Below are 72,089 nucleotides of genomic sequence, written 5' to 3'. Positions count from 1 at the left end.
AAAAAGTTAGGCAACGATATACATGAGTAAAAGTAACAAAACCAAATCGGTACATAGGCAAACAATGAACAATGAAAGCAATGAAATAAATCCAATACTTCATGATCATGACTTAAGAGCAACCCAGAAGTGTACCTTGACCAGGACATCAATCAATATTCAGGGGGCAGCTCCGGCTGGTGGAGCAGAGGGGGAAAAAGATTTTTGCAGTCATTAATGACTTGGAACAGACTTTGTGCCACCTATAACCAGTGTCTCCACTCTTTTAAAGTTTCTTTTCTAGATAGCAGCTCACAATTTCTCACATCATTTGGCAAACTTTAAGTGAAACAATCATAAATCACTCAGTGTCCAAGGACCTAACTACATTGCAGATATGCTCACTGAATATAAACCAAACAGACCACTCAGATCATTAGGATCGAGTCAGTAAGAAATACCAAGGGTTCACACCACACAAGGGGAATCTGCTTTTAGCTATTATGCTGCCCGTAGTTAAAATCAGCTTCCAGAAGAGATCACGTGCTAAAACGTTTACACATTTAAATCTAGACTCAAAACTCATCTGTTTAACTGTGCATTTTCTGAATGAACACTGTGCTACGTCCAAACTATGTGATTGCACTATGTATGATCCTTTCGTCTTTTTCATCTATTTTATTTTAAATCAATTTTTAAATCATTTAAAAAGTTTTTGGATTTGTTGTTTTATTGTTGTGATTATTGTTTTTTATGATTATTTTACTTTATTTTATGTAAATCACTTTGAATTACCATTGTGTATGAAATGTGCTATATAAATAAACTTGCCGTGCCTTGAAAAGTACTGTATGCACAGGGAAGGAGTTTGCCTAGGGTGCCGTGAAGTTGAGGTGAAGTGAGCCTAATAGTATTTATGGCATGAGATGTTTTTATTTAACTTCATTTCAATCTGTCTGATAGTTGTCTGATATCACGTGATGCAAAAGCTATTTCTAGTTTATAATTTGGTCACTCCTACCAAATTATTAGCAGTGTTGTATAAAGTACTAGAAAGCAATAGTTGAGTAAAAGTACAAGTATTGTACTAGAAAAACTTTGGTAGACGTGAAAGTCACCGTTTAGAATATTACTCAAGTAAAAGTCTTAAAGTATCTGATATTTAATGTACTTAAGTATTTGAAGTAAAAGTAAAAAAGTACAATTTCAGTGATTTTCGGTAGGCATAAGAGCTTCAGTAACGAAGTATTTGCTGATAACCAACCCGTGAAATTCTGCTTCCATACCAATATTTTAACCACCTTCTCTCTGATGACATCTTTGACCTTATTGTTTATGAGTCAAACCTGTACAGCATCCAGTGCAACCCTGCCGAGCCACTTAATCTTACTGTTCAAGAACTTGAACAGTTATTTGGCACTGAACTCCACATGCCATTATTCGGTCTTCCAGCTACTCGCATGTTTTGTAGCCACAGTAGCCGAATTGCATGTGTTGCTGATGTGTTGCATCTTGCACTGTGGGAAACAATCAAAAGATTTCTTCATTTCCGCAATAATAGTTTCCTATAGTGCTCCCATAGTTTCCAGCCCACAAGAGACATGGCTGATTACGATGAGCTTTGCACGATTTGGCCTCTCATAAATCACATCCTCATCAAGCTAATACTGTATGGTAACTGCCTACAGTACATGTGAGACATTGAGTCTGGATGAACAAATGGTACCATTTAAAGGCAAGAGCCAAATCAAGCAATACTGCCCCAATATACCATGAAAATGGGGTTACAAAATACCTTGTACCGTATTTGCTGGATCAGATGGTATTCCAGGCAATGTAGTGTTATGTTGGGAAAGCTGTACATCCACCTCGGCTTCCAGATGTAGGAGCAAGTGGGAATGTAGTACTGTGCCTAGAATAATCAATACCAAAGAATATAAATGTCAAGTTGTTCTTTGACAACTGGTTTACCTCAATACCACTGGTGGTTGTGTTGTCTCAGCAAGGCATCCTTTGTCTGGGTACGGTGTGCTCTAATCGCTTACCAGCTAGTTCCATGATGACAGATGCTGATCTGATAGGATCTGGCCGTGGGTCCTTCCAGGGAAAAACAGCTTATTTCTGAGATACCCAGCTACAGTACATGCAGTGAAATGGTATAACATCAGGTCACTCACCCTTCTCAGTTATCTATGTGTATCTCATGTCGACAGATGGGACAGAGGCCAAAAGAGAACCATCAAGGTCCCATGCCCTGCAGCAGTATTTACTTACAATCAACACATGGGAGGTGTCAACTTGGATTTGTTGATTGCTTTATATCGTACAAACAACAGATCAAAGAAATAGCATCTCTCATCTGGGCTTTCTTTTCATTGACATGTGACCATTACAACTGCACATCCCATGGGTCTGATTGGGATTTTAAATTAGTCAAGAAACTCTGTGTATAAACCTCATCCCTATTCATAAACTGACTAATGAATAATATATTATTTGTGAACCATATATTATAAAAAAAGGATTTATGTTTATATAAAATATCTGTTATTACAAATATAATATCTTATAGGTATGTAAACTTTTTTATGGAAAAAAATATTACATTTTAACAAGAATTCAAGTTCACCAATTGACTTAAACAGGAATCTGGCAAAAGTATTCCACATATTAGCTTTCTGTTTTAAGTATCGTGTAATACAATTAATTTTAAATACATTGTTTGGAGTATCATAATTTAATGGCTCAAGGCCCCCATATCTCTGGAATAACACAATAACCCTTTTCTCAAATAATGTGGCTTCCTTTTCCAAATACAATCAAATAGTAATTTGTTTTAATGACTTTATAGGATATTTTAAATAATAAAGAAACATAAACTGATCTGTAGATTCCTTCAGCCCTGGACAAAAAGGATCCTCTCCTCTGAAATCCATTTGTAAACACATGTTGAATCTATTGTTTGGTTTTCGAAATATTGGGTCAAAGTTTAAATCGTTACACATATCTGAGATAGGTCACAATGTTTTTGATTGGAATACCACAAATACAGCTCTAGACCTTTTTCAGGGTGGCTCCAGCCCCCTGTCTGTAATCTCAGCCACCCTAAAACTATAAGTATAATAATTTTTACTTTCATAAATAAACAATAAAAATGACATTAAAATGCAGGACTGTCACGGAGTCACCAGGTCCTTCTCTCACTCACCAGCATTCACATTCCCCTGAGTACTACAATAATTAGCACCACCTGCTCCGCATTCTTCAATCAACACACACCCTATATAAGCCACTCTCAGTCACTCAGTCTTTGTCTGGTCCCGTATGTTCTAACGTGATTTTCCCCCCGCAGTCATTCAAGCTCCAGACTCCCGTTTGCTTCACAGCTATCGACTTTCCTTCCTTCTCCCTCGCCTTCTGTGCAACAGGATTATTCTCCCCGCATCTACCAACACCTGTCTAGGATCCCGTCTCTCCTTCCCCTTTGTTCTCCCCAGCGTGTGTGCGCGTGCGCGTGCTGCAACTTCGTAGTGCTTCGTACAGTTCGATTTCGATACATCTGCTCACGATACATCTGCTCACGATACATCTGCTCACGATACATCTGCTCACGGACTTCAATAAACATCACTTTGGTTTTGCTTACCCTAGCCTGTGGCATGTGTATCATTACAAGGACATGTCGTCGATGGGAAAGAAAATTATTTCAGTTTGATCCAAGAGCGATTTTTTTTTTACTTTGCTTTTACACGCGTGTGTTGTAGTCTTTCAAAAGTGCGTCTTCAGCTGTCTGCTTTGTTTGAACGGAGAAGCACAGGTACGCGCAGCGTGCACGCGCAGTCAGAGCTGGAGGAGTTTATCTATAACGTTAATCGGCGGAAAGACGCAAAGACGGTTATAGACGGGAATTTTATAAATGTTTTACCTTGTTAACCTGCTTTCAGTGTTATCAAAGTCTACCAAAATTACTTTTAGTTAATCATATACAGAAGTTCATCATTCGATTCTCTAGTTTGCTTATTCTTTGCAAACTGAAGCCACTGAGTATTGACTCACAAATGAAACATTTCTAACTCAAAATTGTAATGTTTACATTTGGAAAATTTTGACTAGTGCTCACACTTACAAACTTAGTAAAGCGCACACACACCAGTCAAATGACATTCCAAGAATATTTCTATAATAGTTTTCATTATTTAATTAGAGACATTTCTTTTAAAATGTATGTATTGTGAGGATGTATTTTATATTATCCCACAAGTAAAAGTTTGTTGGAGCTACAGGTATAAAAAGTTGTTCTACTACTGCATGTTTCTGCTATAGTAGTGAACTTAATGTACACAGATGTGTGTGTGTGTGTGGCTGTGTATATATACAGTACTGTGGTGATACTACAGTAGGTTCAATACTAAATAAAAATAACATTTATTGATTTGTCTTGTGAATATTAGTTTATTAATTAATGACTGTATTCATTGGACACACTGTTTGTAGAGAATGCACACATACATGAACTGATCTGATTCAAGACTGACATCATTACATCATGCATAAAATTTTGGTGTCCACTTTTGGCATTTTAAATAATACCATAAAACCATAACTTTTGGCTTACTATGTAGTCATATAATATATAACATAAAACTATTCTTGTTTTAAATTCTCACTGAGAGCTAAAATCCCCTAAAGATGAAATTCTAGAACCGCCCCTGCACAAATATATGATAATTTACAGTTTTTTAACGGAAAAAATAATTTCTGAGATCTTCATGTATATCTTCAAGTGTACATAAAGATATACAGTTCATGTGTATCTTTCAAAAACATCCGCAAATTGACATAAGTTAAAGTTGGGGTGCACGATGTTTGAAAAAATGCTTCAGAAAACTGCGTCGGGCCAAAACAAAACAAACGTGTAGCCAATTAGCAGAAAGGGGCGTGTCTTGTCAGTATGCAGCAGAGAGAGTGTTCAGTGCGCATGTCTGACATTAGCATAAAGGGGCGTGTCTTGTCAGTATGCGGCAGAGAGAGTGTTCAGTGCGCATGTCTGACATTAGCAGAAATAATACCTTGGAAACACCTTTTGTTAAGATGAAAAGCTATTATTTCGGCACAAATAAAAAAGGAGAAAATGGAAAACCCTGTCTTATCCTTCTGCCAAGTTCAAATCTATTAGATGACACTTGTTTTTAAGGAACTATTAAAAAATCGAGTTCTATTGTATGAAATGCCTTATAGTAATCAACAAATATAAGACTATAATCCAATATGTATTCATTATAATCTATCATATCTATCCTACAGTAAATCTAATATTATTACTAATATTCTGGAATAAATACAGTCTGTTCTTTATGAATACATTCCTTAATTCCTTCTAATTTTATTTCTTTATCACAGAATAATTTGAAATCTTTGCTAATAGTTTTTACTTTCCCCACATTAGTTAAAAATTTATCCAGATCAAAATGAACTAAATTAGAGGTGTACATATGTTTATAAAACTGAGTAACATGTTGGGAGATCTCTTTGTAGTTTTGTGGCACTGTATTATTTATTAACAATTAATTTATTGAAGATATTTCTTCATTTCTCTTTTCTTAGTTAAAAAAGTACTCTATTATTTTCCTCCTGTTCCAATCACATTTGATTAGATCTTGTAAATGCTCCTCTTGCTTTTTCTTCATGAATAGTATCCAAATCAATTAGTAATTATGTTTTTAATACATTTATTTTTTATAAATAAAATTAAATTTCCTTTATTATAGTCCTCTAAAGTTATTAGTAGTTTTACATTCATTTTGACTTTTAGCAAAGGGAAGAGTTTCCACCATTGAAATGGTTGAATCCCTTATTTCACATTTAGTGAGCTCCCAATATTTTCCAAAGGTATTTATAACTTTAGTCTGAGCCAAAAACCGGTCAACAATTTCTATTACTTTCATATTAAACGTTTCATTTTATAAAAGGGTCTCATTGAGTTTCCAATAACCTGTTTGCTTTAAATTAGTCATAAAATGTGATCTGATCTTCATCTAATTCAAGTTTAAAATGAAACTTTATTGACCAAACTCATTCAACATTCAAAATGGATTCAATAAACCTACCTCAAATGAATCTAGTCTTTGTGAGTTTGGCTGATCATTTTTAATTTGAACTTCAACTTAGACTTATTGTTTAAACTGCAGACTCAATCTCCATTTCAGTTCAGAGGCATTTTATCGGACCATGCAGTATGAAAGCACGCTGCCAGTTTCTTTCCCAGATGGTCTTCTCAGCCTGCCTTGTGCTACTGATTAGTCATCCTTCCATTGTTTCTGTTCCTAAGCTACCTGATTTTGTCTGCCTGTTCCTGGACCTCGATTCTGTCTGCTCCACAATGCACTTCCTGATTTGACCATGTCTTGTTCCATGTTGCTATTTTCTGCATGCCCTGCATTGCCCTGTTTGCCCATGTTCTGGATTATTTACCGATTATTTACTCCAAAATATCAGATTACTGGACTGTCTGCTGTACATTGCCCCTCTGTTTTACTGAACTGTGCCTTCCCCCTGTTTAAGACTGGTAATTTGAAATATTATCTGTGCCTTGCATTTGGGTCCTCACCTGCCATTCCTGACCCCTCTGGCATTTGAAGGAAGTTTTTGGAAAGAAGACTTAAGTTGTCTTAATTGCAATAAATTGGGTGGGGTGTAATACTCATATCTGGCAACTGGGGACATGGTCTATTATTGGTGAGAAAATTAACAAAAGTTACATAAATAGATAAAGTAACAGTATGGAATACTGTAGCTTTTCCCTTTCATTTCTTTTACATGTTTAATTCTTCTGGGTAAATCTACAGAAAACTGTTTTATGAACTTTATTATTAAATTTATTATTGATTTTCACCAGGACCAACAGCTAAAATGGTTCCCCACCTCATCACATCTCTTCCTTCATGCTTAATTGTGGGACAGATCCTTTCACTGTTGTATTTCTCACCAGATCTGTATCTCAGTATCTTGTAGCATTATTTTAATTAATCCTGTACTTTTCTAAAAGAAGGACAGCAACACACACACACACACACACACACACACACACACACACACACACACACACACACACACACACACACACACACACACAAACTGGATAGAGGAAGGAATCCCATCACTCTCCTTCACTGAGTAAGGTAATTACATTACCTCAGACAGCATAAAATACTGGCTCATCAGTACCCCCCCCACCCCCACACACACACACACATACACACACACACACACACACACATAGTGTGTTGAGAACATCATCCATTTTCCAATCATGTTATCCTTAATGTTGCACTGCCCCAAAACAGAAAGTCCCTGGAAATTTATCTGTAATCCACCTTCCCCTTTTCACCCACCCATCTCTGATTACTTTGCAAATAAGAGCTCATATAATAAATAGCACATGACTGAATACAAATGAGTTAAAAAAGTAAATAAAAAGGAGAAAATACAGCTCTGAGGTGAAGTTGAGGTGAAGTGAGCCTAATAGTATTTATGGCATGAGACGTTTTTATTTAACTTCATTTCAATCTGTCTGATATTTGTCTGATATCAGTAAAAAGTAAAAAGTAAAATTTCAGTGATTTTCAGTAGGTATAAGATCAGGGGGCGGTTCTAGGGTTTCATCTTTAGGGGTTTTATCCCTCAGTGAGAATTTAAAACAAGAAGAGTTTTATATTATATATTATATGACTACATAGTAAGCCAAAAGTTATGGTATTATTAAATGGCAAAAGTGGACACCAAAATGTTATGCATGATGTAATGATGCCAGTTTTGAATCAGATCAGTTCATGTATGTGTGTGTTCTCTACAAACAGTGTGTCCAATGAATGCAGTCATTAATAAATAAATATTCACAAGACAAAGACCAAATCAATAAATGTTATTTTTATTTAGTAATTAATGGATTGTTTGCAATAATATTTTAATGTGCTACAACTCTGGTAATAAGAAAAGTGACATTTCACTGCTTTTGGTTGCCGTATTTGCAGCTTTCAGCAGATTAACGTTATACATTAACTCCTCCAGCTCTGACTGCGAGTGCACGCTGCGCGTACCTGTGCTTCTCCGTGCAGCTTGCGGAGCGTGATGTAATCAAGGAGCAGTGATTCACCAAACCTCCCTTATTACAGTCACACACATTTCTTCTGATTTTATTTTGTAGTAAAGAGTAACGAAGATGTTTAGTGGGAATATAACGGAGTAAAAGTATACATTTTATCTAGGAAATGTAGTGGAGTAAAAGTGAAAGTTGACAAATTTAAATAGCGAAGTAAAGTACAGATACGTGAAATTTCTACTTAAGTATTTGTACTCTGTTACATTACAACACTGATTATTAGTGATTACAAACATCAGCTTTAGTCATGAATGATTTCATTAAACATTTCACTATGAATTGCTTAACTCAAAGTATAAAGACTCTATGATCTGAACCCAACTTCCAAAGCTTGAATATGCAAAGAAATAATTTCTCTCTGCAGTAATTTATGTAAAAACTAAAGGCTTTATCTTCTTAAATCTTCAATAGAAAATTTTCAGACCAGTTTCTCTCTGTTCTGAAGTGCCTACCCTTATATCCTTTATGTCTTCATTGAAGGTGTGGAGGCTCTCTGCCTGCTCTCAAAAACTGCAGGGTCAAAAAACAGAAAGTCCCTGATTAATTATGATCTGTAATCCACACTCTTCATGTCACCCGCCAATCTCCGATTCACTCTTAAGGATGAGATAAAAAGGAGCTCATTGTGTAAAACTCACAGAACTGACCAGGGCTGGACTGGGACACAATTTAAGGCCAGGAAATCCCACACCCACCCAGGTCATCCTATGCACCCAAATAAATTTAGAAACAATACTGTTGTTTATCCACTAAATTATACAGTGACAGTTCTGGCATGACAATGTGATGATATTTATTTAACAGAGCTTGTGTCCAACATACCACACATCACATATGAACATAGCTCTTGTGTGTTCTTAGTACATAGGGGAGAGTGGGGTAAGATGACCCAGTGGGTAAGTTGACCCACCCCCTGTTTCTGGGCAACTATGCAAATTTGGTGTAATGTGACCATACATTCTGAAGGACATTTGTATTTTTTTGTGAAGAGGAGAAGCACATGGGACAAGAGATAAGTTGTTTTTTTCACAAAAACACTTATTTGCTTGTTAAAGTTGATTTTCTGCATTTCAGGTATACTCACTGTTGTGCCAAAGCAAATTTATCTAGGTCTAAAGTTTAGGTCTAAACATTTTGGTGATTTGTCAACATATAAAACTATGTGAATCATCAAGCTAAAAGTTAGCCTGAATTGCTAAGCTAGGCCATTTTTACCAAAATGGTGGCTATGGGGCAAAGTGAGCCAGATGATGTGAGGTAAATTGAACCAGTGGTTGGATCAATGAAGACACCTTTGCAGAGTTCTTTGAACATCTGGTTCAGCATTACCAAGTGCTCCTCTGACCATCTCATAGTGCTACTACTTGATTTAAGCAAAGAGAAAGGGGATTGTTATGCTCACAATTCCACCCCACACATCTCATCACCTGCAGCTTCTGGACAAGAGTGTCTATGGTCCATTCAAGACCAATTACAGCCAGCATATACTGTACCACATCCCTGTATGTGTGAACGAGGCTTTCATGTCAGCAATGACACCATGGAATATCTGTTCTGGATTCAGGTCCACAGGGATTTTTCCTTACAACAGAGATATTTTCTCTGATGCAGAGTTTGAACCATCCACAGTGTCAGATAGACCAAACCCTGATGTGCTGTCTACTTCTGTAGAAGATCAACCCATGGCTTCAACCTCCACCTCTATGTAGGATCTATCCCACTGAATGATGTGCTGAAGAAGCTTCCTAAACCTTGAAAGGTTGGACTCCAACTTTAACTGGTTTGTTTTGTGTTGTTTGAGGTAGCTTTAATAAATGACATTGTTTGGAAAGGTAAGTGTATTGTTAAATAACTTTTTTTTAAAGTTTTTTTTTGTATTATACTTGCATAAAATAGGATGGTCAATTTACACCCAAATGGCTCAATTTAAACACTGACTGGGATCAACTTACCCCTAGCCTGGGGTAAGTTGAGTCACATGAACACTTTTTTTCTGAGGTCATATTTTCAAGGATCTAGGTCATAGGTGCATTCTTTTATTTTTAGTTGATAGGCAACATCCCAAATTAACAGTAGATGTCTTAATTTTACTTCTGTCTAAATTTCCCTTGCCAGGAGATCCACATAAGTAAAATCTGGCTCATCTTACTTCACTCTCCCCTACGCCCCCAGGGGGTGGGAGGACGTTCTTAAAGAACCCAACACGTTTGAGGTGCAGCACATTACAATTTACAAATCACATTGTATTTATGAACTGATCATTTATCACAATGATCTACATCCCCTTCCTTTGGCTGAAACCTCCTATCAAAGGGAAGAAAACATATTTAACAATGAACAGTACTGGCATGACACTGACTTGTTCAATAACCAACAATATGAATGACTTCCATTATAACATTGTATCTATTGCAGTGAAAAACGAATGTTAACAGATACAAATCTCAAGATGTTCTCTGTATGCATGAAGAAATCTACAATGAAGAATGACACTGGCAGTATGGAAATGTCCATAATAAACACATTTAAACAGGCACTCAAAATAATAACAAAAGTGTCACTAAATATGCCATTACTAGAACTCACTGTTTATATCTTGCATTAGGCTTGCAGATACAACCTGAACGTGTTCTGTAAGCTGCATTACTGACCTTAATAGGAGATTGTACAGTGTGTTTTAGCAGGTCAGTAGGAGTGGATTCTAGTTGTGGAAGGTGTATTTGTGGTGAGTGAGGTATAGGGGGAGCAAAGTCCTGTGTATGTGTAGTGTTGTTCTGAGAGTCAATGTCCTCAGGGTTGAGCTGTGATGGGGCTCAGCAACAGAAAGGATGCGCCGTCAGTTCTTCCTGTATGTTCTCCCATTGCATTGGATAGTGTTTGACCGAGACTCCTTATTCACCTCCTTTACTGTGCCAAGGTGGTCGTATCCTTTCGGGGTTTGCATTCTAACAACAATTTGGCCCACGGTGTAATTATATTTGGCCCGCGAGATCATATCAAATGTGCATTACAGCTGACTAGCCGCATGCTCTGCTAATACTACAAATCCCAGAATGCCTTGCCACTGTATTGACGCGTAGTCACAAACAGCAAGCGCCCCTCATTCTCTGTTGACAGTCATTAACAACCATTCTCTGTTGACAGTCATTAACATTACAGTCACATCGGGCAAGTTAATTCCACCCTCCACAAAAATGTCCAAACAAAAGATGGACAATAGGAGCTTTCAAGACAGGAGGGAGGCAGATTATCTGTTCATGAATATAAAGGACAGACCTGTTTGTCTTGTGTGCTAACGGAGCTAACGTGTCTGTAACGAAAGAATATAACATTAGAAGACAATATGAAACAAAACATTATGAGAAGTATAAGGACCAGGGGTCTCATTTATAAAACTGTGCGTAGGACCCCTACTAAAAGTTTACGTACGCCCAAAAGCCAAAAATGGCGTACGCCAAAAAAAATTCCGATTTATAAAACTGTGCGTACGCACACCTGTAAGCAATGTTCCCTTTATAAATCACAGATCACCCGCAGATGTGCGTATGTGAACCAGCCTCAAATCCCACCCTGTACACGCACATTTTTAACCATAAATAGTCAATGCAAATCACTGTGCGGGCACGAGAGTGGACCTCGTTATAATGAGTTTCCTCTGAGCTCTGTGTTTAAAAATGGGGTGAGGACCCAGCGTCTCAGGGGTAGCCACTGTCGCCTGCAGGTCATAATTATATTAAAAACAACATTGTTATAATTATATTAAAAACAAAATTTTTACATTTTCTACTTTTTAATATTGTTAAACTCACTAAGAAGCCAACCATCATGTAGCTACTGCGCCTGCATTTAGTCTGTTCCCTACACCGTTATGTGTCAAGATAAAGGAATCATGTGTTGAACCAGGCCAGCGTGCCACAATGTTTGTGAGGGTCATGTTGGAGTCACATATGATTTGCACATTAATAAAATGCACATGCTTTCTATTAACATAAGCACATTCCTTTTCAGATGGTGCCCTTATAGCAACATGAGCGCAGTCAATTGCGCCGATTACATTTGGGGAAACCAGACATTCCTGCAAAATTTCATTTTAATTTCGGCCTGTTCACACACAGCGTAGGGGAACCTGATGTATCGACTACCCATATTAAGTATACCATTCAAAACGACAGATATTATGGCACTCAGGGACGGCTGTGATATACCAGACCTATAGAGTGAGATGATAGATTCCAATAGAATTATTTCATATACGAAAAGGTTTTAGACACAAAGTTGAGGATTACTTATAGTTTTTTATATAAATAATTTGTATAGGCCGACCGGATGTGATGTACTTCAATGTTGTCCAATCAGGATCGTGTGTGCGAGGAGATAAGAATTATTAAAAAGTATTAACATAAACTTTAGTACTTTTTAAACTTTATCCAAAACAATCTTTTTGTTTTAAATACAGTGTTATTGATAAAAAAAGTAATAAATTATTAATATTTATATCGTGTTATGATATGTATTATTTTTAATGTTGTTCCCATGTTTTCTCAAAAATTATTCGGCGGTCTTTCTGGATTGCATTGATTGTTTGTACTCCTGACTTCATTCACCATGATAAATGCCAATTAAGTTTGCAAACATTTAGCCCATTTTCCCTGTAAGCATCTCTGTATGATTCAAGATTTGGATCATAAAGTAACGGGTGTTCGGAGACCGCGACGCTTCTCTCCCATGTTGACGTCTGCACGATCATATTGCACATTACGTGCGAGTGCGACTGTCACTAGGGGGCCAAATCTGACAGTCGTGTCCGTTTGTCGTGTGCACTGTGAAGGCGGCTTCAAAATATTCTTGTTTGCCGTAACCCGACCAACCCTGTCAATTTAGGACCGACTCAATTTTTTATTTATTTTTTTGCTTTAAGTCCGACCGACTTGCCGGTTGTAAATTTGCGTTAAGACCGACCTTTTTTTTTACTTTTCAAACAACTACAAGAATGCAATAGCAATACAATAATATTAACGGGTTTGGGCACCATAATAGATTTAAAAAAATTAACTAAAACAGCTCGACACCGCTTTAACTTGGCACGAAGTTCTGGAAAAACTGTGCCCATCAAAATAAGGTTTGCGATGATGCGCCCGAAAGGCACGGGTTGAAGACCCAGTCAGTGACGTCACGATATGCTAATTTGTTTAAAGTCATACCTACATAATCACCATCACCTAAATTGTACTTTTTTTTTTACATTGAAACTTGAAAAAAAGAATATAGACCTACCGACCCTTTTTTTACTGTTACTGCAAACCAAAATATTTTTGAGGATGGCCTTATGTGTCTTTTATTTCAAATTTAATTTCTTATGTGTTTGTAATATCAAGCTCTGGTTGTTCCAAATCCTGTGTTTAAGCAAAACTAAAGTTTGTTTCCATATGAAAAAGGTTGAACATTACATATCAGTTGCAGTTAATTTGTCAATAAATATTCAGTTTGCCCCATGACTTTATCTTAGTTTTATATTTTGGCCCACTGTGAATTTGAGTTTGACCCCCCTGCCCTAGACTTAACTCAGGGTCAGAAGAGTGAGAAGGTTGAATTTAGACAGCAGGATATGGCAAAAAATTGCACAGTTTTGGCAAGTTGGACTGAGAGCTTCTTCACTGTCCTCACACCATACTGTAGCTGTCCTAGACTGATGTCTTCAGCCTATCCCAGTGTGTTGAAAAGTTTGTCAGCTCTGCCTGCAATGTCTCCACTTTGACACAATCATCAAAATTGATCAAAAATGTGCTAAGCTCCACTAGAGCTAATTTTGTGAGTTTTGTATTTCAGCAAAATGTTTAGAATCCGTGCAGGTAAAATCTGAACACAGAGCTGCACTTGCTGTATATCAGTGGTAGATACTATCTTGGACAATGTCCATGATGACATTGTGGTCTTTGACTTTGTATTCTTTCAAAGAATCTGATGGAAATCTTTTTCTTGGAGGGCAGTTTGTACCTCAAAGTCATAATCATCCTTCTCTGGTAGATTCTTGTTTGCCCATTGTACAAATGAATCTGCTGCTTTTTTAACACCTTCAAAATCCTGGCTGAAGCTTTTAAAGTTGTCCTCGGTTTCAATAACCATACGCTGATAATAACTTGTCTGAAGGTACACTGACAGTGGTGTAGTTCAGCAAATATTGGAAGGAAAATCTGTGCTGTGAGTGGCATTTCATATCTGAGTAGTGCCTCCATGTAACCTCTGGGTTTCACTCTCACAGTCGGTTGTATTGTAATGCCTTTCTCCATCTTTGACATGGTAGTAAAAAGGTCAATGTAAAATGCCCCCTCAGGATTTCCAGAATATTCAAAAACTTTTTATAGTGCTTGATCTTTGTACCAAAATCTGTCCTCACTGACTTCCTCCCACACTTTCATGCATTTGTAAGACTCTTGTATGAATGTGATGATGTCATTTAGCAGAGAGAAAAGTGATGCACTTGACACTACAATCTCAGTTGTGTCTGCCAACACAAGATTAAGTATATGTGAATGACTTGTGGTGGTGCCTACTGTGTGAGAAGTGTAGAAAATCCCTTGTATGGGTCTCGCATGTGTGCAGTCCCATCTGTTGTCAATGACAACTTTTCCAAAATTGTCTTCAGCAAAACAACAAGATTTTTTCCCAGAAGACCCACAGAGTCAATGACTGCAACTGTTTTCTCATTGATGACATGGGTCACATATCTTTGTACATCACAGTGATTCTTAGAAGTCAAATGTTGTGTTGCATCCATTTGTACTGAACACTTTCCATCTTCCTTAACTTCTTCAGATAACACTAATGACTTTGTTTACTATCATCTTGGACAACAAAGTCAAAAAGAAAGGGGGGGGGGCAAAGCGGTCACATGAATGTATTTCTTCCAACTAACTGTACACACACATACACACTCTCTCTCACACTCTCTCTCTCTCTCTCACACACACACACACACACACACACACACACACACACACACACACACACACACACACACACACACACACACACACACACACACACACACACACACACACACACACACACACACACACACTCACGAGTAATGTACTTAACAGGGTAACAGTTTTCTCATCACTTAGACCAACATGGAGATCTGGAGATACCAGAGATTACTGTGAATGTTAGATTACTGGATGTTAGATTACTGGATGTTAGATTACTGTGAATGACCACTTTGGACATTATATGATGGCTTTAAGACAACAATCACCACAAACAGATTTTGCAGTCTCTATCAGTGAAAAGCAAAAATAGACTTTGTGTCACGCCCACCATGGACAATTCTGAAACGATACATTTAAATATATCTAATATTAATATTGCATTTTTGTATTATATTAATCTTTATATTAAACTTTTGTTTTATGTTTATGTTCTCTAAAGCTGATTTGAGACAATGTCAATTGTTAAAAGCATCATACAGATAAATTTGAATCGAATTGAATTCCCCCACAGACCACCAGGGGGCATCCTTACCAAGTGCATAAACTCCTATTGTTTGCTTCATTTCTTTCTTTTGAATATTAAACACCTCCATTGTATTTTTCCATTTTGTCACTTTATATAAGTTCTTTGTTTCCTTTCTTTGCTTTCTGGAGCTTTATATTGATGCAGAGATATAATAATTTATACATTTCTAAATTAATAAATTAACTCCTAACAATACATTTCTGTTAAGCTACTTACAGACAACATCTGCTGATAAAAATGTTATACAAATAAAACTGAACTGAATTTAGCTGAATTAATGTCATAACAAAGCAGCCAGTGAGATAAGAAACATTGTTCATGTATCTGAGTGACAGATGATGTGTATAATATAGTTTACTGAATATTTAAAAGCAGACATGTGTATTTATGGAACTGTTTTAGCTCCAAAGCCATGGACAATGAATATACAGTATCTGACAGAAGTGATTACACTTCTCACATTTTTGTAAATATTTTATATCTTTTCATGTGACAACACTGAAGAAATTACACTTTACTACAATGTAAAGTAGTGAGTGTTCAGCTGGTATAACAGTGTAAATTTGCTGTCCCCTCAAAATAATTCAACACAGCCATTAATGTCTAAACCGCTGGCCACAAAAGTAAGTACACCCCTAAGTGAAAATGTCCATATTGGGCCCAATTAGCCATTTTCTCTCCCCGGTGTCATGTGACTCATGTAGGGCAACCAGGGAGGTCAGGGTCGGCTCTACTTGTTAGTGTTACAAGGTCTCAGGTGTGAAAGGGGAGCAGGTGTGTTAAATTTGGTTATCGCTCTCACTCTCTCATTCTGGTCACTGGAAGTTCAACATGGCACCTCATGGCAAAGAATTCTCTGAGGATCTGAAAAAAAATAATTGTTGCTGTACATGAAGATGGCATAGGCTGTAAGGAGATTGCCAAGATCCTGACGCAGCACAATGGCCAAGACCATCAAGCGGTTTAACAGGACAGGTTCCACTCAGAACAAGCCTCGCCATGGTCCACCAAAGAATTTGAATGCACGTGGTCAGCGTCATATCCAGAGGTTGTGTTTGGAAATAGACGTATGAATGCTGCCAGCATTGCTGCAGAGGTTGAAGCGATGGGGTGTCACCCTGTCAGTGCTCAGACCATACGCCACACACTGCATCAATGGTCTGCATGGCTGATATCCCAGAAGGAAGCCTCTTCTAATGATGATGCACAAGAAAGCCTGCAGTTTGTTGAAAACAAGCTAAGGACATGGATTAGTGTGGAACCTTGCTAAAGATATCTATTAAATTATAATTAGTGCAGTTTTTTTTTTACAAACAAACAAACAAATAAATAAGCAAACAGAATCAAAACATAAGGTAACAGCAGAGGGTGCTGTATGGCAACATTTCTCAATATGAGACAAACACAGTATCGCAAAGACAGCCATGCACATACGCATACACACACACACACAATCATACACACACATGCATCCACACATGCATACAGATACACACACGGACACACACATGAACACACACACACACACACACACACACACACACACACACACACACACACACACACACACACACACACACACACACACACACACACACACACTTTTACTTTAGCAACAGTGTTATGTAAAAGTATAAGCAAATGTGACTACTATAGACAGACAAACAGTATAAAAATCTGCCCTGTCTGTACCCTAACCCTAACCTCTAACCCACCACACCCCCACCACCCCTTTTTGTGATAGGTTTGTCTATTTGTTTAATTTGGCAGTAGACTGTTTAACTATCAACATTCCTCAACATTTCTACATACAGGTAAATGTTGCCATAACGATAGTGTGAGATTTATTTTTGTGTGTTTATTTTGTCTATGGAGGCTGACGTATGAGTCGTTGTGTACATGCAGGTAAAGTATGCACAGGAAGTTCCTATTAAAGTTCCTTTTAAAGTAGGAAAAGTTCCATATTCTCATAAATGCCTGCATTATTCTGATGGACCCATTTGCAGGAGACTGGAGGTTCATCTGAGAGTGTATAGTCCCTCTTACAATAGCTTAAGTGTTAAGTGTTACAACAAAGTATTATTAGTGGAGAACTTTATTAATCCCCAAGGAGAAATCAGAAAAGTAGACAAAATGAATGAAATTGCAGAGAGCGTTTATTCTGGTAAAGTGCAAACAAACAAATCCAAATTGTACGGCAATAATTTTTTTGTCAGAATCTTCTAGTGGATTTTTCTGGTACATTTGGGTCGGTACAGTGATAGAGGACCAATTTAACATCAACACTAACACTGAAAAAATAATAAAAACATCCATTTATAAGAGTTTAGTCTTTATAATTGTAAACCTGAAGAAGGAGGTGAAGTAAATGACTTTTATCATTTTAAAAATTTATCACTTAAGAAACTACTGAGTACTAAATAATACACATAAGTAAGAAATCTTTATTTTTTGTTAACTGCAAAGCTAATGGGAAAAAGTTATACGTTATATTGTGGTATTAGAGAATAGTTTGAAGTGCAGAATAAATTTGTGACTTTGCTGTAAAGACAGAGCATTAATACATACACGTATATTAACATACACAAGAATATTACATGTGTGTATTATATTTGTAATATAAATGTAATTAGAAAAAGCAAGTTAACTAAAAGTGACAAAAATGAATGATATGATGCTCACATGATATTTATGATCACATGTGACAAGAAGCTTGAATACGAACACTGTGCTAATTACAGTGTAAGGCACTTATTTTATACTTTAGGAGCTTTATTGGATATAATTGTAAAGAAGAACTTTTGTTTATTCATTCAGGCGTAGGCTGATTCATCTTCTTCTGTGAATCCACTTTTAACAGCTGCTTGAATGCGCTTTATCTCTTCTGGAGCAGCAGCAGGTAGAATGGCGAGCAACTCTTTATCAATCTTATTCTGTCTTGCAATACTCTTCTCTTCAAACTCCCTCTTGTTCTTGAGGACAAGGACTAAGATGGCTTTCTGAGCCCCATCACAGGCGTTCCGTAACTGATCAACCTCAAACTGAAACTCTGGCTTTTCCTTGTCCATGACCATCAGTTTTCCCAGAGTGCTGACACGATCCATGATGTGCTTGGTGGACACCTCAGTGTAGGTTGTAGAGATCATGTTCACAAGGTTGGCGATGTTAGTGGCTTGAAAGGCTTGATTGTAGAGCATATCTTTGGAGAAGAGCTTTGCGTTGTAGGAAAGCGTCTGTGTCTTCTCAGATGTAGATATAAAATTTTTAAGGGTTCTGGTCAGACTGATTTTTACAATGTTGGACACCATCTGAAAGAAGCGCACCATCTTCTCCCACTGCTCCTTCACTCTACCCATGGCATCCATACCCTGAACCAAAATTTTTATAGTAGTGTTAAAGTCTATCTCTTTGATCTGACACCTCCTCATGGTGATCAGGATTTCAGTCAGCTCCTTTTGGTTCTTCTCCATGTTCTCTACACTCTTCTCATACATCTCTCTGGTCTTGTCCAGTTGAGTGCGGCTCTGCTCTATGCGGAGCCTGGCATTATCTGATGCCCTTTGTGAAGCTTTCACCTTCCCAGTGTTACTTTCTTCTTTATACATCATTGGTGATTTTGGAGTCAGAGCAGGAGAATTTGTGACAGATTTACTTTTGCTGTCAAAACTGCGAGCTGATTCATTCAGGTTTCTGATCAGTTTAATCAACTCATTTGTTTTGGCTTCTTCCCATTCCCCTTCTGGTGTATACTTTGCTAGTTCTTCACAGATCTCGATGCCTTTGGTACAGATGTTTTGAGCTTCCTCTTTTGCTGTGCAGTTTGAAAATTCTTTTAAATTTTCCCCGATTCGTTTGAACTGATCTGCCTGAAATTTTGTCTTTGTAGTTTGGTGTTTTTGATCATACAAATCTTTCCAGTTAATTGTGTTTTCAATCACAAACTCTTGAATTTTCTCTGTGCATTTCAGGATTTCTGCAGATTTACTATAAATAGGAATTTCATCAACACTATCAGCTTCAGGTTCTTTAGAACTTTTAGACACATTTTTCACATTTTTGTTAGATCCCATGGTCGCCATTCCATTAAAATAAGTTGTGACGCCCTCAGATAGACCATCAACGAAATCCATTCCTATCATTTCCCATCCACTGGGCAGTGAATCCATTGCTTTGCTGTAACTGTCATGGGCTTCATTCAGCCTCTTTTCTATTTCCTTCAGTGACTTCTCTGAGCGTTTAGCAGCTTCTTCTGATGACTGTTTTTTCAGCTGGGATTCCTCCAGTTTGAGCTTGATTTCCTCCAGCTCCTCTCCATAAAAGTGCTGAGCATTTACGCATGCTTCCAGCAGTTCTTGGATAATGTTGATGACATCAGTGAACCGTTTTTCTGTTGAATTGGCCAGCTCAAGACAGTCATCTGCAACAACACGGATGTTCTCCAGCTGTTCAGGGAGGTGAGCTTCAACAACCTCATCACTGCCTTGGAACAGGATCTTCACAGCCATCTTCATGTAATCAGGAACTGCCATGGTGTAAAGTCTAATCTGATCCATGTTCTTATGGGCCTCGTTGAAAGCCCACCAGCCTGAGTTACACACCTGCATGAGGCAGGCACGAAATGACTCTGGGTATTTGATGAACTTGTAGCCAACTTTAGGTGGGTTCTTGTTGATGGAGAAATCTGTATTGGAGGAGATGAAGACCAGCTCTCCCAGGATGGCTATGGAGAGAGGAGCAGGAGTCAGATACTCCTCCCAGTTGGCGTACGGCTGCATCACAAGCTTGGTTTGTTTCCTCATCTCCTCAGCTGTGGTGAGGCTTTGAGTTTTCTTTGCAATTTGCGAATCCATGGCTTCTTTTTTCCTACTAAAAACAAAAAGAAAATAAATTAATAATGACAATACCATGGCTGCCTTCTTGGGTGCCTGCAGAGAACAATTTGCACACTTACAGTGCAAACCATAATAAAAAATCTATACCATGATGCACAGAGACAACATCTGAAAGCTCTTACATTTGGTGGGTTTAGTTATTTGGTGGACACATGAGTAAAGGTGGAGTGTTTACATCTGATACAACTAACAGAACTAACACTTCAACACTCAACTTCAACCTGCTTGAACACTAGACAAGTTAGATGTGATTGTGTTTAATATTATAGACACTTTAAGATTATCAGTACGTTAAATATTAGGTGTTATGTCAGTACTGAACCATTAATTTAATCTTTTAAAGGTCTTAAAGTCAAATCAGTAGTCAGAAAATTAGAACAGATTAAATAAATAGATAGTGATTTAGTATGGAATACATTTACCCCTTGGTTTCTTTAAATGTTTATGCCTTGTATGTAAACCTATGTGCAGCTTTTTATAAACTATATTATTAGTGCACTTTTCACCAGGACCAACAGTTGAAATGGTTCCCAGCACCATCACACCTCTTCCTCCAAGCTTAACTGTGGGACAGATGTTTCACTGTTGTATTTCTCATCAGATCTGTTTATAGCTTCCAGCTTAAATGTGCTGTAAAAAGGAAATTACCCCAGAATCCCAGATCTCATGCTTCTTCACTGAGCAATGCTACAATTACAATTACATCAGACATCAGTTTAGACCTTTTTTAATTTTAAATAACAACAATTAATATAAACTAAAGAAGTAAAATATAATTGAACAACAAAAGCTATGAGCCACTCAGACTGACTGTAAAAAGTGAATGACTTTTAAGAGGAAGTTGCCCAATATAAATGTGCAAAAAAGGAAAGTTAGTTTAAGTACAAATTTATTGGATAAAGCCCAAAAGCAGACAGGAAATATTGGGGTCATGTTTTGTCCAAAAGGAATTGAAAGCACACACACACGAGTCAGACCTTTATCATGGTAAGATGCATGAATGAAACATCACCTCGTTAAAAGTAAGCCCTCACAGTATACTGTTGTAGAGTATGATATAGTATCATAAGCACATGATATAGAGTAAACTCATAAATACCTTTTACACTAGAGAATATTAAAGTAAATGAACAGAACATAGATTTTAAAGGCCTGTTCATTAAACTTCATGAGCCTCAGAGTGAAATAAAGTTTCAGAGTGAGATGAAGTAAAAGGTGTAGACAAGCTATAGGCTTCTCAAAGTGGAGAAACTCTATGATCCAAGTGAGGAGAGGAAACATCGCTTTGAAGAGATAAGTGGAAGCTTACAAAAGCAAGAATAGAAACATTTCAAGATGACATAAATGTGCATAATGAGTGCATGTGCACACACACACAGACACACAGAGAAACAGACACACACACACCTTCAATATTAAGAATTTAATGGCATCTATCATCTATATCATTGTCTGTTTCTTGCATTCATAACTGTAAGACAAAGATTTTATATTTTTATATGTAGATAAATACAACACATTTAAATGTCTTAAACTTTGTCTAATATTAATATTTGTATAATAAACTTTTTGCGAGATGTTTCTTATGTTCTGTAAAGCTGCTTTAAGACAATGTCCAAATGCTAGGCAAATAAATTTGAATTGAATTGTATAAAAGGATTAAATGTTTGCAGTGTGACAAAACTTTAAAAGTAATTGTTGAGAACAGATTCTTCCTACCTGGATATGCTGATAGTCTTCAGTGAAGGTGTGGAGGTTCTCTGTCTGCTCTGTGATCCAAGTGGTGCACTGCCTCAAGAATACAAGCCCTGGTGTATTTATAATGTGTAATCTGCCCTCCCCTTTTCACCCACCCACCTGTGATGCACTTATAAAAGAAGTTCATCTTATAAATCTCACATAATAAGTGACTGTGGTGATCCAGAAGAGAAAGTACAGCAACAGAGTTAAACTTTCACACTCTGATTCCAGATTTATCTTCAGGAGACCCTCTGACAAGGTAATCATGTTTCAGGCTTTATAGGTGCTGGATTCTTTTTAAAAAATGTTTTAATTATTATTATTTTTTTTACTGTGTTTAAATATATAATAACTTCATGGATTCATTCAAACTTGTTTTTATTTATTTTCCTTTTTATCTATAGAGGACTTTATTTAATAAAAATCATTCTGTAACAGATGACATATGACTAGAGACACTGAAGGAGATTTTTATAATGATCTTATCATCAGGTTTGAGTTTTTCCCCTTTAACATGTTTACTTCCTGTTTCAGATGAATCAGCTTTCATCAGTGGAGTGAGTTGAATTCCATAATTAACAAAAATGATTCATAACAATTAATTCACTTAAAAACAATCAACCAAAACAAAAATTAATCCAATATTTGTTTACGGACTTTTGATTTTCTATGTTGAAATGTTTTGTTTATTTCTTTTGTTTTGTTAGAGCTGTTCTGAAGAACACAGCTGAAGCTGTTCTCATACCACTGAAAGGTGGGGTCTCCTCCCTGAATGAAGTCTATAAGGCTCTTATTGAGGCACATGTAGATCCTGTAACTGGGAAATGCTCCAACTACGACTACATCAGAAAGCAGATAGTACAGGCTCATCAGCTCATGAAGCAGTCAGAACAGGAAGCCAGTTCAGGGTTAAAGAGTCTGGATGAAAACTTAGAGCGGCTGATACAAGAGGAGGGGAAACTCAAGCAGGAGATAAATGACACAAATCTAACCTTAGACAACTTGAAACAAAAGAAGCAATCAAATGAAAATTTACTCAGAGCAGTTCAGGGAGCTCTGGATCAGACCAGGAGAAATCTGAATTCAGCAATAAACACACTTCAGGCTCAGAAGAAAAGGAAACAGGATGCTGCAATTGTCACAGGTGTTGGGGCAGGAGTGTTGTTTATACCTTTCATTGGATTGATTGCAGGTAAGACTTACAGCATACAGATAAAAATAATGACATCTGAACTGTTTCATCATCATAACCTTCATGTGAGTGTCTGTTCTGACTCTGTATTTTGTTTCTTCAGGTCCTGCCATGATGATTGGTGGTGGAGTTGAACTGGATCAAGCAAACAAATCTGTCCAAGTGGCTCAAGAGGAGGTGAGAAAGTCTGAGAATGATGTGAGAAACTATGAACTTAAAGTATCTCACTACGCATCTATGATTTCTCAGACCGAACGTGACATCAGTCAGAAAAATGTCCAGCTAAATCAGATAGGTGAAGGAATCGAGAAAGTGAAGAAGCAGAGTCAGTCTGTAGCTAAGTTCCAACAGAATTTGAGAGGAGCTGTCAATCTTCTGGGTGTCCTCAGTGGGAGGGTCAGTGTGGCTGAAGGTCTGACTCGCAGATCCATCCTCCAGGAGCCTGTGATGAAGGTGATGGAGGATGTGATGAAGGCCATAGAGCAGATTACAGGGAATGAGCTCCTCTATCGCAATGACCTGCCAAGACTCATCAATCAGATGAAGGAGAACAACCAACGTCTGGCAGCCATCTGTACCTAAGAGAACAGCTCAATATCACAATAACATGCTGTTTCTTTTGTTTTGAACAGAGTTACACAGAAAAATAAATATTCTGTAGCACTTCAGATTTTGTTCAAATAAGAATAAAGTACTAAAAAAATTTAAGATTCTATGTCATTCAAGAGCATTAAAAACCACTAAACATGAACATAAATAAAAAGCAGTAAATGGATGTTGTAGTAAATGAATGTTGCAGTAAATAACAACCAATGAATCTGTGAGCTAGAAGTGATATAAACCCTGTGACAAGGTTATCATTTTGCATGCTGATTTTTTTCTGTCCTGTTTTTTTTTTTTAAGTGGAAAACAATGTTACATGTAATAACTTCAGTACTTTCATACAATCTGTTTAAATATTGAAATAAAAATGACTATAACAAATATGATGAAATAAAAAGATTTTATTTAACATCCTTTCAATATATATAGATTTAGATAATTAAAGATTATCAATATATAATAATTGACATTGAAATATTTTACCAACCCATGCACACCAAGCCAGACCTCAAATAATTTAAATTAGATTAAATCTTTTTATTTATAAATAAAATAAATTATATACATTTTTATTTATACATAAACTTGATCATTGTATTTATATACCATTTATAAATAAATGAATGAATGAATGAATGAATAAATAAATAAATAAATAAATAAATAGACACATACAAAAATGCTTTGAAGCCTCCAGCAATGAATTCATCTACACTGGTACACTACTTATGAGTAATGTACTACTGTTACAGACTTAGTATGCTAGCAGCCTAGAAACTCTGCTGGGAGGAATAGTATTAAAAAAATAAAAATAAAATAATAATAATAATAATAATAATAATAATAATAATAATAATAATAATAATAATAATATCTAAAATATTTAGGAAATATTAGGTTTTTTAGGAAGAGGTAGGTCTTCAGCCGTTGTTTAAATGCCTCAGCTGTTGTTTAAATGACTCAGTTGTTTGGGCATCTAGGGGAAGTTCATTCCACCACCGGTGAAGGAACAGAGAAGACTCTTGCCCTCTAATAAATCTGAGGGTGCGAGGTGCAGTGCGAGGAGTGACAAGAGGTTTGAGGTAAGCGGTTGCTGGTCCATATATGGTTTTGTAGGTAAGCATGGAGCTGGTAAATCTCTAGATACCTCAGGATTTTCACAGAGTCTGCCTCATCTCAGTGGAGGTCCAAAATCTTCATTGCACAGAAGACAATCAGAGCTGCAATAATTTCTGGATGCCACGGGATGGGTAGAAAGTGAGAAGCAGTGGAATGGGATACACTTAGCTGCTGTTCATAATATTAGCAAGCACTAGATGATAATGTTATTTGGTCAGATGTATTAGAGCACAATATTATGGGAAGTATTAAGTGTACTAAAGACTAAAGAGATGAGTTTTTAATCTACATTTAAACTTGGAAAGTGTGTCTGAGCCCCGAAAACTATCAGGAAGACTATTCCAAAGTTTGGGAGCTAAATACGAAAACACTCTACCGCATTTAGTAGACTTTGATATTCTGGGAACTACCAGAAGTCCTGATTTTTGTGATCTCAGAGAATGCGAAGGATTGTAACGTGTTAGAAGACTAGTTACATACATTCAGAGGTAGACCTGCCAGACGATGCAGTAGTCCATTATATTATATTAATTTGTCTTAAGACATAATATTTTAAATGACACACATGAATGTGTTAAAAATACTTTTATGTTTGATACTGCAGAGAGATTTACCAGTCGTCTTCCAGAATTATCATCCATGACTAGATCATGCCAAATGCTGTAAATTTAAATCTATAGGCATAAATCTTTTAAACTAGTGGTTATCAAATCTCTGATTAAAAACCCAAACTTGACCCCTGTCAGCTGTCCAATTATAAGCCAAAATCAAACCTACATAGGTATAACATTCAAGTAATGTCTTCAAGTCAGTCAGGATTTAGGCCTCATCAAATCACAGAGCCACAGGACTAGTTAAAGTGGTAAATTACCTCTTACTGATATGAACTTAGTGCAGTTTTTGACCCCATTGACCATGTTATTGTACCTAATAAGCTAGAAAATGTTGTTTGGGTTTTTTTATCTGACAGATTATTATACATTTTTAGATTGGAGGAAATCCCTGGGCTTCGCCTGCAGCAAGTGTTGCAGCACCTGTAGGATTCCAGCCTCTATCTGCATGCGGAGACACAGGAGCTGGCTATGATTGTTAAAAGTGCTACCCAAGAGCTAGGTGACCCCTCCCCCAATCCCGGCCACAAAGCTCAAAGACGGCTCTGTAAACTAATAACAGAAGATGACATTGAGGCCTTTCTGGATAGAAAGGTGTTGGTTATGGAACACTTCTTTCAGGCACTACTGGAGGAATAATAAAAGGCCCGACCGACCCCAGCTCCAATGTCTGCTGGAACCTGAGACGTTTGGGGAGAGGAGGAAAATAGAGAACCGTCCCTCCCTGGGACGAGTCTACCTACCCATGCTCACCGTGCCAAACCACATGCCACTGCCTGGGCCCACAAGCAGTGGCTCACTGGCTACATGCCTCTACAGCCCTTAAAACATCATGGCTTAGCGTAGTAGTGAATGGCTGACATTTTTGCCCTTTTCAGAGCAATGAACATACATACAGACACATAAATGCACACATAAAATGTCCACTAACACACGCACCCAAAACACACACTCACACACACACACACCAAGCACCAATCTAATCGCCAAGCAGAGGGCAAAATATGATCTACCGAAACACACACACACAGATGTTGTGTTGTCATATTCAAATCATATTTGTTTTCTCTCTTTTATTCATGAATTTAGTTGCTTCAGTCATCTTTGACCTGGGGATATTTGACATACACCAGCCAGTGGTTATCCAAAATAATATTTAATAATTTCTGCTTATTTTACTTAAAATCATGCCATAATATCAGGAGGTTTATTGTTTATAAATTAAATATAAAAAAATGCATAAGAGGTGTAAAGGAAGTTTTATTCACAATAAATTATGCCAAGTTTTTGAGTGGTGTGTGTGTGTGTGTGTGTGTGTGTGTGTGTGTGTGTGTGTGTGTGTGTGTGTCTGTGTGTGTGTGTGTGTGTGTGTGTGTTTTGGGTGCGTGTTTTTAATTTATAAACATTCAAGTCAATTTGACCTGGAAAAAACAGGTTTTATTATTTACTGACATTATAAATGGTCAAAATGGTTTCAAAACAATCTCCTGGCTTTCAATGCCAAGAGATAGATTCATTTCAATTATGCAACACCTTCTAACAGACAAATTTGCTGTGGTCTCCGACATCTGGACATGCTTCAACAAGAACTGTGCTGAGAGTTTCACTCCAGGAAAACACATGACCATAGATTAACAGCTGTTCCCTACCATGGTTTGTTGTCCATTCACACAGTATATCGCAACCAAGCCAGACAAATTTGGGATCAAGTTCTGGATGGCCACGGATTTGGAGACCAAATATGTCTGCAATGCATCTCCTTACTTGGGAAAGTACCCCAGTCACCCAGGGTCCAGCTTGTGCAGTGAAGCACAAGCGATTTGCTACTGCACTGGGCATTCCAATGTCCTCCTCTACCCACACAGTGCCGTCTTTTGTCGTCTGGCTCAGACAGGGCTTCCCAGTACCACGGTGCATCTTCTGTGGAGGCATGTTGGGTTCTTATTCCGTCTCAAAATTCACTTTTGGTGTTATAATTCATTGATGGCCAATGAAAATAAAATTACATCATTTTATTCTGTATGTTTAAGAACATGTCTAAAGCTTCACTCAGCTTATGACATTTGTCTACAAACATACATTGGAGACTGAAGTGTTAGCAACTTTTCATTCTTTCCTGTTTACATTTACGGCATTTAGCAGACACCCTTATCCAGAGTGACTTACAACTGAGGGTTAAGGGCCTTGCTCAGGGGCCCAGCAGTGGCAACTTGGTGGACCTGGGGTTCGAACCCATGACCTTCCGATCAGTAGCCCAACACCTTAACCACTGAGCTACCACATCCCAAGTAAGGGACGTCTCATACACACTCCTCTTCATGTCTCATACACATTCTTACTGTTACAAACACACTCCTCATGTCTCATACACACTCCACTGCTAGGCAAAGGCATATCAAAAGTGTATCAAAAGGCATAATGAAATGCAATGCCCAATTTGTGTGTGTGTGTGTGTGTGTGTGTGTGGTGTGTGAGTTTTGGGTGCGTGTGTTAGTGGACATTTTATGTGTGCATTTTTGTGTCTGTATGTATGTTCATTGCGCTGAAAAGGGCAAAAGTGTGACCTATTGCCCCACTAAATGTGGCCGGGTCAAATTGACCCGGGAGGACAAGATTAATTTTACTTGCAAAGTTCATAATTTGGAATAATCCTGGTAAATTTCAGGCAAATATGTGGAAGGAAACCCAAGTTATGACACATTAAACTTTCCAGATGAGTCAAATAGACCCCAGGTCTGCACAAGGGTTATATAAATATGATATGTACTATGGCAAACCTTAGCACACAATTGTTTAATATAAATTAAAGAGATTATTTTGTATAGATAGGCCATGAAGGTTTCCGTCACTGACAGAGGTTTGGCCTGCCTTGGATCTGAGCTACTCTGAGTGAACAAATGCAAATGAGCCAGGCCTCACAGGTGATGGGGGCATTTGCACAACAAAAGCAGGGCTGAAGAACTGTGAAAATCTCAACAGGGGGGATTCACACCTCGGGACCCGCACCAGAAAATTTAAAATCTAGTAAACCTAGTGCAAAAAAATGCTCAATATCCCCTAAAAATAGAAGCTACAATTTGTATAACACTGGTGTTCAACTCCCTGTTAAAAGCTGGAGTTATTGTACCATGGGAGACATCGCCTGTGCAAACCCCACGATTCCCAGTAGAACATAGAACGGGGCATAGAATCCTTTATTATCGCCACATAAAAATTACAGCACAGTGGAATTCTTTTCTTCACATACCCCAAATGAGGAGGTTGCGGGTAAGAGTGCAGGGGCAGCTATGTCCCTGGAGCAGGGAGGGTTAAGGGCCTTGCTCAAGGGCCCAGCAGTGGTAGTTTGGCTGGGCTGGGCCTTGAACCACGATCCTCCATCAACAACCCAGAGCCTTAACCAGTTGAGCCACCACTGCCCAAGTCACCACTGGCCAAAGAAAATTAGCACTCCAGGGCAGCCAAAGGAGCGGGGATTTGAAGATTTAAAAGCGGTTAATAATGGTGTGATTCAACGAGCACCAAATGTCCCAAATACATACACAATCTTGTCCCAAATTCCAGCAGACAGTGCATGGTTTTCTGTTGTTGATTTGGCCAATGCATTCTGTGGCGTACTGGTACACCCAAATTGTCAACTTTTGGTCTGGATATTCCTTTAACTGTGAAGCTTATACTTTTACACACTTATGTCAGGGCTATTGTGAATCCCCCACGATTTACAATGAAGCACTGAAGAATAGATTAGACACACTGCAGTTACCTAACAAATCTGTGTTGCTTCAGTATGTAGATGACATTCTGTTAGAAACACCAACTAGAAAACAGTGCTTGAAAATCACTATTAAATTGCTCTGTCATCTCGCTACAAAGAGCCACAAAGAGAAAGAAAAGGCTGTCAATGCCTCACGAGACATTTTTGTACCACACGCAGTGTCACAACAGCTTTTCGAACAAAAAACAGTACATACTGTTCTCTTAAACCTGCACCTTCCCACAGAGAGGGATGGGGTGTTATGTGAAAACGGAGGCAGAAGCCAAAGTGGCAGCAAACAAAGTTTAATCATAAACAAACTAGGCAAAGCCAACACAAATACCTGCATCAAATGCAGGAATAATCCGGTGGTGCGCTCTGAGGGCGCGACCCACAATATCCTGAACTGACGAGAGGCAGTCCATGAAAGAAAGTAAACGTGCGCGTTTTGGAGAAGCGCGGCACTGGGCTGGAATCGGGGGTAAGTAATCCATTCGGCGTAACTCCGGAAGCAATACCGATAATAAAGGCCGAGGAGAGGGTGTGACGTGAGTGTTCTTATAGGTATATATAGGTATATCATATGTTTTTCTCCCAGCAGCACAGATTGATTATCTATTCTACTGTACTCTAGCTCTATAACCCAGGTATGATGTCTCCTAATGACGGGAAGTAGTATATATCTATTGCATTGGGTTAGGAAATGCAGCTCTGTCTCTACTGAGGTCTCTGAGGTCACAGTTGGAACATAGTATATTGTCTCTAGAGCTGCTGTGTTTGACAGCTCTCCTCTTTTCCTCACCCAGCCTGTGCTTTGTCAGGTTCTTCCTGTGTTGGGTTGCTTACTGTGGTGATGTACATTGCCACAGTGTATTGTCAATTTATGGCCAGACAAATTTCAAGTTTTGTTTGGGATTAAGTTAGTTCTGTCCAATAATCTATGTAATCTATTTCTGATTGTGTGTGTCTTGATATTAAAGTGTTTGCTGGTCAGATGCAGATGGGTCAGTAAGTCTCAGGATGAAGTGGCAGAAAGGGGATCTTTCAACATTCAGTTCTTGGTAATTCAGGGCTTTATTACAGAAGTATTGGCTAATTCAGCTCTGAATGTAGAGTTGGGGCTTTTCTTTGTACCTGTAGGATGTTTTTGCAAAACTCGGTATGCAGGATTTCACCTTGGTACAAAGCAATAGGTTCAATTACTGACTGTAAAATATTTTGAGCCAGATTCTAATTGGAATTCTTACTCCACCAAAACATCGACACACTAGCTCTGTACAAAATTAAATTAGCGATTTATTTTTACATGGTGTAGTCTGTGCTTTTCTTGCTATATTATCTCCCCAAAGAGTTTTAGACTGATGGTACTCTTAGTCCATAACCTAGTGAACTAGTATTGATGTGTCCATTGACAGTGAGTTCAAAAGTCTAAAGTATAAACTCAGATAAAGATGTCTGACAAATGCCATAATTGTAAATGTAAAAATCTTAAAAACTACTCCTTATGAAAACAATTTTTATGAATGGCCATAATGCAGACATTAAAAACATTAAAAGAATAAAAATAATGATAATTAAAAAAAATAATACAAGTGAATATAAAAACAATACACTACTCAGTTCAACAAAACATAGATCTGTCAGCCTTGATACAATTATTATATTTTGCTGGCGAGTTTGTAGAGTGTCTGACTCATCAGGGGGTTGACCTTGTCACACAATTAAATCTGAAAAATGAGCTGCATGTTGTTTAGATATTTAGGTGCCTTTTGTGCTTAAAAGATTTATTCAACCCATCCACCTAACTGCATACCAACCACCCGATACTATAATGCCTACATGCAGCACAAGTCTTAGCATATCTACCTGCACCAGCCAGCCAGCACACGCAGAACCCGGGTGCCCAAACAGACCCATTCCCTCATCTAACTTGCCAGCAAGTTCCACGCATTTTTTGTAAACAACAAACAGTCTCTTTACAGAACTCTGCCACTCGCTGATCCTACTGTCCTTCATTCTACTTCTGATCACTTGTACATTTGATCAATCACACCCCACAATTTGTAATTGCACTAATGGACTGTTACATAAAATCAGGCTCATTTGCACACTTGCTCTCCTTTTTTGCATTGCTGCTCACCATTGCCTTACAATTGTATATACACACCTAATTTCTGTTCATAATAACAGCAATATATTATATTATGATCATAGTACATATCCTCCTGTATATTTCTGTTTATCATATTAACAATATATTTTGTTTATAAATTCTGTAAATTTTATTTTATAGTAATAGACATCTGTATATTATGTTTATACTGTAGCACATTTACAGTATATTAATCTGTATATTATATTCATAGTATATATATATATATTCATCTATACATTATATTCATTATATATATATTAATTTGTATATTATATTCACAGAACATACATAACTGTAAATTACTGTTTATAGTAATAGCCATATATTTTGTTACAGCACATATCCTTCTGTAAATCTGCATATTTTTTTCATAGTACTGTATGCACACATCTGTAAATTACTCCATATTGCCACTTATTTAACTTATTTAAATCTTGTACAAACTGTATATCCTGCACTTGCTACTACTGCACTCTGGTTAGACCTAAACTGTATTTCATTGCTTTGTACTTCTACATGTGTTATGACAATAAAGTCTAATCTAATCTAATCTTATCTAATGATTGATATTAATTCATAAAAAAAACCTCTCAAATAATGTTTCAAAAAGCATATTTTTATCAATTCAAGCAAAACTCAAATAAAAACAAACAAACAAACAAAAAAAAACGCATTACACTCAGGGATAAAAAGAAAGACTTTACTCTTAGGAAGTGAGTTCTTGGTTAATAGTTCTGTAGCACCGTCCTGCTGTGGTGGTAACTGGTGGCTTTCTCTTTGTTAAAATTGTCTAACAGGTCCTAGTATTCAGTGGGTATTTGATGGTTAACTTGGGCTCAGGGCTCTTAATGGTACTGGTTCTACATGAAAGGTGGAGGGTCAACATTTGGCATTTTTCATGGCAGTGTGCGGACCAGTGCATGAGTTTGTTTGGTTGGCACACACAAACACACACACCACTTCAGGTTGATAATAAAATAATGAGCTGGACTTAGTGTGTTAGTTTGTTAGAATCAATAATAATGTTTCCTGAACTAAGTTACAAAACTCTTTGTGATGTTCCCAGAAAATCTTTGGTATTCTGTTGCCTGAGGGGAATCATGTCTCTGCAAGTTATCATGTGTGAATTACCTCACGTTGCAAGACACACTTTAATAAATCAATATTAAACTTAAAAGATAGCTTTAGAAATATATTAAAAATCTGTCTTCTGACTGGTTTGTGCTACACTGCTTATTTTTGCAGATCTTTAATATTGCTCGTCCTGTCGATCATGAGTAATATTTATTTATAAAGTCATCTCAAATAACATGGATTTATATTCTAAAAATGTATATTTGGTGAAAACAGTAGACTGTAGTAAACTGTGATGAACATCTGCTTCCTGTTGGCTTACAATCATGTTGATGAGGATTTTATCATCACAGAAATGTACCCCAAATCACTTCTGTTCTTACCATTTCATCAATTGGAGTAGTTTTCCTGAGATAAAATTATTTAAAAAAGCATTTATTTATTTTTTTAAAAACAACCAAAACATATTCAAACATATTTGGTCACAATGATGACCAAAACAACCCCTCTGATTTAAAAAGTGGTCTGTATTCAGCTTATCTCTCTCAGATAATTACCCACCATTCTGCTCAATTATCTTCTTTTTTTCACAAACTGGTCAGGACAGCAGCCAGGTGCAACTAATCCACTGACAGAGGTGCAGTAAGATCCATAAGTGGCACTTATTAATAAAACAAAAAGCAAACACTCCAAAACGGCAGGCAAAGCCAGAGTAGCAAAAAAAGACAGAAGTCACATAAACACAAGGGAAGAGTCCAAAGAAAAAAGTGAGATCAACGTGAAACTGAAACTAGGTCAATACACAGATATAAAAACAGTACAATACTCTTCAAAACATAGATCTGTCAGCCTTGATACAATTATTATATTTCGCTGGCGAGTTTGTAGAGTGTCTGACTCATCAGGGGGTTGACCTTGTCACACAATTAAATCTGAAAAATTAGCTGCATGTTGTTTAGACTTTTAGGTGCCTTTTGTGCTTAAAAGATTTATTCAACCCACCCACCTAACTGCATACCAACCACCCGATACTATAATGCCTACATGCAGCACAAGTCTTAGCATATCTACCTGCACCAGCCAGCCCAGCACACGCAGTTCACCAAAACTCGGCTGCCCAAACAGACCCATCCCCTCATCTAAACTGCCAGCCTGTTCCACGCATTTTTTGTAAACAAACACACACATCTTGTACCGCTCCAGCTTGATAATGAACAAATGAGCTGGAATTAGTCTGTTAGTTTCTTAAATTTTTATTGCTAATAACAATTCCTGAACAAAGTTAATAAACTCTTTGTGATGTTCCCAGAACAGCTTTTGTGATTGGTGGCCAGCGGGCAGACATGTCTCTGCGAGTTATCATGTGTGCATTGCATAACATTTCATAACACACTTTACCTCTAAAAAAAAAAAAAATTGCCTCGTGAATGTTAAAAATCTGTGTTCTTGATTGATTTGTTTGTGCTACATAGATTATTCTTTAAAAAATCTTCAATAAGAACACAGTTACATTTTACAAATTAAAATGTGATATTGCTCATCATGTTGCTTAAGATCAATATTAATTCATTAAAAACTTCTCAAATAATGTTTACATATATTTCAAAAAGTTTATATTAATGAAAACATTAACATCTGATTTCTGTTGGTTCAAAATGATGTGGATGAGGATTTTGTGATGAAGAAATGAACCTAAAATCATTTCTGTGTTTGTGATTTTATTAATTAAAGCAAAACTCCAAAAAACAGAAAACAAAACAAAACAAAAAACGCATTACTCTCAGGGATAGAAAGAAAGACTTTACTCTTAGGAGGTGAGTTCTTAGTTAATAGTTCTTTAGCACCGTCCTGCTGTGGAGGTAACTGGTCGCGTTCTCTTTGTTAAAATCGTCTAACAGGTCCTAGTATTCAGTGTGTATTTGATGGTTAACTTGGGCTCAGGGCTCTTAATGGTACTGGTTCTACATGAAAGGTGGAGGGCCAACATTAAGCATTTTTCATGGCAGTGTGCGGATCTGTGCATGAGTTTGTTTGGTTGACACACAAACATACACACCACTTCAGGTTGATAATAAAATAATGAGCTGGACTTACTCTGTTAGTTCCTTAGAATAATGTTTCCTGAACAAAGTTCGGAAACTTTTTGTGAAGTTCCCAGAAAAACTTTGGTATTCTGTTGCCTGAGGGGACACATGTCTCTGCAAGTTATTGTGTGTGAATCAGCTCACACTGCAAGGCACACTGCAACTTTAATAAATCAGTACTAAACATAACAAATAGCTTTATAAATATATTAAAAATGTGTGTTTTGACTGATTGGTTTTTGCAGATATTTAATGAGAATGCTGTTAAATGATATATTGCTCATCGTGTTGATCATGAGTAATATTTATTTATAAATCATCTCAAATAACATGGATTTATATTCTAAAAATGTATATTTGGTAAAAACAGTAGCTTGTACTGTAGTAAACTGATGAACATCAGCTTCCTGTTGGCTTACAATGATGTTGATGAGGAATTTGTTATTACAGAAATTTACAAAAATCACTTCTGTTCTTACCATTTCATCAATTGGAGTAGTTTTTCTGAGATAAAAGCCAACAAAAATGATTTAAAAAACATTTAATTTTTTAAGAACAACCAAACAAAACAAACTGTGATGGCTAAAAATTAGGATCACCTTTATAGTTCTAGGTCGCTTCTTTATGGTTCTAGGGCACCATGATATCTTGTCTGCCCACAATAAAAGCATAGCTGGTTCAGTAGCTGGGGCTGGTGCTCTCCCTCTGATTTCCCCAACTGCATGGGTTTTTGGAGGTCCTAGAGATATTTACAAGGGCCTTCTGTACACACACACACACACACACACACACACACACACACACACACACACACACACACACACAAGATTTTAAACAAGAAAGAATAAATTGTTGAATCAACTTAAATCAAACAGATATCTGACCAATAGATTTCACACAGAAACTGGAAAAATGCTCAGTCCTGATTGGTTCATGATTGTGATGAAACTAATAGTATAGTGTAATATAGTATAGTATAGTATAGTATAGTATAGTATAGTATAGTATAGTATAGTATAAGATAATATAAGATAAGTTAAGTTAAGATAAATAAGATAAAATATAATAATCCTTTCTTTTTACCACAATGGAGAAATTTGTGGTGTGAAATATTGCACTAGTAATATTATTAGTACTACGATTGCTGCCTTTATTAGTGGTAATGCCAGTGTTAACACCATTATTACTGCTATCAATACTATTTCTAATGCTTACTAATGTGTGCAGATCATCATATGCAATGCTTATCAACCAAATTTTACTTCCAATACTCTAAATTACATGCTGGAGGAATCAATCATTGCCTGAGTGAATAATATTAATTATAAATTTTGTAAAACCATCAGAGAAATTTAATTACAGCTCTAAAAGACATGAATGCTGATATTTCGTGTCAGAAACACACACATGCGTGCACAAACACTCTCGTTCGTGAGGTCCCCAGAACAGCTTTGGTATTGGCCTTTGGGCAGACATGTCTATGCAAGTTATCATGTGTGAATAACATGACCTTCTTGACTGATTGGTTTGTGCTACATAGATTATTCTTATATATTATAACAGTCTCAGTTTCTTTGCACTGTTCATGCAATAAGAAATTACAAGGGGGGAATCATTTCTTTTGTTGCTTGCATCATTTGTATTCAAAATATTTATGTTTAACATACCCACATCCCAAAACTTGTCAAACCACACAAATATATACATACATACAACTCTAAGACTTCCATGAGCATAAGCTTCAATTATATACCCAACAGACATTAAGTCTATTACAGGTGAGATCAAACAATAGTGCAGTAAACAGAAAACAGTCTTATCTGTAGATGAACAAGAAGGCTTTGGATGTTAAGGTCTGTGGCATGGAACCCAACTAAATCCCAGATAGAGTTTCTTCAGCCGAGTAAGCAACACATCTGGCCATACCCATCACACATAGTCATAACAGATGAACAAAATAATCCTCTTGGAGCAGGAAGAAAATAAAGTTTCTCAAAGCATGGTTAAGATGAGGGGGGCAAGGTGCTTAGTGGTTAGCACGTTTGCCTCACACCTCCATGGTCAGGGTTCGATTCCCGCCTCCGCCTTGTGTGTGCGGACTTTGCATGGTCTCCTCGTGCCTCGGGGGTTTCCACCGGGTATTCCGGTTTCCTCCCCCGGTCCAAAGACATGCATGGTAGGTTGATTGGCATCTCTGGAAAAGTTGTCCGTAGTGTGTGATTGCGTGAGTGAATGAGAGTGTGTGTGTGCCCTGTGATGGGTTGGCACTCCGTACAGGGTGTATCCTGTCTTGATGCCCGAAGATGCCTGAGATAGGCACAGGCTCCCCGTGACCCGAGGTAGTTCGGATAAAGCGGTAGAAAATGAGTGAGAGTGGTTAAGATGACCATCACCACAGAGCATGAGGTAATTTCAAACAGGATCTTCAAAATGTTGATGACGATTTTGAGATCACAGAAATTAAACCAAAATCACTTTCATCAATTCAAACAGGCTTATGATCCAAAATAGGAATCTCATCAATGCAAATACTCTTAATGCTTATACCCAAAGATAACACCAGATCTAGTGGTGTCTTAAGTTACCTCATGCTCTGTGGTGATGGTCATCTTAACCAGTGCCTGTGCCTATCTCAGGCATCTTCGGGCATCAAGACAGGATACACCCTGTACGGAGTGCCAACCCATCACAGGGCACACACACACTCTCATTCACTCACGCAATCACACACTACGGACAACTTTTCCAGAGATGCCAATCAACCTACCATGCATGTCTTTGGACCGGGGGAGGAAACCGGAATACCCGGTGGAAACCCCCGAGGCACGAGGAGACCATGCAAAGTCCGCACACACAAGGCGGAGGCGGGAATCGAACCCTGACCATGGAGGTGTGAGGCAAACGTGCTAACCACTAAGCCACCTTGCCCCCCTCATCTTAACCATGCTTTGAGAAACTTTATTTTCTTCCTGCTCCAAGAGGATTATTTTGTTCATCTGTTATGACTATGTGTGATGGGTATGGCCAGATGTGTTGCTTACTCGGCTGAAGAAACTCTATGTGGGATTTAGTTGGGTTCCATGCCACAGACCTTAACATCCAAAGCCTTCTTGTTCATCTACAGATAAGACTGTTTTCTGTTTACTGCACTATTGTTTGATCTCACCTGTAATAGACTTAATGTCTGTTGGGTATATAATTGAAGCTTATGCTCATGGAAGTCTTAGAGTTGTATGTATGTAGATATTTGTGTGGTTTGACAAGTTTTGGGATTGCATGAACAGTGCAAAGAAACTGAGACTGTTATAATATATAAGAATAATCTATGTAGCACAAACCAATCAGTCAAGAACACAGATTTTTAACAATAATGAAGCAATTTTTAGAGGCTATGCAATCTGTTATGTAAGGTCATGTTATTCACACATGATAACTTGCATAGACATGTCTGCCCAAAGGCCAATACCAAAGCTGTTCTGGGGACCTCACGAACGAGAGTTGCATAACTTTGTTCAGGAAACTCTATTATTGATTCTAAGGAAATAACAGAAAGAGTCCAGCTCATTAGTTCATTTTCAAGTGTTTGTGCACGCATGTGTGTGTTTCTGACACGAAATATCAGCATTCATGTCTTTTAGAGCTGTAATTAAATTTCTCTGATGGTTTTACAAAATTTATAATTAATATTATTTACTCAGGCAATGATTGATTCCTCCAGCATGTAATTTAGAGTATTGGAAGTAAAATTTGGTTGATAAGCATTGCATATGATGATCTGCACACATTAGTAAGCATTAGAAATAGTATTGATAGCAGTAATAATGGTGTTAACACTGGCATTACCACTAATAAAGGCAGCAATAGTAGTACTAATAATATTACTAGTGCAATATTTCACACCACAAATTTCTCCATTGTGGTAAAAAGAAAGGATTATTATATTTTATCTTATTTATCTTAACTTATCTTATATTATCTTATATTATACTATACTATACTATACTATACTATACTATACTATACTATACTATACTATACTATATTACACTATACTATTAGTTTCATCACAATCATGAACCAATCAGGACTGAGCATTTTTCCAGTTTCTGTGTGAAATCTATTGGTCAGATATCTGTTTGATTTAAGTTGATTCAACAATTTATTCTTTCTTGTTTAAAATCTTTTGTGTGTGTGTGTGTGTGTGTGTGTGTGTGTGTGTGTGTGTGTGTGTGTGTGTGTGTGTGTGTGTGTGTACAGAAGGCCCTTGTAAATATCTCTAGGACCTCCAAAAACCCATGCAGTTGGGGAAATCAGAGGGAGAGCACCAGCCCAAGCTACTGAACCAGCTATGCTTTTATTGTGGGCAGACAAGATATCATGGTGCCCTAGAACCATAAAGAAGCGACCTAGAACTATAAAGGTGATCCTAATTTTTAGCCATCACAGTTTGTTTTGTTTGGTTGTTTTTAAAAAATTAAATGTTTTTTAAATCATTTTTGTTGGCTTTTATCTCAGAAAAACTACTCCAATTGATGAAATGGTAAGAACAGAAGTGATTTTTGTAAATTTCTGTAATAACAAATTCCTCATCAACATCATTGTAAGCCAACAGGAAGCTGATGTTCATCAGTTTACTACAGTACAAGCTACTGTTTTTACCAAATATACATTTTTAGAATATAAATCCATGTTATTTGAGATGATTTATAAATAAATATTACTCATGATCAACACGATGAGCAATATATCATTTAACAGCATTCTCATTAAATATCTGCAAAAACCAATCAGTCAAAACACACATTTTTAATATATTTATAAAGCTATTTGTTATGTTTAGTACTGATTTATTAAAGTTGCAGTGTGCCTTGCAGTGTGAGCTGATTCACACACAATAACTTGCAGAGACATGTGTCCCCTCAGGCAACAGAATACCAAAGTTTTTCTGGGAACTTCACAAAAAGTTTCCGAACTTTGTTCAGGAAACATTATTCTAAGGAACTAACAGAGTAAGTCCAGCTCATTATTTTATTATCAACCTGAAGTGGTGTGTATGTTTGTGTGTCAACCAAACAAACTCATGCACAGATCCGCACACTGCCATGAAAAATGCTTAATGTTGGCCCTCCACCTTTCATGTAGAACCAGTACCATTAAGAGCCCTGAGCCCAAGTTAACCATCAAATACACACTGAATACTAGGACCTGTTAGACGATTTTAACAAAGAGAACGCGACCAGTTACCCCCACAGCAGGACGGTGCTAAAGAACTATTAACTAAGAACTCACCTCTTAAGAGTAAAGTCTTTCTTTCTATCCCTGAGAGTAATGCGTTTTTTGTTTTGTTTTGTTTTCTGTTTTTTGGAGTTTTGCTTTAATTAATAAAATCACAAACACAGAAATGATTTTAGGTTCATTTCTTCATCACAAAATCCTCATCCACATCATTTTGAACCAACAGAAATCAGATGTTAATGTTTTCATTAATATAAACTTTTTGAAATATATGTAAACATTATTTGAGAAGTTTTTTAATGAATTAATATTGATCTTAAGCAACATGATGAGCAATATCACATTTTAATTTGTAAAATGTAACTGTGTTCTTATTGAAGATTTTTTAAAGAATAATCTATGTAGCACAAACAAATCAATCAAGAACACAGATTTTTAACATTCATGAGACAATTTTTTATTTTTTTTAAGAGGTAAAGTGTGTTATGAAATGTTATGCAATGCACACATGATAACTCGCAGAGACATGTCTGCTCGCTGGCCACCAATCACAAAAGCTGTTCTGGGAACATCACAAAGAGTTTATTAACTTTGTTCAGGAAATGTTATTAGCAATAAAAATTTAAGAAACTAACAGACTAATTCCAGCTCATTTGTTCATTATCAAGCTGGAGCGGTACAGGATGTGTGTGTTTGTTTACAAAAAATGCGTGGAACAGGCTGGCAGTTTAGATGAGGGGATGGGTCTGTTTGGGCAGCCGAGTTTTGGTGAACTGCGTGTGCTGGGCTGGCTGGTGCAGGTAGATATGCTAAGACTTGTGCTGCAGGTAGGCGTGATAGTATCGGGTGGTTGGTATGCAGTTAGGTGGGTGGGTTGAATAAATCTTTTAAGCACAAAAGGCACCTAAATGTCTAAACAACATGCAGCTAATTTTTCAGATTTAATTGTGTGACAAGGTCAACCCCCTGATGAGTCAGACACTCTACAAACTCGCCAGTGAAATATAATAATTGTATCAAGGCTGACAGATCTATATTTTGAAGAGTATTGTACTGTTTTTATATCTGTGTATTGACCTAGTTTCAGTTTCACGTTGATCTCACTTTTTTCTTTGGACTCTTCCCTTGTGTTTATGTGACTTCTGTCTTTTTTTGCTACTCTGGTTTTGCCTGCCGTTTTGGAGTGTTTGCTTTTTGTTTTATTAATAAGTGCCACTTATGGATCTCACTGCGCCTCTGTCAGTGGATTAGTTGCACCTGGCTGCTGTCCTGACCAGTTTGTGAAAAAAAGAAGATAATTGAGCAGAATGGTGGGTAATTATCTGAGAGAGATAAGCTGAATACAGACCACTTTTTAAATCAGAGGGGTTGTTTTGGTCATCATTGTGACCAAATATGTTTGAATATGTTTTGGTTGTTTTTAAAAAAATAAATAAATGCTTTTTTAAATAATTTTATCTCAGGAAAACTACCCCGATTGATGAAATGGTAAGAACAGAAGTGATTTGGGGTACATTTCTGTGATGATAAAATCCTCATCAACATGATTGTAAGCCAACAGGAAGCAGATGTTCATCACAGTTTACTACAGTCTACTGTTTTCACCAAATATACATTTTTAAAATATAAATCCATATTATTTGAGATGACTTTATAAATAAATATTACTCATGATCGACAGGACGAGCAATATTAAAGATCTGCAAAAATAAGCAGTGTAGCACAAACCAGTCAGAAGACAGATTTTTAATATATTTCTAAAGCTATCTTTTAAGTTTAATATTGATTTATTAAAGTGTGTCTTGCAACGTGAGGTAATTCACACATGACAACTTGCAGAGACATGTTTCCCCTCAGGCAACAGAATACCAAAGATTTTCTGGGAACTTCACAAAGAGTTTTGTAACTTAGTTCAGGAAACATTATTATTGATTCTAACAAACTAACACACTAAGTCCAGCTCGTTATTTTATTATCAACCTGAAGTGGTGTGTGTGTTTGTGTGTGCCAACCAAACAAACTCATGCACTGGTCCGCACACTGCCATGAAAAATGCCAAATGTTGACCCTCCACCTTTCATGTAGAACCAGTACCATTAAGAGCCCTGAGCCCAAGTTAACCATCAAATACCCACTGAATACTAGGACCTGTTAGACAATTTTAACAAAGAGAAAGCCACCAGTTACCACCACAGCAGGACGGTGCTACAGAACTATTAACCAAGAACTCACTTCCTAAGAGTAAAGTCTTTCTTTTTATCCCTGAGTGTAATGCGTTTTTTTTTTTTGTTTGTTTGTTTGTTTTTATTTGAGTTTTGCTTGAATTGATAAAAATATGCTTTTTGAAACATTATTTGAGAGGTTTTTTTATGAATTAATATCAATCATTAGATAAGATTAGATTAGATTAGACTTTATTGTCATAACACATGTAGAAGTACAAAGCAATGAAATACAGTTTAGGTCTAACCAGAGTGCAGTAGTAGCAAGTGCAGGGTATACAGTTTGTACAAGATTTAAATAAGTTAATTATTATTAACTTGGGGGGGGGGGGCAGTAGAATGAAGGACAGTAGGATCAGCGAGTGGCAGAGTTCTGTAAAGAGACTGTTTGTTGTTTACAAAAAATGCGTGGAACGTGCTGGCAAGTTAGATGAGGGAATGGGTCTGTTTGGGCAGCCGGGTTCTGCGCGTGCTGGCTGGCTGGTGCAGGTAGATATGCTAAGACTTGTGCTGCATGTAGGCGTTATAGTATCGGGTGGTTGGTATGCAGTTAGGTGGGTGGGTTGAATAAATCTTTTAAGCACAAAAGGCACCTAAATGTCTAAACAACATGCAGCTCATTTTTCAGATTTAATTGTGTGACAAGGTCAACCCCCTGATGAGTCAGACACTCTACAAACTCGCCAGCGAAATATAATAATTGTATCAAGGCTGACAGATCTATGTTTTGTTGAACTGAGTAGTGTATTGTTTTTATATTCACTGGTATTATTTTTTTTTATTATCATTATTTTTATTCTTATAATGTTTTTAATGTCTGCATTATGGCCATTCATAAAAATTGTTTTTATAAGGAGTAGTTTTTAAGATTTTTACATTTACAATTATGGCATTTGTCAGACATCTTTATCAGAGTTTATACTTTAGACTTTTGAACTCACTGTCAATGGACACATCAATACTAGTTCACTAGGTTATGGGCTAAGAGTACCATCAGTCTAAAACTCTTTGGGGAGATAATATAGCAAGAAAAGCACAGACTACACCATGTAAAAATAAATCGCTAATTTAATTTTGTACAGAGCTAGTGTGTCGATGTTTTGGTGGAGTAAGAATTCCAATTAGAATCTGGCTCAAAATATTTTACAGTCAGTAATTGAACCTATTGCTTTGTACCAAGGTGAAATCCTGCATACAGAGTTTTGCAAAAACATCCTACAGGTACAAAGAAAAGCCCCAACTCTACATTCAGAGCTGAATTAGCCAATACTTCTCTAATAAAGTCCTGAATTACCAAGAACTGAATGTTGAAAGATCCCCTTTCTGCCACTTCATCCTGAGACTTACTGACCCATCTGCATCTGACCAGCAAACACTTTAATATCAAGACACACACAATCAGAAATAGATTACATAGATTATTGGACAGAACTAACTTAATCCCAAACAAAACTTGAAATTTGTCTGGCCATAAATTGACAATACACTGTGGCAATGTACATCACCACAGTAAGCAACCCAACACAGGAAGAACCTGACAAAGCACAGGCTGGGTGAGGAAAAGAGGAGAGCTGTCAAACACAGCAGCTCTAGAGACAATATACTATGTTCCAACTGTGACCTCAGAGACCTCAGTAGAGACAGAGCTGCATTTCCTAACCCAATGCAATAGATATATACTACTTCCCGTCATTAGGAGACATCATACCTGGGTTATAGAGCTAGAGTACAGTAGAATAGATAATCAATCTGTGCTGCTGGGAGAAAAACATATGATATACCTATATATACCTATAAGAACACTCACGTCACACCCTCTCCCCGGCCTTTATTATCGGTATTGCTTCCGGAGTTACACCGAATGGATTACTTACCCCCGATTCCAGCCCAGTGCCGCGCTTCTCCAAAACGCGCACGTTTACTTTCTTTCATGGACTGCCTCTCGTCAGTTCAGGATATTGTGGGTCGCGCCCTCAGAGCGCACCACCGGATTATTCCTGCATTTGATGCAGGTATTTGTGTTGGCTTTGCCTAGTTTGTTTATGATGAAACTTTGTTTGCTGCCGCTTTGGCTTCTGCCTCCGTTTTCACATAACACCCCATCCCTCTCTGTGGGAAGGTGCAGGTTTAAGAGAACAGTATGTACTGTTTTTTGTTCGAAAAGCTGTTGTGACACTGCGTGTGGTACAAAAATGTCTCGTGAGGCATTGACAGCCTTTTCTTTCTCTTTGTGGCTCTTTGTAGCGAGATGACAGAGCAATTTAATAGTGATTTTCAAGCACTGTTTTCTAGTTGGTGTTTCTAACAGAATGTCATCTACATACTGAAGCAACACAGATTTGTTAGGTAACTGCAGTGTGTCTAATCTATTCTTCAGTGCTTCATTGTAAATCGTGGGGGATTCACAATAGCCCTGACATAAGTGTGTAAAAGTATAAGCTTCACAGTTAAAGGAATATCCAGACCAAAAGTTGACAATTTGGGTGTACCAGTACGCCACAGAATGCATTGGCCAAATCGACAACAGAAAACCATGCACTGTCTGCTGGAATTTGGGACAAGATTGTGTATGTATTTGGGACATTTGGTGCTCGTTGAATCACACCATTATTAACCGCTTTCAAATCTTCAAATCCCCGCTCCTTTGGCTGCCCTGGAGCGCTAATTTTCTTTGGCCAGTGGTGACTTGGGCAGTGGTGGCTCAACTGGTTAAGGCTCTGGGTTGTTGATGGAGGATCATGGTTCAAGGCCCAGCCCAGCCAAACTACCACTGCTGGGCCCTTGAGCAAGGCCCTTAACCCTCCCTGCTCCAGGGACATAGCTGCCCCTGCACTCTGACCCGCAACCTCCTCATTTGGGGTATGTGAAGAAAAGAATTCCACTGTGCTGTAATTTTTATGTGGCGATAATAAAGGATTCTATGCCCCGTTCTATGTTCTACTGGGAATCGTGGGGTTTGCACAGGCGATGTCTCCCATGGTACAATAACTCCAGCTTTTAACAGGAAGTTGAACACCAGTGTTATACAAATTGTAGCTTCTATTTTTAGGGGATATTGAGCATTTTTTGGCCTTTAACACTAGGTTTACTGGATTTTAAATATTCTGGTGCGGGTCCCGAGGTGTGAATCCCCCCTGTTGAGATTTTCACAGTTCTTCAGCCCTGCTTTTGTTGTGCAAATGCCCCCATCACCTGTGAGGCCTGGCTCATTTGCATTTGTTCACTCAGAGTAGCTCAGATCCAAGGCAGGCCAAACCTCTTTCAGTGACGGAAACCTTCATGGCCTATCTATTCAAAATAATCTCTTTAATTTATATTAAAAAATTGTGTGCTAAGGTTTGCCATAGTACATATCATATTTATATAACCCTTGTGCAGACCTGGGGTCTATTTGACTCATCTGGAAAGTTTAATGTGTCATAACTTGGGTTTCCTTCCACATATTTGCCTGAAATTTACCAGGATTGTTCCAAATTATGAACTTTGCAAGTAAAATTAATCTTGTCCTCCCGGGTCAATTTGACCCGGCCACATTTAGTGGGGCAATAGGTCACACTTTTGCCCTTTTCAGCGCAATGAACATACATACAGACACAAAAATGCACACATAAAATGTCCACTAACACACGCACCCAAAACTCACACTCACACACCACACACACACACACACACACACACACACACACACAAATTGGGCATTGCATTTCATTATGCCTTTTGATACACTTTTGATATGCCTTTGCCTAGCAGTGGAGTGTGTATGAGACATGAGGAGTGTGTTTGGAACAGTAAGAATGTGTATGAGACATGAAGAGGAGTGTGTATGAGACGTCCCTTACTTGGGAAAGAATGAAAAGTTGCTAACACTTCAGTCTCCAATGTATGTTTGTAGACAAATGTCATAAGCTGAGTGAAGCTTTAGACATGTTCTTAAACATACAGAATAAAATGATGTAATTTTATTTTCATTGGCCATCAATGAATTATAACACCAAAAGTGAATTTTGAGACGGAACAAGAACCCAACATGCCTCCACAGAAGATGCACCGTGGTACTGGGAAGCCCTGTCTGAGCCAGACGACAAAAGACGGCACTGTGTGGGTAGAGGAGGACATTGGAATGCCCAGTGCAGTAGCAAATCGCTTGTGCTTCACTGCACAAGCTGGACCCTGGGTGACTGGGGTACTTTCCCAAGTAAGGAGATGCATTGCAGACATATTTGGTCTCCAAATCCGTGGCCATCCAGAACTTGATCCCAAATTTGTCTGGCTTGGTTGCGATATACTGTGTGAATGGACAACAAACCATGGTAGGGAACAGCTGTTAATCTATGGTCATGTGTTTTCCTGGAGTGAAACTCTCAGCACAGTTCTTGTTGAAGCATGTCCAGATGTCGGAGACCACAGCAAATTTGTCTGTTAGAAGGTGTTGCATAATTGAAATGAATCTATCTCTTGGCATTGAAAGCCAGGAGATTGTTTTGAAACCATTTTGACCATTTATAATGTCAGTAAATAATAAAACCTGTTTTTTCCAGGTCAAATTGACTTGAATGTTTATAAATTAAAAACACGCACCCAAAACACACACACACACACACACACACACACACACACACACACACACACACACACACACACACACACACACACACACACACACACACACCACTCAAAAACTTGGCATAATTTATTGTGAATAAAACTTCTTTTACACCTCTTATGCATTTTTTTATATTTAATTTATAAACAATAAACCTCCTGATATTATGGCATGATTTTAAGTAAAATAAGCAGAAATTATTAAATATTATTTTGGATAACCACTGGCTGGTGTATGTCAAATATCCCCAGGTCAAAGATGACTGAAGCAACTAAATTCATGAATAAAAGAGAGAAAACAAATATGATTTGAATATGACAACACAACATCTGTGTGTGTGTGTTTCGGTAGATCATATTTTGCCCTCTGCTTGGCGATTAGATTGGTGCTTGGTGTGTGTGTGTGTGAGTGTGTGTTTTGGGTGCGTGTGTTAGTGGACATTTTATGTGTGCATTTATGTGTCTGTATGTATGTTCATTGCTCTGAAAAGGGCAAAAATGTCAGCCATTCACTACTACGCTAAGCCATGATGTTTTAAGGGCTGTAGAGGCATGTAACCAACACCTTTCTATCCAGAAAGGCCTCAATGTCATCTTCTGTTATTAGTTTACAGAGCCGTCTTTGAGCTTCGTGGCCGGGATTGGGGGAGGGGTCACCTAGCTCTTGGGTAGCACTTTTAACAATCATAGCCAGCTCCTGTGTCTCCGCATGCAGATAGAGGCTGGAATCCTACAGGTGCTGCAACACTTGCTGCAGGCGAAGCCCAGGGATTTCCTCCAATCTAAAAATGTATAATAATCTGTCAGATAAGAAAACCCAGACAACATTTTCTAGCTTATTAGGTACAATAACATGGTCAATGGGGTCAAAAACTGCATATCAGTTCATATCAGTAAGAGGTAATTTACCACTTTAACTAGTCCTGTGGCTCTGTGATTTGATGAGGCCTAAATCCTGACTGTTACATTACTTGAATGTTATTCCTATGTAGGTTTGATTTTGGCTTATAATTGGACAGCTGACAGGGGTCAAGTTTGGGTTTTTAATCAGAGATTTGATAACCACTAGTTTAAAAGATTTATGCCTATAGATTTAAATTTACAGCATTTGGCATGATCTAGTCATGGATGATAATTCTGGAAGACGACTGGTAAATCTCTCTGCAGTATCAAACATAAAAGTATGTTTAACACATTCATGTGTGTCATTTAAAATATTATGTCTTAAGACAAATTAATATAATATAATGGACTACTGCATCGTCTGGCAGGTCTACCTCTGAATGTATGTAACTAGTCTTCTAACACGTTACAATCCTTCGCATTCTCTGAGATCACAAAAATCAGGACTTCTGGTAGTTCCCAGAATATCAAAGTCTACTAAATGCGGTAGAGTGTTTTCGTATTTAGATCCCAAACTTTGGAATAGTCTTCCTGATAGTTTTCGGGGCTCAGACACACTTTCCAAGTTTAAATGTAGATTAAAAACTCATCTCTTTAGTCTTTAGTACACTTAATACTTCCCATAATATTGTGCTCTAATACATCTGACCAAATAACATTATCATCTAGTGCTTGCTAATATTATGAACAGCAGCTAAGTGTATCCCATTCCACTGCTTCTCACTTTCTACCCATCCCGTGGCATCCAGAAATTATTGCAGCTCTGATTGTCTTCTGTGCAATGAAGATTTTGGACCTCCACTGAGATGAGGCAGACTCTGTGAAAATCCTGAGGTATCTAGAGATTTACCAGCTCCATGCTTACCTACAAAACCATATATGGACCAGCAACCGCTTACCTCAAACCTCTTGTCACTCCTCGCACTGCACCTCGCACCCTCAGATTTATTAGAGGGCAAGAGTCTTCTCTGTTCCTTCACCGGTGGTGGAATGAACTTCCCCTAGATGCCCAAACAACTGAGTCATTTAAACAACAGCTGAGGCATTTAAACAACGGCTGAAGACCTACCTCTTCCTAAAAAACCTAATATTTTCCTAAATATTTTAGATATTATTATTATTATTATTATTATTATTATTATTATTATTATTATTATTATTATTATTATTATTATTTTAATACTATTCCTCCCAGCAGAGTTTCTAGGCTGCTAGCATACTAAGTCTGTAACAGTAGTACATTACTCATAAGTAGTGTACCAGTGTAGATGAATTCATTGCTGGAGGCTTCAAAGCATTTTTGTATGTGTCTATTTATTTATTTATTTATTCATTCATTCATTCATTTATTTATTTATAAATGGTATATAAATACAATGATCAAGTTTATGTATAAATAAAAATGTATATAATTTATTTTATTTATAAATAAAAAGTTTTAATCTAATTTAAATTATTTGAGGTCTGGCTTGGTGTGCATGGGTTGGTAAAATATTTCAATGTCAATTATTATATATTGATAATCTTTAATTATCTAAATCTATATATATTGAAAGGATGTTAAATAAAATCTTTTTATTTCATCATATTTGTTATAGTCATTTTTATTTCAATATTTAAACAGATTGTATGAAAGTACTGAAGTTATTACATGTAACATTGTTTTCCACTTAAAAAAAAAAAAACAGGACAGAAAAAAATCAGCATGCAAAATGATAACCTTGTCACAGGGTTTATATCACTTCTAGCTCACAGATTCATTGGTTGTTATTTACTGCAACATTCATTTACTACAACATCCATTTACTGCTTTTTATTTATGTTCATGTTTAGTGGTTTTTAATGCTCTTGAATGACATAGAATCTAAAATTTTTTTAGTACTTTATTCTTATTTGAACAAAATCTGAAGTGCTACAGAATATTTATTTTTCTGTGTAACTCTGTTCAAAACAAAAGAAACAGCATGTTATTGTGATATTGAGCTGTTCTCTTAGGTACAGATGGCTGCCAGACGTTGGTTGTTCTCCTTCATCTGATTGATGAGTCTTGGCAGGTCATTGCGATAGAGGAGCTCATTCCCTGTAATCTGCTCTATGGCCTTCATCACATCCTCCATCACCTTCATCACAGGCTCCTGGAGGATGGATCTGCGAGTCAGACCTTCAGCCACACTGACCCTCCCACTGAGGACACCCAGAAGATTGACAGCTCCTCTCAAATTCTGTTGGAACTTAGCTACAGACTGACTCTGCTTCTTCACTTTCTCGATTCCTTCACCTATCTGATTTAGCTGGACATTTTTCTGACTGATGTCACGTTCGGTCTGAGAAATCATAGATGCGTAGTGAGATACTTTAAGTTCATAGTTTCTCACATCATTCTCAGACTTTCTCACCTCCTCTTGAGCCACTTGGACAGATTTGTTTGCTTGATCCAGTTCAACTCCACCACCAATCATCATGGCAGGACCTGAAGAAACAAAATACAGAGTCAGAACAGACACTCACATGAAGGTTATGATGATGAAACAGTTCAGATGTCATTATTTTTATCTGTATGCTGTAAGTCTTACCTGCAATCAATCCAATGAAAGGTATAAACAACACTCCTGCCCCAACACCTGTGACAATTGCAGCATCCTGTTTCCTTTTCTTCTGAGCCTGAAGTGTGTTTATTGCTGAATTCAGATTTCTCCTGGTCTGATCCAGAGCTCCCTGAACTGCTCTGAGTAAATTTTCATTTGATTGCTTCTTTTGTTTCAAGTTGTCTAAGGTTAGATTTGTGTCATTTATCTCCTGCTTGAGTTTCCCCTCCTCTTGTATCAGCCGCTCTAAGTTTTCATCCAGACTCTTTAACCCTGAACTGGCTTCCTGTTCTGACTGCTTCATGAGCTGATGAGCCTGTACTATCTGCTTTCTGATGTAGTCGTAGTTGGAGCATTTCCCAGTTACAGGATCTACATGTGCCTCAATAAGAGCCTTATAGACTTCATTCAGGGAGGAGACCCCACCTTTCAGTGGAATGAGAACAGCTTCAGCTGTGTTCTTCAGAACAGCTCTAACAAAACAAAAGAAATAAACAAAACATTTCAACATAGAAAATCAAAAGTCCGTAAACAAATATTGGATTAATTTTTGTTTTGGTTGATTGTTTTTAAGTGAATTAATTGTTATGAATCATTTTTGTTAATTATGGAATTCAACTCACTCCACTGATGAAAGCTGATTCATCTGAAACAGGAAGTAAACATGTTAAAGGGGAAAAACTCAAACCTGATGATAAGATCATTATAAAAATCTCCTTCAGTGTCTCTAGTCATATGTCATCTGTTACAGAATGATTTTTATTAAATAAAGTCCTCTATAGATAAAAAGGAAAATAAATAAAAACAAGTTTGAATGAATCCATGAAGTTATTATATATTTAAACACAGTAAAAAAAATAATAATAATTAAAACATTTTTTAAAAAGAATCCAGCACCTATAAAGCCTGAAACATGATTACCTTGTCAGAGGGTCTCCTGAAGATAAATCTGGAATCAGAGTGTGAAAGTTTAACTCTGTTGCTGTACTTTCTCTTCTGGATCACCACAGTCACTTATTATGTGAGATTTATAAGATGAACTTCTTTTATAAGTGCATCACAGGTGGGTGGGTGAAAAGGGGAGGGCAGATTACACATTATAAATACACCAGGGCTTGTATTCTTGAGGCAGTGCACCACTTGGATCACAGAGCAGACAGAGAACCTCCACACCTTCACTGAAGACTATCAGCATATCCAGGTAGGAAGAATCTGTTCTCAACAATTACTTTTAAAGTTTTGTCACACTGCAAACATTTAATCCTTTTATACAATTCAATTCAAATTTATTTGCCTAGCATTTGGACATTGTCTTAAAGCAGCTTTACAGAACATAAGAAACATCTCGCAAAAAGTTTATTATACAAATATTAATATTAGACAAAGTTTAAGACATTTAAATGTGTTGTATTTATCTACATATAAAAATATAAAATCTTTGTCTTACAGTTATGAATGCAAGAAACAGACAATGATATAGATGATAGATGCCATTAAATTCTTAATATTGAAGGTGTGTGTGTGTCTGTTTCTCTGTGTGTCTGTGTGTGTGTGCACATGCACTCATTATGCACATTTATGTCATCTTGAAATGTTTCTATTCTTGCTTTTGTAAGCTTCCACTTATCTCTTCAAAGCGATGTTTCCTCTCCTCACTTGGATCATAGAGTTTCTCCACTTTGAGAAGCCTATAGCTTGTCTACACCTTTTACTTCATCTCACTCTGAAACTTTATTTCACTCTGAGGCTCATGAAGTTTAATGAACAGGCCTTTAAAATCTATGTTCTGTTCATTTACTTTAATATTCTCTAGTGTAAAAGGTATTTATGAGTTTACTCTATATCATGTGCTTATGATACTATATCATACTCTACAACAGTATACTGTGAGGGCTTACTTTTAACGAGGTGATGTTTCATTCATGCATCTTACCATGATAAAGGTCTGACTCGTGTGTGTGTGCTTTCAATTCCTTTTGGACAAAACATGACCCCAATATTTCCTGTCTGCTTTTGGGCTTTATCCAATAAATTTGTACTTAAACTAACTTTCCTTTTTTGCACATTTATATTGGGCAACTTCCTCTTAAAATTCATTCACTTTTTACAGTCAGTCTGAGTGGCTCATAGCTTTTGTTGTTCAATTATATTTTACTTCTTTAGTTTATATTAATTGTTGTTATTTAAAATTAAAAAAGGTCTAAACTGCTGTCTGATGTAATTGTAATTGTAGCATTGCTCAGTGAAGAAGCATGAGATCTGGGATTCTGGGGTAATTTCCTTTTTACAGCACATTTAAGCTGGAAGCTATAAACAGATCTGATGAGAAATACAACAGTGAAACATCTGTCCCACAGTTAAGCTTGGAGGAAGAGGTGTGATGGTGCTGGGAACCATTTCAACTGTTGGCCCTGGTGAAAAGTGCACTAATAATATAGTTTATAAAAAGCTGCACATAGGTTTACATACAAGGCATAAACATTTAAAGAAACCAAGGGGTAAATGTATACCATACTAAATCACTATCTATTTATTTAATCTGTTCTAATTTTCTGACCACTGATTTGACTTTAAGACCTTTAAAAGATTAAATTAATGGTTCAGTACTGACATAACACCTAATATTTAACATACTGATAATCTTAAAGTGTCTATAATATTAAACACAATCACATCTAACTTGTCCAGTGTTCAAGCAGGTTGAAGTTGAGTGTTGAAGTGTTAGTTCTGTGAGTTGTATCAGATGTAAACACTCCACCTTTACTCATGTGTCCACCAAATAACTAAACCCACCAAATGTAAGAGCTCTCAGATGTTGTCTCTGTGCATCATGGTTTAGATTTTTTATTATGGTTTGCACTGTAAGTGTGCAAATTGTTCTCTGCAGGCACCCAAGAAGGCAGCCATGGTATTGTCATTATTAATTTATTTTCTTTTTGTTTTTAGTAGGAAAAAAGAAGCCATGGATTCGCAAATTGCAAAGAAAACTCAAAGCCTCACCACAGCTGAGGAGATGAGGAAACAAACCAAGCTTGTGATGCAGCCGTATGCCAACTGGGAGGAGTATCTGACTCCTGCTCCTCTCTCCATAGCCATCTTGGGAGAGCTGGTCTTCATCTCCTCCAATACAGATTTCTCCATCAACAAGAACCCACCTAAAGTTGGCTACAAGTTCATCAAATACCCAGAGTCATTTCGTGCCTGCCTCATGCAGGTGTGTAACTCAGGCTGGTGGGCTTTCAACGAGGCCCATAAGAACATGGATCAGATTAGACTTTACACCATGGCAGTTCCTGATTACATGAAGATGGCTGTGAAGATCCTGTTCCAAGGCAGTGATGAGGTTGTTGAAGCTCACCTCCCTGAACAGCTGGAGAACATCCGTGTTGTTGCAGATGACTGTCTTGAGCTGGCCAATTCAACAGAAAAACGGTTCACTGATGTCATCAACATTATCCAAGAACTGCTGGAAGCATGCGTAAATGCTCAGCACTTTTATGGAGAGGAGCTGGAGGAAATCAAGCTCAAACTGGAGGAATCCCAGCTGAAAAAACAGTCATCAGAAGAAGCTGCTAAACGCTCAGAGAAGTCACTGAAGGAAATAGAAAAGAGTCTGAATGAAGCCCATGACAGTTACAGCAAAGCAATGGATTCACTGCCCAGTGGATGGGAAATGATAGGAATGGATTTCGTTGATGGTCTATCTGAGGGCTTCACAACTCTTATTAATGGAATGGCGACCATGGGATCTATAAGAAAAACACAGAATGTTCCTGAAAAAAATGTGAAAAATGTGTCTAAAAGTTCTAAAGAACCTGAAGCTGATAGTGTTGATGAAATTCCTATTTATAGTAAATCTGCAGAAATCCTGAAATGCACAGAGAAAATTCAAGAGTTTGTGATTGAAAACACAATTAACTGGAAAGATTTGTATGATCAAAAACACCAAACTACAAAGACAAAATTTCAGGCAGATCAGTTCAAACGAATCGGGGAAAATTTAAAAGAATTTTCAAACTGCACAGCAAAAGAGGAAGCTCAAAACATCTGTACCAAAGGCATCGAGATCTGTGAAGAACTAGCAAAGTATACACCAGAAGGGGAATGGGAAGAAGCCAAAACAAATGAGTTGATTAAACTGATCAGAAACCTGAATGAATCAGCTCGCAGTTTTGACAGCAAAAGTAAATCTGTCACAAATTCTCCTGCTCTGACTCCAAAATCACCAATGATGTATAAAGAAGAAAGTAACACTGGGAAGGTGAAAGCTTCACAAAGGGCATCAGATAATGCCAGGCTCCGCATAGAGCAGAGCCGCATTCAACTGGACAAGACCAGAGAGATGTATGAGAAGAGTGTAGAGAACATGGAGAAGAACCAAAAGGAGCTGACTGAAATCCTGATCACCATGAGGAGGTGTGAGTTCAAAGAGATAGACTTTAACACTACTATAAAAATTTTGGTTCAGGGTATGGATGCCATGGGGAGAGTGAAGGAGCAGTGGGAGAAGATGGTGCGCTTCTTTCAGATGGTGTCAAACATTGTTAAAATCAGTCTGACCAGAACCCTTAAAAATTTTATATCTACATCTGAGAAGACACAGACGCTTTCCTACAACGCAAAGCTCTTCTCCAAAGATATGCTTTACAATCAAGCCTTTCAAGCCACTAACATCGCCAACCTTGTCAACATGATCTCTACAACCTACACTGAGGTGTCCACCAAGCACATCATGGATCGTGTCAGCACTCTGGGAAAACTGATGGTCATGGACAAGGAAAAGCCAGAGTTTCAGTTTGAGGTTGATCAGTTACGGAACGCCTGTGATGGGGCTCAGAAAGCCATCTTAGTCCTTGTCCTCAAGAACAAGAGGGAGTTTGAAGAGAAGAGTATTGCAAGACAGAATAAGATTGATAAAGAGTTGCTCGCCATTCTCCCTGCTGCTGCTCCAGAAGAGATAAAGCGCATTCAAGCAGCTGTTAAAAGTCGATTCACAGAAGAAGATGAATCAGCCTACGCCTGAGTGAATGAACAAAAGTTCTTCTTTACAATTATACCCAATAAAGCTCCTAAAGTATAAAACAAGTGCCTTACACTGTAATTAGCACAGCGTTCGTATTCAAGCTTCTTGTCACATGTGATCAAAAATATCATGTGAGCATCATATCATTCATTTTAGTCACTTTTAATTAACTTACTTTTTCTAATTACATTTATATTACAAATATAATACACATGTAATATTCTTGTGTATGTTAATATATTTGTATGTATTAATGCTCTGTCTTAACAGCAAAGTGACAAATTTATTCTGCTTCAAACTATTCTCTAATACCACAATATAACGTATATCTTTTTCCCATTAGCTTTGCATTGAACAAAAAATAAAATAAAGATTTCTTACTTATGTGTATTATTTAGTACTCAGTAGTTTCTTAAGTGATACATTTCTAAAATGATAAAAGTCATTTACTTCACCTCCTTCTTCAGGTTTACAATTATAAAGACTAAACTCTTATAAATGGATGTTTTTATTATTTTTAAGTGTTAGTGTTGATGTTAAATTGGTCCTCTATCATTGTACCAACCCAAATGTACCAGAAAAATCCACTAGAAAATTCATTTAAAGAAACTTAGAATAAACTACCAACATGAACGCTCTCTGCAGTTTCATTCATTTTGTCTACATTTTCTGATTTCCCCTTGGGGATTAATAAAGTTCTCCACTAATAATACTTTGTTGCAGGGGCGGTTCTAGACCTTTTTTAGGGTGTCTCCAGCCCCCCTGTCTGTGATCTCAGCCACCCTAAAACTATTAGTATAATTTTTACTTTCAAAAATAAAAATTACGTTAAAATGCAGGACATGTCGTCGGTTGGAATGAAAGTTATTTATCAGTTTGATCCAAGAACGATTTCTTTTGCTTTGCCTTTACGCGCGTGCGTTTCAGTCTTTCAAAAGTGCGTCATCAGCTGTCTGCTTTATTTGAACGGAGAAGCTGAGTCAGTCAGAGCTGGAGGCGTTTATCTATAACGTTAATCGGCGGAAAACCGCAAAGCAGTGAAATGTCACTATTCTTATTAGCAGAGTTGTAGCACAAACAAAATATTAATGCAAACAATCCATTCAATACAAAATAAAAATAACATTTATTGATTTGGTCTATCTCTTGTGAATATTTGTTTATTAATGACTGCATTCATTGGACACACTGTTTGTAGAGAATGCAAAGACACATGAACTGATCTGATTCAAGACTGGCATCATTACATGATGCATAAAATTTTGGTGTCCATTTTTGCCATTTAATAACACCATAACTTTGGGCTTACTATGTAGTCATATAATATATAATATAAAACTGAGGGATAAAACCCCTAAATATGAAATCCTAGAACCGCCCCTGCTTTGTTGTAACACTTGTTAAGCTATAGTAAGAGGGATTCAGTTCAGTTTTATTTGTATAACACTTTTATCAGCAGACATTGTCTCAAAGTAGTTTAACAGAAATATATTGTTAGGATTTAATTTATTAATTTAGAAATGTATAAATTTATCTCTGCATGAACATAAAGCTCCAGAAAGCAAAGAAAAGAAACACAGAGCTTATATAAAGCGACAAAATGAAAAATACAAAGGAGGCGTTAAATAAAAAAATGAAGCAAATAATAGGAGTTCATGCACTTGGTAAGGATGCCCTCTGGTGGTCTGTGGAGGAATTCAATTCAATTCAAATTTATCTGTATGACGCTTTTAACAATTGACATTGTCTGAAATCAGCTTTAGAGAACATAAACATAAAACACAAGTTTAATATAAAGATTAATATAATACAAAAATTCAAGAATATTATTAGATCTATTTAAACGTATCTTCTCGGAATTGTCCGTGGTAGGCGTGATACGAAGTCTATTTTTGCTTTTTACTGATAGAGCAACCCGGTGTATTTCAATAGGAAGCATCTTTCTTGTCTGCACTACGTTTTTCTTACTGCCATTCGGAAGCATTGTTTCTACTACATTACTCAACATTTAACCAGGATATTTTATCCTTGTTTTAATTGCTTTATATTCTGTAGGGGACTAAACATTGTGCTAGTAAACTAAATACTACTAAAACATTAGATCGAAAGTCGTGCTGAGTGACACGTAAAAAAGGAACACGAACACGAATCAAATAGATTAATGTCACGAACTGCCGTGAGACTGGGTTGGATAGAGACTGCTTCAACCACAGACACTGGCATCTTTCTCTGGTGTCGTACAGCTCAGTGTGAAAGTTTACACACACACACACACACACACACACACACACACACACACACACACACACACACACACACACACACACACACACACACACACACACAAACACACACATTTTTTTATCAGTCTCTTCTCTGGAGTATAATACTGTGATGGTGTCTGAGATAAATAAGTAAATGTTTTCTGTCTGCACTTATGTATTTTTCTGTCTATCTTTCATCAGTGATGAAGGGAATGTGGTCATAGAGCACATTGATTCTGTACATCTGAGGTCAGTGGTGTATGGAGGAGATATGACTGAGTGAGACTCATATTTAGAGTTAAAATCATTTTGAAAGTAAATTGTGCCAATACTAAAAACACAGCAGATGGTGCTGTAGGACTGAAATTCTCATCTGCATATACATTTACACCAGCTTTACAACAGTTTCAGGAACACTGAGTTTATTTTTTAAAATGTATTAGCTTATTAAATATTATTTAATAACATTAAGCTATTAAAATAACATTAAATATGTTGCCTAATTATGATAAAATATAAAATGAGTGCATTGTTGGTATTTAATTTAGACTGTAGACATAGCTCACAGAAATTCCATGCACTTATTATATAGATATTTTTTGAAGGCTTGAAAGTCATCCTTTAACTTTACAATGAAGTCATTGGGGATGTTGTTGCACTGAGAGCTGAAGTGCTGCTAGAGTGTGAAGTGTGAAATAACTGTTAAACAGATCAATTCAGCACAGAAACAACTGAGGATTAAATGTAACTTTAATTACACACATACTGTATTACAAACAGAATTTTCCCAATAGGTCGTAATAAGTTGTGGAAAAGTCAGATTCTGAGCTGTTTATTTAGTTAGATGTAATCTTCCTCTGTGAGTCCACCTTTCCCTTCTTCTTAATCTGTGAATTTATATTAATCTTCCATCTTCTCTTTAAATCCACTTTCAACAGCTATTTGAATGATCTTCATCTCTCAGCAGGGAGAATGGTGAGCAGCTGAGCATCAATCTTCTAGTCTTGCAAGACTCTTAAGACTCTTAATTTCAAACTCCTGCTTGTTCTTGAGAACACAGACTAAGACGGCTTTCTGAGCCTCATCACATTAGTTCCGTAACTGATTAACCTCAGACTGAAACTCTGGCTTTTCCTTGTCCATGGACATCAGTTTTCCCAGAGAGTTGACACGATCCATAAGGTGCTTGGTTGACACCTCGGTGTAGGTTGTAGAGATCATGTTGACAAAGCTGGCAATGTTAGTGGCTTGAAAGGATTGATTGTAGAGCAGATGAAAGCTTTGTGTTTTAGGAAAGGTTCTGTGTGTTCTCAGGGTTTTTGTCAGGTGGATTTTCATAATGTTGGACACTATCCGAAAGAGGTGCAAGATCTTCTCCCATTGCTCCTTCACTCTCACCATGGCATCCACACCCTTCAACAGCATTTGAATTGTGGTGTTAAACTGACTTGGCATTATCTGATCCCCTTTCTGAAACTTTCACATTCCCAGATTTACTATAGTCTTCCTACAGCATTCATGGTTCAAATTTTCTTTTGCTGTAATATGGAGGTCTTCTGGGGCAGTAAACTTTGGGGCAGTAAGATGGAGTTGGGGCAGCTTGGAGTGGCAGTATGGTGATGGTTAATATTACGGGGCATATCAAGGCAAGTAAGGTGAGGGGTAGTAATTTGAAAACTGGGCCAGTAGAGAGAATTAGAGGGGCAGTAAAATGGGGGCATTAGGGGACAACAAAGTGAGGTGTGACAGTAATGGGAGGGAGAGATGGATCAGTCAGGTAGCAGGCAATATTGGGCAGCTGTTGCTCTGACTAACCTTGCTGGTGCATGGAGGAAGTTGTGTGGAGTAAAGCAGTGGAGTGCAGTAAGGTGAGAGAGGGAGAGAGGAAGGTAAGTAAGGTAAGGTGGGAGCAGCTAGAGGCTATTACAGAAATATCAGCTTGTACCTGCTTGTCTGAGTGATAAACATGGCAGGCCTTACTGTAAATAGCAGATGTTACTAGTTCCCAGGAAAACACACACACACACACACACACACACACACACACACACACACACACACACACACACACACACACACACACACACACACACACACACAAAAACAGGATTAATATATCTGATGAAACTGCAGGCACAAAATGAACACAGTGAGGCATGTTTTGTCAAAAGTTACACTTGTTCACATAAAAAATTAAAAATATATCCAGTAATGTAACTGAAACACATTTAGTGTCAAGAGGCACTAGTGAGATCTTTTTTTTTTATGAAAAATGAACAATTAGATGGGACTATACTGTACAAAAAGACATGACATTGAGGCAAAAACATATTATCTGTAAATGGTGCTATACTGGGTTTGGATCCTGAACTCTCTTGTGGAGAAAGTACGGGAGCCATAATGTCATTGACCATGTCAATTTTTGTACCTTGTTTTTGGAAAAATCTTTATCGGGTCCTTTTTAAACCATCATGAATGAAATGGACGAAATAACATAATATTAATATGAATGTTGAAATATGTTTGACGATTAGAAACATCACAACACATCATTTTTAGCAGAAACATGAAACAAGAATTTACAGCTAGCTAACATTACCCCTTCTAGGGGCAGTCTGCCTTTCAAGAAGCATAGCATATACAATTTCCTATCAATGAGCCACTCTAAAACTTAATTGTTTGTTAGGTATAAGATCTGTACTGTATATAGACATCCGAAAAGCTGCTTTGTGCCTGTGTCAGTTGGTATAAGTGCTATATAAATAAAATGTAAGGGAATTCATACCTTTATGAGCATGTCTCCAATATTGCGCCGTTGGTTGCCGTTGTGAATTCTCCAGTTACGCTTTGTTTTTTTGTTTATTTTATATATGTATTTATATAGATACCATTCTATTTATAAAAGATGTTCATCTTTATATATGACAGAGCAACCCTTATACCTGTCAGTAGGCAATCCAATCACTCTTTGCCATTTTTATACCTGGACCAATGCTGGCTGAACGAGATCCTGATCCGGCGTCCGAGAGGGAAACGAGCCGGCTTCAGAAACAGGCTGAGGGCACGCGCACACCGTGCTCCCTTACCTAGTATCCTGTTAGCCAATGTCCACTCTCTGGAAAACAAGCTCGATGACCTCGGGGCAAGGGTCAAGTTCCAGAGGGACATTCAGGATTGCAACCTTCTCTGCTTCACCGAGACATGGCTAAACCCAGCGGTACTGGATCATGCAATCCATCCGGCTGAGTTTTTCTTGGTTTACCGCAGAACAATGAAGTCGGGGAAGTCAAGGGGAGGTGGAGTGTGTCTGATGTTAAACAACCACTGGTGCGACAGTGCGAGCATTGTTCCTTTTTCACGCTCCTGCACACCAAACCTGGAACTACTGACCATCAAATGTCAGGCCTAGGGAATTCAGCTTGGTCATAGTAAGTGCTGTTTATATTTATATTTTTTTTGACATTTAAAGCATTTGGCAGACACCCTTATCCAGAACGATGTACATAAGTGCTTAAATCTCTAACATTGAATACATTAATGCTGGTTCACTAGGTTACATACTTAAGATACCATGAGTTTAAAACATTTGTTCAAAGTTACAATGAAAAAGTGTCAAAGGTTTTTTTTTTTTTTTAAATGCCAAAGATAAGAAAATAAGTGCTAGTTGAAGTGTTTCCTGAATAAGTAGGTCTTCAACCGCCGCTTGAAAATAGCCAGTGACTCAGCTGTCCGGACCTCCAGGGAAGTTCATTCCACCACCTTGGTGCCAGAACAGAGAAGAGTCTTGTAGTATACTTGCCTCTTACCCTGAGAGATGGTGGAACCAGTCGAGCAGTGCTGGTAGATCGGAGTTTGGGGGGTGCAGTGAGAGGAATGATGAGGGCTTTGAGGTAAGAATGAGCTGGTCCATGTTTGGCTTTGTAGGCCAGCATCAGTGTTTTGAATCGGATGCGTGCAGCTACCTGAAGCCAGTGGAGGGATCACAGCAGCGGGGTGGTATGCGAGAACTTTGGCAGGTTGAAAACAAGCCAGGCAGCTGCATATTGGATCATTTGCAGAGGACAGATTGCGTCATTGGTAGACCGAATGGCCGAATCCTTCTAATGTTGTAGAGAAGAAATCAGCATGAGAGAGTCACATTAGCAACATGAGAGGAAAAGGACAGTTGATTGTCCATGGTTACCCCAAGGTTGCGAGCTGTGGCTGAAGGGGAGATCAGATCATTGTGCAAGGATATAGCAAGATCATGACCTGGGGATGAATCACCTGGGATGAAGAGCAGTTCAGTTTTGCTAGGATTGAGCTTTAACTGATGAGCAGTCATCCATGATGAAATTTCTGCCAGACATGCTGAGATCCGGTCAGAAGGCGTGGTATCTGAGGGTGGGAAAGAAAAGATAAGTTGTGTATCATCAGCATAGCAGTGGTAAGAGAACCCATGTGATGAAATAACTTCCCCAAGAGAGTGAGTATACAGGGAGAAAAGAAGAGGACCAAGTACTGAGCCCTGTGGAATGCCAGTGGAGAGTCTGCGTGGAGCAAATGTCACCCCCCTCCATGTTACCTGATATTAGCGTCCTTCCAGGTAGGAAGCAAACCATTCCCAAGCTGATCCGCAAATCCCAAGACTCTTGAGGGTGGATAAGAGAGTCTTGTGGTTGACCGTTTCAAACATTGCTGAAAGGTCAAGGAGGATAAGGACGGATGACAGTTTGGCTGATCTAGCAGTATGTAGCCTCTCGGAGACATCCAAAAGGGCTGTCTCTGTAGAGTGAGCTGCTTTAAATCCAGACTGGTTGGGATCTTGGAGGTTGTTCGGTGAGAGATAGACAGACAGTTGATTATAGACAATGCGTTCAAGAATTTTTGGAAGAAATGAGAGAATTGATACGGTCTGTAGTTACTGATGTCTGATGGATCCAGAGCAGGTTTCTTTAGGATGGGAATAACCCTTGCACTCTTGAAAGTAGTGTGTACCTGACCAGATGCTGTGGATCTATTGACGATAGCGGAAATGAAGGGCAAGAGGTCTTGTGAGACGTTCTGGAGCATAGTGGTAGGGATTGGATCCAATGGGCAGGTGGTAGGATTGCAGGACTGGATAAGTTGTAAAATCTCTTCTGCTGCCACAGTTGAGAAATGTGACAACGAAGGTGTAGGGGAATGCATACTCTGAGATGTAAGTGCAGTCGGGGCTGAAGTGAAGGTCCGGCAGATTTCCTCAATCTTCTCCTGGTAGAAAGAAGCAGTCTTCTGCAGTCAGGGAGGATGAAGAAGGTGGAGCGGGGGGGGGGGGGGGGGGTGAGCAGAGAAGAGATGATGTTGTGGAATTTCCGAGGGTCATGTGAGGAAGCTTCAAGCTTTTCCTTGTAGAAGGAAGTCTTGGCAGAAGTCACATCTGAGGAGAACTTGACAAGAAGTGTTCTGTAAAAATCAAGATCTCCATCAAGTTGTGATTTCTTCCACTTTCTCTCTGATGATATTAGCTCTCTTCGATTGTTGCGCAGTACATCTGAAAGCCAAGGAGCAGAACAAGAAGTTTTCTTGGGTTTAGTGAACATAGGGCAGAGGAAGTCCATAATTGAGGAAAGAGATGAGAGGAAAGTATCTGAGGCTGAGTCCAAGGGTAGTGAGGAAAAAGACTCAGTATCAGGAAGGGAAGAAAGAGTGCCAGAAGCTACAGATGAAGGGGAGACAGAGTGAAGGTTGCGGCGAGTAAGAGCGAGGGGGTGAGAGGTAGTTTTAGGTAGGATAGGTAGAGTGATGGTGAAGGATACCAGGTGATGATCAGAGACGTGTAGTGGGGTAGCAGTCACGTCTGTAGCTGGAGAAGGACGGGTGAAAACCAGGTCCAGGACATTGCCTCCTTTGTGTGTGGGGATGTAGCTGTTGAGTGTGAGGGAGAAAGAGTCGAGAAGAGACAGGAGGGAAGAAGAATGTAGCTTGTCAGAGGGGAGGTTGAAGTCACCAAGCACTGTCAGGGGGGAGCTATCGGAAGGGAAAGCACTAAGCAGTGAGTCCATTTCTTCCAGGAAGTCTCCTAGGGGACCAGGAGGGCGGTAGACAACAATGATAACAAGGTTGATAGGAGAGGTAACTGAAATGGCATGGAATTCAAAAGAAGAGATGGTTAAATGAGAAAAGAGTAGAGGTGTAAAGCACCATTTCTTTGACAACAATAAACCTGTACCACCACCCCTGCCTGTTTCTTGTGGTGAGTGAGAGAAAGCATATGCAGAGGATAAAGCAGCTGGTGTAGCAGTGTTCTGTGGGGATATCCAGGTCTCTTTTAGAGCAAGAAAATCAAAGGAGTAATGGGAAGTTAAAGCAGAGATCAAATCAGCTTTCTTTACAGCAGATTGACAATTCCAGAGCCCACCTACCACCACTGTTTGAGACTTACACAACAGAGGAGGGTAGATGAGGTTACTGCGATTGTGACCTCTGCTCTGTGGGTGAGAGCGTCTGCGAGAGTAGGCCTTGAGTACAGAGATGGGTTAAATGCACATATTTGTAGTCAAAAAAAGAGTGAGAATTAAGGTATGGTAGAATATATCAAACAGTACTAGGCACTAATGTCAGAGAGAGATTCTGACAAACCGCTACAGACGCTAGCATCTGTACCGGAGAACCTTCAATTTTCCACCTCAAGCAGACACAGAGACTGCAGTATGAGACTTACATGAGACATTAATGCTGCACCAAACACAGCATCGGGATGCTGTGCTTATTGTGGTGAGAGACTTTAACAGTGAAATCCTCAGGCGTGCACTACTAAACTTTCAGCAGCACATCACCTGCCCCACCAGGGGCGAAAGGACACTTGACCAATGCTACACACCATTCAAGAACACGGCACAATCACTTCCACTGTTTGGAATATCGGACCATGTCGCCATCTTCCTAATGCCTGTATGCAAACAAAGGCTAAAATAGGAAGCTCCGGTTCAGAGGAAGGTTGCACGCTGGACTGACAATTAAATGGCCGCTCTACAGGACGCTTTAGATGATACAGACATAGACATGTTCGGGTGCAGCTCTGATGACATCAACATAGATATCATGAGTTTAAAACATTTGTTCAAAGTTACAATGAAAAAGTGTCAAAGGTTTTTTATTTTTTTAAATGCAAAAGGAAAGAAGTGCTAGTTGAAGTGTTTCCTGAATAAGTAGGTCTTCAACCGCCGCTTGAAAATAGCCAACATGCTCACGGAAGCAGTTGTGGGATTCATCGGGAAACTAGAGGATGATCAGCAAAACCACCATTAGAAAGTTTCCCAAAGAGAAGCCGTGGGTGGATAAAACCATCCGCGATGCTCTGAGATCCCGCTCTGCTGCCTATAACACGGGGCTTGCCACCGGGGACATGGATGAGTACAAGAATGCTTCTTACAATGTGTGCATAGCATTGAAGGAAGCCAAGCACGTTCACCATGTCGGAGCATGACATCTGGAGGGCATTCAAGAGATTGAATACCAGGAATTCAGCAGGACAGGATGGCATCACAAGTCGGGTTCTGACAGCCTGCGCTGACCAGCTAGCACCGGTGGTCACTGAGATATTCAACCTCTCACTGGAACAGTCTGTTGTCCCCTCATGCTTTAAACAGTTCACCATTTTTCTTGTCCTAAAGAAACCCCAGCCCGCCTGCTTCAAGAATTACTGCCCTGTAGCCCTGACCTCAGTAGCAAGAAGTGCTTTGAAAGACTTCATCACTGCATCACTACCAGACATATTGGATCCAGTACAGTTTGCATACCACCAGAGCCACTCTACTGAGGACACTATTGCTCATCTTCTAGACACTACGATGAGCCACCTGGACTGCAGAAAAGTGAATTATGCAACAATGCTGTTTGTGGATTACAGTTCAGCGTTCAAGACCATAATTGCCTCCATGCTCTCCTCTAAGTTGGAGGTCCTGGGACTTCCTGACAGACACACCACAAGACCACCTGGTGAGGAAGGGGGAAGATTTCTCACCGACCCAACAGCAAGACATCACTCAGCTTTTGGACCAGTTCACAGACATCTTCTCCTCCATTCCAGGCCGCACACAGCTGGGGCAGCATGAGATCAAAACACCTCCTGGGATGGGTGTTCAACAGCGGCAAGACAGGGTCCCAAAAGCCCCGCCGTCAGGCTACTGAGGAGGAAGGGGAAGAGATGTTGAAGGACAGGATCATAGAGTTGTCCCTTACATCCAGCCCATGGTCCAGCCCCATTCTTTCTTTCTTTCACCTTCCAGGACCTCATGGATATCGTCCTCTGCCCCAACTGATCTTCGTGGTGGCCTACCTGTACAATGTCGTGATCCACTTCCCCAAGTGGTCCGACCACTTGTTCACCTGGGGGAGGTTCTGGGAGCCCTCTGGAGAGCTGGGCTGATCACCAATTCCTGCAAGTGCCATCTGGGGCTGTCCAAAGCACAGTACCTGGGCTACTGCTTTGGGTGGGGCTTCCTAAAACCACAGGAGAAAAAATTGAGGGATGGCTATTGTGGGATCATCTGGGTATATAGGGGTCTGAAATAATAGGAACCACTTTTCATTTGAATATACTTTCAACAACATGGTTTCTAAATGGAATACTTCACCTGGCTCAAATCCAGCAGATTTGAATCCTGCAGGTCATCTTTGGCCATCACAGTGAGGTCATAGCAGCTTATCAAGGACAAATCAGAGCTTTGCAGGCTGCCTTGTCTAAGCAGTGCAAGTCAACCACCCCAACAGACCAGAAGCCTCATGGATGGCGCTGCATTAGAAGTATAATAGATGTACCATCTACTTCTCCCAACAGTTAGAAGCATAAAAGGATGACGCAACTAAATGGTTGTTCTGTTTGACCCTCCTTACCGGAAAGGCATTGGAATTGGGAGTGAAGTGAGAACCTCCTTTTCATACTTTACTCAGCAAATTGAGAATCAAGTTCCATTTCACCATCCAAGAACTGCACGGCAGATCTCTTTACAACTGCCATGATCCCCCGCATTCCAAAATATCACTCTATATAAGGGCATCTTCCAAATGGCATAAATGTAAAATCTAAATGATTTTTACTGTTCTTCACAACTCCCAGGAATACATGACCCAATATCGTGTGTCCCACACCTTCCATGTCTCTCTTAATCTCACAGCAGTAATGCCAAGTGTAGTAGGGCAGTACAGGTACCACCCTATTAAATGCGGTTTTCAGCTGAATGACAGGTGCAACAGCCTACTGCTCGCGGGAGCCAGGTTATGGTCCCGATTGGTACGACGTTGCTGTCGGGTACAGGCTGTCCTGTGTGTGCTCTGGATCACCTGCATATTTGCAGTTCCTTGATTACGGATAAAGCTGTGAGTAACTGAACCTGTGTGCTTAGCGCTCTACTTCCGGGTATGTATAATCTAGTCCTTTTGAGCATTATTGGGGTGGTGTCTTTGACAACTGATTTTATTATCTTTTTTTTATTTTAGTGCATCTGCTTGCGAGCACTTCGTTGCTGTGGACTGCAGGGCGAATGCTCCTTAGACCGTGTTAAGACTGCACTGTTTGTTTTGCTGCTATTTTTTTGACTGAGACCGTTCGTATTTGATTACTTTCTGGCTTTGTTTTCGTTTTTCACGCTCATGGTGGTTTAGGTGAAGTGTGGTTAGTCCGAGCCGTCATTTAAACGAGAGGTGCCGTTAATGGTGCTGGGTTAGCTTCACCAGTTGTTACATTGCCACCAGCATCGTGTTTGTTTTGTTTAATGTTGATTTGAGTTTTCTTCGTTGACGGCTCCTTTCGGCTTTAAGTTTTTGTCCTTTTGTTAACTTGTTTTTTTGTATTTCATGTGTTTTAATTTGAAGACTGTTGTCTTCACTTTTTACTGTCAAAGTTTTTCTGAGATAAAAGCCAACAAAAATGATTTAAAAAACATTTATTTTTTTTTAAAAACAACCAAACAAAACAAACTGTGATGGCTAAAAATTAGGATCACCTTTATAGTTCTAGGTCGCTTCTTTATGGTTCTAGGGCACCATGATATCTTGTCTGCCCACAATAAAAGCATAGCTGGTTCAGTAGCTGGGGCTGGTGCTCTCCCTCTGATTTCCCCAACTGCATGGGTTTTTGGAGGTCCTAGAGATATTTACAAGGGCCTTCTGTACACACACACACACACACACACACACACACACACACACACACACACACACACACACACACACACAAACACTCTCGTTCGTGAGGTCCCCAGAACAGCTTTGGTATTGGCCTTTGGGCAGACATGTCTATGCAAGTTATCATGTGTGAATAACATGACCTTCTTGACTGATTGGTTTGTGCTACATAGATTATTCTTATATATTATAACAGTCTCAGTTTCTTTGCACTGTTCATGCAATAAGAAATTACAAGGGGGGAATCATTTCTTTTGTTGCTTGCATCATTTGTATTCAAAATATTTATGTTTAACATACCCACATCCCAAAACTTGTCAAACCACACAAATATATACATACATACAACTCTAAGACTTCCATGAGCATAAGCTTCAATTATATACCCAACAGACATTAAGTCTATTACAGGTGAGATCAAACAATAGTGCAGTAAACAGAAAACAGTCTTATCTGTAGATGAACAAGAAGGCTTTGGATGTTAAGGTCTGTGGCATGGAACCCAACTAAATCCCAGATAGAGTTTCTTCAGCCGAGTAAGCAACACATCTGGCCATACCCATCACACATAGTCATAACAGATGAACAAAATAATCCTCTTGGAGCAGGAAGAAAATAAAGTTTCTCAAAGCATGGTTAAGATGAGGGGGGCAAGGTGGCTTAGTGGTTAGCACGTTTGCCTCACACCTCCATGGTCAGGGTTCGATTCCCGCCTCCGCCTTGTGTGTGCGGACTTTGCATGGTCTCCTCGTGCCTCGGGGGTTTCCACCGGGTATTCCGGTTTCCTCCCCCGGTCCAAAGACATGCATGGTAGGTTGATTGGCATCTCTGGAAAAGTTGTCCGTAGTGTGTGATTGCGTGAGTGAATGAGAGTGTGTGTGTGCCCTGTGATGGGTTGGCACTCCGTACAGGGTGTATCCTGTCTTGATGCCCGAAGATGCCTGAGATAGGCACAGGCTCCCCGTGACCCGAGGTAGTTCGGATAAAGCGGTAGAAAATGAGTGAGAGTGGTTAAGATGACCATCACCACAGAGCATGAGGTAATTTCAAACAGGATCTTCAAAATGTTGATGCGATTTTGAGATCACAGAAATTAAACCAAAATCACTTTCATCAATTCAAACAGGCTTATGATCCAAAATAGGAATCTCATCAATGCAAATACTCTTAATGCTTATACCCAAAGATAACACCAGATCTAGTGGTGTCTTAAGTTACCTCATGCTCTGTGGTGATGGTCATCTTAACCAGTGCCTGTGCCTATCTCAGGCATCTTCGGGCATCAAGACAGGATACACCCTGTACGGAGTGCCAACCCATCACAGGGCACACACACACTCTCATTCACTCACGCAATCACACACTACGGACAACTTTTCCAGAGATGCCAATCAACCTACCATGCATGTCTTTGGACCGGGGGAGGAAACCGGAATACCCGGTGGAAACCCCCGAGGCACGAGGAGACCATGCAAAGTCCGCACACACAAGGCGGAGGCGGGAATCGAACCCTGACCATGGAGGTGTGAGGCAAACGTGCTAACCACTAAGCCACCTTGCCCCCCTCATCTTAACCATGCTTTGAGAAACTTTATTTTCTTCCTGCTCCAAGAGGATTATTTTGTTCATCTGTTATGACTATGTGTGATGGGTATGGCCAGATGTGTTGCTTACTCGGCTGAAGAAACTCTATGTGGGATTTAGTTGGGTTCCATGCCACAGACCTTAACATCCAAAGCCTTCTTGTTCATCTACAGATAAGACTGTTTTCTGTTTACTGCACTATTGTTTGATCTCACCTGTAATAGACTTAATGTCTGTTGGGTATATAATTGAAGCTTATGCTCATGGAAGTCTTAGAGTTGTATGTATGTAGATATTTGTGTGGTTTGACAAGTTTTGGGATTGCATGAACAGTGCAAAGAAACTGAGACTGTTATAATATATAAGAATAATCTATGTAGCACAAACCAATCAGTCAAGAACACAGATTTTTAACAATAATGAAGCAATTTTTAGAGGCTATGCAATCTGTTATGTAAGGTCATGTTATTCACACATGATAACTTGCATAGACATGTCTGCCCAAAGGCCAATACCAAAGCTGTTCTGGGGACCTCACGAACGAGAGTTGCATAACTTTGTTCAGGAAACTCTATTATTGATTCTAAGGAAATAACAGAAAGAGTCCAGCTCATTAGTTCATTTTCAAGTGTTTGTGCACGCATGTGTGTGTTTCTGACACGAAATATCAGCATTCATGTCTTTTAGAGCTGTAATTAAATTTCTCTGATGGTTTTACAAAATTTATAATTAATATTATTTACTCAGGCAATGATTGATTCCTCCAGCATGTAATTTAGAGTATTGGAAGTAAAATTTGGTTGATAAGCATTGCATATGATGATCTGCACACATTAGTAAGCATTAGAAATAGTATTGATAGCAGTAATAATGGTGTTAACACTGGCATTACCACTAATAAAGGCAGCAATAGTAGTACTAATAATATTACTAGTGCAATATTTCACACCACAAATTTCTCCATTGTGGTAAAAAGAAAGGATTATTATATTTTATCTTATTTATCTTAACTTATCTTATATTATCTTATATTATACTATACTATACTATACTATACTATACTATACTATACTATACTATACTATACTATACTATATTACACTATACTATTAGTTTCATCACAATCATGAACCAATCAGGACTGAGCATTTTTCCAGTTTCTGTGTGAAATCTATTGGTCAGATATCTGTTTGATTTAAGTTGATTCAACAATTTATTCTTTCTTGTTTAAAATCTTTTGTGTGTGTGTGTGTGTGTGTGTGTGTGTGTGTGTGTGTGTGTGTGTGTGTGTGTGTGTGTGTGTGTGTGTGTGTGTACAGAAGGCCCTTGTAAATATCTCTAGGACCTCCAAAAACCCATGCAGTTGGGGAAATCAGAGGGAGAGCACCAGCCCAAGCTACTGAACCAGCTATGCTTTTATTGTGGGCAGACAAGATATCATGGTGCCCTAGAACCATAAAGAAGCGACCTAGAACTATAAAGGTGATCCTAATTTTTAGCCATCACAGTTTGTTTTGTTTGGTTGTTTTTAAAAAATTAAATGTTTTTTAAATCATTTTTGTTGGCTTTTATCTCAGAAAAACTACTCCAATTGATGAAATGGTAAGAACAGAAGTGATTTTTGTAAATTTCTGTAATAACAAATTCCTCATCAACATCATTGTAAGCCAACAGGAAGCTGATGTTCATCAGTTTACTACAGTACAAGCTACTGTTTTTACCAAATATACATTTTTAGAATATAAATCCATGTTATTTGAGATGATTTATAAATAAATATTACTCATGATCAACACGATGAGCAATATATCATTTAACAGCATTCTCATTAAATATCTGCAAAAACCAATCAGTCAAAACACACATTTTTAATATATTTATAAAGCTATTTGTTATGTTTAGTACTGATTTATTAAAGTTGCAGTGTGCCTTGCAGTGTGAGCTGATTCACACACAATAACTTGCAGAGACATGTGTCCCCTCAGGCAACAGAATACCAAAGTTTTTCTGGGAACTTCACAAAAAGTTTCCGAACTTTGTTCAGGAAACATTATTCTAAGGAACTAACAGAGTAAGTCCAGCTCATTATTTTATTATCAACCTGAAGTGGTGTGTATGTTTGTGTGTCAACCAAACAAACTCATGCACAGATCCGCACACTGCCATGAAAAATGCTTAATGTTGGCCCTCCACCTTTCATGTAGAACCAGTACCATTAAGAGCCCTGAGCCCAAGTTAACCATCAAATACACACTGAATACTAGGACCTGTTAGACGATTTTAACAAAGAGAACGCGACCAGTTACCCCCACAGCAGGACGGTGCTAAAGAACTATTAACTAAGAACTCACCTCTTAAGAGTAAAGTCTTTCTTTCTATCCCTGAGAGTAATGCGTTTTTTGTTTTGTTTTGTTTTCTGTTTTTTGGAGTTTTGCTTTAATTAATAAAATCACAAACACAGAAATGATTTTAGGTTCATTTCTTCATCACAAAATCCTCATCCACATCATTTTGAACCAACAGAAATCAGATGTTAATGTTTTCATTAATATAAACTTTTTGAAATATATGTAAACATTATTTGAGAAGTTTTTTAATGAATTAATATTGATCTTAAGCAACATGATGAGCAATATCACATTTTAATTTGTA

The 72,089-nt window shown here is 38.2% G+C and overlaps 4 protein-coding genes across 5 annotated transcripts; 2 read left to right on the top strand and 2 right to left on the bottom strand.

Moving 5' to 3' along the window:
- Nucleotides 1-17,786: 17,786 nt before the first annotated feature.
- Nucleotides 17,787-22,414, bottom strand: LOC113650581. 2 transcript variants are annotated; one of them, XM_027159003.2, is made up of 2 exons: nucleotides 22,264-22,414; nucleotides 17,787-20,518 (listed from the first exon to the last, which is right to left on the bottom strand). In XM_027159003.2, exon 2 carries the CDS (start codon nucleotides 20,500-20,502, stop codon nucleotides 18,466-18,468), a length of 2,037 nt encoding a protein of 678 aa, XP_027014804.2. In that variant the 5' UTR covers nucleotides 20,503-20,518; nucleotides 22,264-22,414; the 3' UTR covers nucleotides 17,787-18,465. The 2 variants fall into 2 exon arrangements, with proteins under 2 accessions (XP_027014804.2, XP_047672821.1); XM_047816865.1 differs by having other exon boundaries at nucleotides 17,787-20,515; nucleotides 22,264-22,376.
- Nucleotides 22,415-22,458: 44 nt separating this feature from the next.
- On the top strand, nucleotides 22,459-24,460 carry LOC113650582. The gene is made up of 4 exons (XM_027159004.2): nucleotides 22,459-22,543; nucleotides 22,819-22,841; nucleotides 22,992-23,476; nucleotides 23,580-24,460. The coding sequence occupies exons 2-4, from the start codon at nucleotides 22,819-22,821 to the stop codon at nucleotides 24,056-24,058; spliced, it is 987 nt and encodes a 328-aa protein (XP_027014805.2). The 5' UTR covers nucleotides 22,459-22,543; the 3' UTR covers nucleotides 24,059-24,460.
- Nucleotides 24,461-49,423: 24,963 nt separating this feature from the next.
- LOC125145274 lies at nucleotides 49,424-51,426 on the bottom strand. Its single transcript, XM_047816854.1, has 4 exons — nucleotides 51,342-51,426; nucleotides 51,044-51,066; nucleotides 50,409-50,893; nucleotides 49,424-50,305 (listed from the first exon to the last, which is right to left on the bottom strand). Exons 2-4 carry the CDS (start codon nucleotides 51,064-51,066, stop codon nucleotides 49,827-49,829), a joined length of 987 nt encoding a protein of 328 aa, XP_047672810.1. The 5' UTR covers nucleotides 51,342-51,426; the 3' UTR covers nucleotides 49,424-49,826.
- Nucleotides 51,427-51,473: 47 nt separating this feature from the next.
- On the top strand, nucleotides 51,474-56,081 carry LOC113650536. Its single transcript, XM_047816853.1, has 2 exons — nucleotides 51,474-51,621; nucleotides 53,367-56,081. The coding sequence occupies exon 2, from the start codon at nucleotides 53,383-53,385 to the stop codon at nucleotides 55,441-55,443; it is 2,061 nt and encodes a 686-aa protein (XP_047672809.1). The 5' UTR covers nucleotides 51,474-51,621; nucleotides 53,367-53,382; the 3' UTR covers nucleotides 55,444-56,081.
- The last annotated feature ends 16,008 nt before the right edge of the window (nucleotides 56,082-72,089 follow it).

Source organism: Tachysurus fulvidraco, chromosome 7 (genome assembly GCF_022655615.1).
Source record: "Tachysurus fulvidraco isolate hzauxx_2018 chromosome 7, HZAU_PFXX_2.0, whole genome shotgun sequence".
Classification (NCBI taxonomy): Eukaryota; Metazoa; Chordata; class Actinopteri; order Siluriformes; family Bagridae; genus Tachysurus; species Tachysurus fulvidraco.
This window is presented reverse-complemented; position numbering and strand designations above follow the sequence as displayed.

Coding starts and splice junctions, on each gene's coding strand:
- LOC113650581 (XM_027159003.2), bottom strand. CDS start 20,502: ATGGATTCGCAAATTGCAAAGAAAACTCAAAGCCTCACCACAGCTGAG.
- LOC113650582 (XM_027159004.2), top strand. CDS start 22,819: ATGAATCAGCTTTCATCAGTGGA. Junction 22,842..22,991: donor AATCAGCTTTCATCAGTGGA/GTGAGTTGAATT, acceptor TTGTTTTGTTAG/AGCTGTTCTGAAGAACACAG. Junction 23,477..23,579: donor TTTCATTGGATTGATTGCAG/GTAAGACTTACA, acceptor TTGTTTCTTCAG/GTCCTGCCATGATGATTGGT.
- LOC125145274 (XM_047816854.1), bottom strand. CDS start 51,066: ATGAATCAGCTTTCATCAGTGGA. Junction 50,894..51,043: donor AATCAGCTTTCATCAGTGGA/GTGAGTTGAATT, acceptor TTGTTTTGTTAG/AGCTGTTCTGAAGAACACAG. Junction 50,306..50,408: donor TTTCATTGGATTGATTGCAG/GTAAGACTTACA, acceptor TTGTTTCTTCAG/GTCCTGCCATGATGATTGGT.
- LOC113650536 (XM_047816853.1), top strand. CDS start 53,383: ATGGATTCGCAAATTGCAAAGAAAACTCAAAGCCTCACCACAGCTGAG.